Source organism: Triticum urartu, chromosome 1A (assembly GCF_056163025.1).
Source record: "Triticum urartu cultivar PI428250 chromosome 1A, HENAU_Tu73, whole genome shotgun sequence".
Classification (NCBI taxonomy): domain Eukaryota; kingdom Viridiplantae; phylum Streptophyta; class Magnoliopsida; order Poales; family Poaceae; genus Triticum; species Triticum urartu.
Genome location: NC_141873.1, coordinates 237,324,011 through 237,396,099, shown reverse-complemented (window position 1 = coordinate 237,396,099; position 72,089 = coordinate 237,324,011). Strand labels below are relative to the sequence as shown.

General features: G+C 47.1%; 1 protein-coding gene and 2 pseudogenes across 1 annotated transcript; 1 reads left to right on the top strand and 2 right to left on the bottom strand.

Annotated features, from left to right (window-relative positions):
* Positions 1–19,776: 19,776 nt before the first annotated feature.
* HAG1 (histone acetyltransferase of the GNAT family 1) lies at positions 19,777–52,698 on the bottom strand. The gene is made up of 13 exons (XM_048717432.2): positions 52,126–52,698; positions 51,965–52,029; positions 51,804–51,884; positions 51,598–51,669; positions 51,121–51,289; positions 50,800–50,843; positions 50,576–50,675; positions 42,336–42,404; positions 41,797–41,851; positions 28,702–28,817; positions 20,606–20,699; positions 20,354–20,495; positions 19,777–20,079 (listed from the first exon to the last, which is right to left on the bottom strand). The coding sequence occupies exons 1-13, from the start codon at positions 52,573–52,575 to the stop codon at positions 20,013–20,015; spliced, it is 1,524 nt and encodes a 507-aa protein (XP_048573389.1). The 5' UTR covers positions 52,576–52,698; the 3' UTR covers positions 19,777–20,012.
* Positions 25,342–26,216, top strand: LOC147990694 (uncharacterized; annotated as a pseudogene).
* LOC147990693 (uncharacterized) lies at positions 39,143–39,863 on the bottom strand (annotated as a pseudogene).
* Positions 52,699–72,089: the final 19,391 nt, after the last annotated feature.

The window sequence follows — 72,089 nt, the reverse complement described above, 5'->3', positions numbered from 1 at the left end:
TTACGACGTTCGGACACACCGTTACGCTGAGGTGTTCCAGGCGGCGTGAGTTGTGAAACTATTCCACATTTTCTTAAGTGTGTGCCAAATTCGTGACTCAAGTATTCTCCTCCACGATCTGATCGTAGAAACTTGATTTTCCTGTCACGTTGATTTTCAACCTCACTCTAAAATTCCTTGAACTTTTCAAAGGTTTCAGACTTGTGTTTCATTAAGTAGATATACCCATATCTACTTAAATCATCAGTGAGCGTGAGAACATAACGATAGCCACCGCGAGCCTCAACACTCATTGGACCGCATACATCAGTATGTATGATTTCCAATAAGTTGGTTGCTCGCTCCATTGTTCCTGAGAACGGAGTCTTGGTCATCTTACCCATGAGGCATGGTTCGCACGTGTCAAATGATTCATAATCAAGAGACTCTAAAAGTCCATCTGCATGGAGCTTCTTCATGCGTTTGACACCTATGTGACCAAGGCGGCAGTGCCACAAGTATGTGGGACTATCATTATCAACCTTACATCTTTTGGTACTCACATTATGAACATGTGTAGTATCACGTTCGAGATTCATAAAGAATAAACCATTCACCATAGGAGCATGACCATAAAACATATCTCTCATATAAATAGAACAACCATTATTCTCGGATTTAAATGAGTAGCCATCTCGAATTAAACGAGATCCCGATACAATGTTCATGCTCAAAGCTGGCACTAAATAACAATTATTAAGGTTTAAAACTAATCCCGAAGGTAGATATAGAGGTAGCGTGCCGACGGCGATCACATTGACCTTGGAACCATTCCCGACGCGCATCGTCACCTCGTCCTTTGCTAGTTTCCGCTTATTCCGCAGCCCCTGCTTTGAGTAACAAATGTGAGCAACTGCACCGGTATCAAATACCCAGGAGCTACTACAGACACTAGTAAGGTACACATCAATTACATGTATATCACATATACCTTTTGTTTTGCCGGCCTTCTTGTCTGCTAAGTATTTAGGGCAGTTCCGCTTCCAGAGACCGCTTCCCTTGCAATAAAAGCACTCAGTCTCGGGCTTGGGTCCATTCTTTGGCTTCTTCCCGGCAGCTTGCTTGCCGGGCGTGGCAACCTCCTTGCCGTCCTTCTTGAAGTTCTTTTTACCCTTGCCTTTCTTGAACTTAGTGGTTTTATTGACCATCAACACTTGATGTTCCTTCTTGACTTCTACCTCCGCTGATTTCAGCATTGAGAACAACTCAGGAATGGTCTTTTGCATCCCCTGCATGTTGAAGTTCATCACAAAGCTCTTGTAGCTTGGTGGAAGCGACTGGAGGATTCTGTCAATGACCGCATCATCCGGGAGATTAACTCCCAGCTGAGACAAGCGGTTATGTAACCCAGACATAGTGAGTATGTGCTCACTGACAGAACTATTTTCCTCCATCTTACAGCTGAAGAACTTATCGGAGACTTCATATCTCTCGATCCGGGCATGAGCTTGAAAAACCATTTTCAGCTCTTCGAACATCTCATATGCTCCATGTCTCTCAAAACGCTTTTGGAGCCCCGGCTCTAAGCTGTAAAGCATGCCGCACTGAACGAGGGAGTAGTCGTCAACACGTGTCTGCCAAGCATTCATAACGTCTTGGTTCTGTGGGACGGGAGCTTCACCTAGCGGTGCTTGTAGGACATAATCTTTCTTGGCAGCTATGAGGATGATCCTCAGATTTCGGACCCAGTCCGTATAGTTGCTGCCATCGTCTTTCAGCTTGGTTTTCTCTAGGAACGCGTTGAAGTTGAGGACTACGTTGGCCATTTGATCTACAAGACATATTGCAAAGATTTTAGACTAAGTTCATGATAATTAAGTTCATCTAATCAAATTATTAATGAACTCCCACTTAGATTAGACATCCCTCCAGTCATCTAAGTATTACATGATCCGAGTTAACTAGACCGTGTCCGATCATCACGTGAGTCGGACTAGTCAACGTCGGTGAACATCTTCATGTTGATCGTATCTTCTATACGACTCATGCTCGACCTTTCGGTCTTCTGTGTTCCGAGGCCATGTCTATACATGCTAGGCTCGTCAAGTTAACCCTAAGTGTTTTGCATGTGTAAAACTGTCTTACACCCGTTGTATGTGAACGTCTGAATAAAACACCCGATCATCACGTGGTGTTTTGAAACAGCGAACTGTCGCAACGGTGCACAGTTAGGGGGAACACTTCTTGAAATTATTATGAGGCGTCGTTCTAAGTAAACAAGATGCAAAACATGATAAACATCACATGCAATCAAATAATAAACGTGACATGATATGGCCAATATCACATAGCTCCTTTGATCTCCATCTTGGGGCTCCATGATCATCTTGTCACCGGCTTGACACCATGATCTCCATCATCATGATCTCCATCATCGTGTCTCCATGAAGTTGCTCGCCAACTATTACTTCTACTACTATGGCTAACGTGTTTAGCAATAAAGTAAAGTAATTTACATGGCGTTTCTCAATGACACGCAGGTCATATAAAAGAATAAAGACAACTCCTATGGCTCCTGCCGGTTGTCATACTCATCGACATGCAAGTCGTGATTCCTATTACAATAGCATGAACATCTCATACATATAGATCATTCATCATTCATCACAACTTTGGCCATATCATATCACAAACCACTTGCTGCAAAAACAAGTTAGACGTCCTCTAATTGTTGTTGCAAGTTTTACGTGGCTGAATTAGGGTTCTAGCAAGAACGTCTTCTTACCTATGTTAAAGCCACAACGTGATTTGTCAACTTCTATTTACCCTTCATAAGGACCCTGTTCATCGAATCCGCTCCAACTAAAGTGGGAGAGACAGACACCCGCCAGCCACCTTATGCAACTAGTGCATGTTAGTCGGTGGAACCGGTCTCACGTAAGCGTACATGTAAGGTTGGTCCGGGCCGCTTCATCCCACAATACCGCTGAAGCAAGAAAAGACTAGTAGCGGCAAGAAAGTTCACAAATCTACGCCCACAACAAATTGTGTTCTACTCGCGCAAGAAGAACTACGCATAGACCTAGCTCATGATGCCACTGTCGGGGAACGTTGCAGAAAACAAAAAAATTCCTACTCATTACACCAAGATCCATCTAGGAGTTCATCTAGCAACGAGTCATCGGATGCATCTACATACCTTTGTAGATCGCGCACGGAAGCGTTCAAAGAACGGTGATGATGTAGTCGAACACGACGTGATCCAAATCACCGATGACCAAGCGCCGAACGGACGGCACCTCCGCGTTCAACACACGTACGGGACGGGAGACGTCTCCTCCTTCTTGATCCAGCAAGGGGAAAGGAGAGGTTGACGAAGATCCAGCAGCACGACGGCGTGGTGGTGGATGCAGGGCGTCACAGTAGCAGGGCTTCGCCTATACTATGAGGGAGAGATGTAACGGGGAGAGAGGGAGGCGCCAGGGGCTGGGGTGTGAAGTCCCTCCTCTCCCCACTATATATAGGGGTGCTAGGGGGGGGCGCCGGCCCTAGTAGATGGAATCTACTAGGGGGGCGGCGGCCTAGGGTGGGGGGCTTGCCCCCCAAGCAAGGGGGCGCCCCCTTTAGGGTTTCCCCTCAACCCTAGCCGCATGGGCCCTAGGGGGGTTGGCGCCCCAGCCCACTATGGGCTGGGTTCCCTCCCACTTCAGCCCATGGGGCCCTCCGGGATAGGTGGCCCCACCCGGTGGACCCCCGGGACCCTTCCGGTGGTCCCGGTACAATACCGGCGACCCCGAAACTTGTCCCGATGGCCGAAACAGCACTTCCTATATATAATTCTTTACCTCCGGACCATTCCGGAACTCCTCGTGACGTCCGGGATCTCATCCGGGACTCCGAACAACATTCGGGTTACTGCATATACATATCTTCACAACCCTAGCGTCACCGAACCTTAAGTGTGTAGACCCTACGGGTTCGGGAGACAAGCAGACATGACCGAGACGACTCTCCGGTCAATAACCAACAGCGGGATCTGGATACCCATGTTGGCTCCCACATGCTCCACGATGATCTCATCGGATGAACCACGATGTCGAGGATTCAATCAACCCCGTATGCAATTCCCTTTGTCAATCGATATGTTACTTGCCCGAGATTCGATCGTCGGTATCCCAATACCTTGTTCAATCTCGTTATCGGCAAGTCACTTTACTCGTACCGTAATGCATGATCCCGTGACCAGACACTTGGTCACTTTGAGCTCATTATGATGATGCATTACCGAGTGGGCCCAGCGATACCTCTCCGTCATACGGAGTGACAAATCCCAGTCTTGATCCATGTCAACCCAACAGACACTTTCGGAGATACCCGTAGTCTACCTTTATAGTCACCCAGTTACGTTGTGACGTTTGGTATACCCAAAGCATTCTTACGGTATCCAGGAGTTACACGATCTCATGGTCTAAGGAAAAAATACTTGACATTGGAAAAACTCTAGCAAACGAACTATACGATCTCATGCTATGTTTAGGATTGGGTCTTGTCCATCACATCATTCTCCTAATGATGTGATCTCGTTATCAATGACATCCAATGTCCATAGTCAGGAAACCATGACTATCTGTTGATCAACGAGGTAGTCAACTAGAGGCTTACTAGGGACATGTTGGTGTCTGTTATTCACACATGTATTACGATTTCCGGATAACACAATTATAGCATGAATAAAGACAATTATCATGAACAAGGAAATATAATAATAATGCTTTTATTATTGCCTCTAGGGCATATTTCCAATAGTTGTACCGCTGGGTCTTGTCGCTCATCAGCTTTGCTCGAGCGGTTGTACCACTGCCTCCGGGCGGTGGTACCGCCACCATGCTCTGCAAAAGCTAGGATGGTGGTTCCGGCCATGCACCGCTCAAGTACCGCTCGCGCTTCTGGTTTGATGCGGTTCTTGGGAGGTAGTGGCCCGGTTGGTCCGGTCGTTCCTCGATGACCGGTACCACCGGTGGTCCGAGCGATTCTTCCGCTCGGAACTTAGCCGCTCAAGAGCTCAAGGCCATGCGGTTGTTCCGGCCAGGCACCGCCCAAGTACCGGTCAAGCTTCTGTTTTGATGCGGTGGTTGTGCGGTGGCTAGGCGGTTAGTCTGGTTATTTTTCTTAGCCGGTACTACCACCTGCAGGTCTGGTTGTACCGCTTGGTAGGGTTCTGCAGATACACCGTGAGTCCCGGTTGTACCGGGACGAGGACCGGTTGTACCGCTGCAGTGCAAAAAACACAGTAACGGCTGGAATTTAGGGTTGCTATATAAGGGAGCTTCTCCCACCTACCACTACCACCTTTGACCTCTCTCACTCCACCATTAATGCACTTCAAGATCTCTTGCCCGATCTCTCTCTCTAGCCACTCAAACTTGTTGATTTGCTAGGGATTGAAGGAGGAGACCTAGATCTACACTTCCACCAAAGGATATTTGCTTCCCCCATACTCTCTTGTGTGGATTTTGTTACTCTTGGGTGTTTGAGCACCCTAGACGGTTGAGGTCACCTCGGAGCCATATTCCATTGTGGTGAAGCTTCATGGTTTTGTTGGGAGCCTCCAATTAAGTTGTGGAGAGAGCCCCAACCTTGTTTGTAAAGGTTCGGTCACCGCCTTCAAGGGCACCAATAGTGGAATCACGGCATCTCGCATTGTGTGAGGGCGTGAGGAGAATACGGTGGCCCTAGTGGCTTCTTGGGGAGCATTGTGCCTCCACACCGCTCCAACGGAGACGTACTTCCTCTCAAAGGGAAGGAACTTCGGCAACACATCCTCGTCTCCACCGTCTCCACTCTTGGTTATCTCGTGCCTTTATTTGAGCAAGCTTATTTGTTTCATATCTCTTGCTTGCTTGTGTTCCTATCCTTGTTGCATCATATAGGTTGCTCACCTAGTTGCATATCTAGACAACCTACTTTGATGCAAAGTTTAAATTGTTAAAGAAAAGCTAAAAATTGTTAGTTGCCTATTCACCCCCCCCCCTCTAGTCAACCATATTGATCCTTTCACCATGTGCGTGAGCAAGAAGAGGTACTCCAACGAGAGCGACAAGAAGAAGTCACACGCATCGAGGAGCGCCAAGAAATGAGGAACCATGCAAGAATTCCACAACCTAAACGTCAAGCTAATCAAGCGGAGCACGAGGAGCAAGCAGTTGAAGACCCTCAACCGCGGCAATAGCGTCATCGCCATTGATCCAAACACAACAAAGAGCAACGCTACGGCAAGCTCAATTTCAACATGCCTAAGTTCTCCGGAATGAACGATCCCAAAGACTACCTCTCATGGGCACTGAAGGTCGACTAGATATTCCGTCTTCACAATTGGGTGACAAAGGTCCAAATCCAACAAAGGAGGATACATGATAGCTTGTTCATCCCATTCTGTGAGAAAAGAGGTGTTGAATCCACTAGGGGATTCCCACAAGGGGGTCTTGAATCCACTTGGGGGATCTTCTCCTAGGAGGTCTTGGTCTCCAATGGAGTAGGGGTCCAAGTTGATGAACAAGGCTCTATCTCCAAAATGAGCTATCACAATGCTAACCCTAATTTGTGGACGGAGTTGGAGTATATATAGTCTAGGGGGCGAAGGGGTACATGGGCCTCGGCCCAAGTCACACACGTAGGTGGAGTCTGGATGATCCAGATGGTGGTCTGGATGATCCGAGCTTTGGGAGTCCGGATGATCCGGGCGACCGTCCGGAGGCATCGTGTTGTAGGGAGTCCGGATATTCGGGTCGGCGTCCGGACGTCTGGGCTGGTCCAGATGATCTGGGGTTCGGATATCCAGCTTTGCTTGGAGGCTTGCTATAGTCTTCGGGATCAGTGTCTGGATCATCCGGACCAGGGGCCGAATCGTCTGGGCGTCGTCCTTATCATCCGGGCGCCAGTTCAGATCATTCGGGCAAGCTCTGTCTTGCTCCGTTTCTTCTCCGTCTTCGCGTATGACTTTCTCCCTCGATCGTACTTGCTCCTTAGCTTCTCCATGGCTAAGTCCTTGGTACCTGAGTATGCAAAGTGTCTCCTCTTGAGGTAGTATCCATGCCTCATGTGTTTCAAAGAGGAATTGCGAGAGGAGAGATGTCGCCTCGGTCTCGAGAGCTCTTGCACGTGCACGTGTCATAGGTCCACTTGCCACTTGGTGAGACGACGGTAGGTCCATGGGGATGGCCCTGGGATGCTCCGCATCAAAGTCCATTGAAGAATACTATAAAGAAATGGAGATTGTAATGATATGAGCCAATGTCATGAAGATGAGGAGCAAACGATGGCACGTTTCTTGAATGGACTAAACCATCCCATCAAGAAAATCATGGGTTTCCAACTGTACAAAAAGCTCCTCAAGTTAGTGTACCAGGCTACCAAGGCGGGGCGACAAGTGCAAGATGACCTCAAGTACGCCAAGTATTCTTCTGAAACCTATGGTTCATACACTCAAGCTTCAACGACTACGATGCCTTCTACCTTGACTAAAGCTTCTCCAAGCAATGATGAAAAGTCTAGTTACAAGAAACCTTCTACACCTTCGAGTCATCATTCTACTACAAGCAACTATAAGCCAAGAGCTTCATCATCAACTACTCCAAATGATGAGACCGTCAAGGCGAGTTCCATCAAGTGCTTCACATGCCAAGGCCGAGGCCACAAGACATTTGAGTGACCAACTCGGCGCACCATGATCGCCAACGACGACGGCACCTACGACTGTATGAGTGAAGAAAAAATGGAAGTGCTTGAGCACATTGCCATGCACCGTCAAGTAAATGAGGTCGAAGACGCTCAAGTCTTTTGTGATAATGATTCGAGCCCTGCTCTAGTTGTCACCAGGGTCTTGACACTCCAACAGCAACAAGATGAAGATCAGCGTGTCATATCTTCCGTACCAAAGCGGGCATCAATGGACGCTCCGTCAAGGTCATCATCGACATCGAAAGTTGCCACAACTTGGCAAGCGAAAAGCTATGTACCAAGCTACAATTGGTCAAGAAGAAGCACCCTCACCCATACAAGGTCCAATGGCTTAGCGACTCGAGCACCATTCAAGTGGAGCACACCATTCATGTGTCCTTCAAGATTGGCGCGTGCGTAGACACATTGGAGTGTGATGTGGTTCCCATGTCTGTATGCCACCTTCTCCTAGGAAGACCTTGTGATTAGGACATCAATACCATTGTTACACCCACAGCCCCTGCTTCTATACATACTGGACCAATTACTAGAGCTCGCGCACGCCAATTGAATTACCAGGTACTTTCGTTTCTTGGTAACGATTCTAATGTTCATGAGAATATGATGCTGCCTAAATTTGATACATTTGTTTTGCTTACAAATGAAGGGCCAAGCTTGGACAAGAAAGATGAACCTTGGAGCAAGTTCAAGCATGGAGATGATGGCATGCGCAAGGGGAACAAGAACGGAGTTACAAGTGATGATTCCAGGACTTTGAAGCCACCATAATGAGTGCATGAAGCTTTGGACGAAATATACAAGATGCCACTACATAAATTTCATCCAGAGGCTATTCTAGGTGTTGTGTCACCTTATTATTGTGCCAGGCCCATATAATTTCGAAATACCTGATTATAGGTTGTTTTTAGAGTCTGTATGTGTGGGAAACAAGAGTTAGGGTTGGTTTCGGACCCCTCCTCCAAGGGCCACGAAATTTCCCCCTCTTCCTCCATATATACAGCCCTTAGGGCATTGTTTAGACTTTGGGTTTTGTTTAGATTAAAAAAGTTCGCCATAGCTGCAACTTCGCGTACTTCGTTTATGTTCAACGACCAGACCAGGACGTCACAGAACCCCACCTTTATATGCTCTTGTTCCATGCTCTTGAGTGGGCCTATTCTAATCATGAATCTTTGAAACATATTAAAAGTCAAGCCAAAATGAATCGTAGACATGCTAAATTGGTTGAATTCATAGACTTTTCCTTATGTTATTAAACACAAGAAGGGTAAAGAAAATGTTATAGCTGATGCATTGTCTCGTCGCTATACTATGCTTTCACAACTTGACTTTAAAATATTTGGTTTGGAGACCATCAAAGATCAATATGTGCATGATGCTGATTTTAGAGATGTAATGCAGAATTGTAAAGAAGGAAGAACATGGAACAAGTTCGTCATTAATGATGGATTTGTGTTCTATGCTAACAAGCTATGCATTCCAGATAGCTCCATTCATCTTTTGTTGTTGCGGGAGGCGCATGGAGGAGGATTAATGGGACATTTTGGCATGAAGAAAATGGAGGATATACTTGCTACACATTTCTTTTGGCCAAAGATGAGACGGGATGTTGAGCGCTTTGTTGCTCGCTGCACTACATGTCAAAAAGCTAAGTCACGACTCAATCCTCATGGTTTATATATGTGTAACGCCCTCGATGTGGCTATATCTCCCACGTGTCGAAGCACGACTTAGAGGCATAACCGCATTGAAAGCAATGTCGCAAGTGAGGTAATCTTCACAACAAGCCATGTAATACATTAAGGGAAAAGGATACATAGTTGGCTTACAATCGCCACTTCACACAATTACATGAATAAAGCATTACATCAACCAGATACAATCAAGGTCCGACTACGGAACCAAAATAAAATAAGACTACCCCAAATGCTACACAGATCCCCGATCGACCCCAACTGGGCTCCACTACTGATCAACTAGAACGAAACAACACAAAGGATAAGATCTTCATCGAGCTCCTCCTTGAGCTTGGTTGCGTCACATGCTCGATAACATCGGCACCTGCAAACTGGTTTTGGAAGTATCTATGAGTCACGGGGACTCAGCAATCTCACACCCTTGTGATCAAGACTATTTAAGCTTATAGGAAGGGTAAAAGGTATGAGGTGGAGCTGCAGCAAGCGACTAACATATATGGTGGCTAACATACGCAAAAGAGAGCGAGAAGAGAAGGCAAAGCACGTTCGAGAAATATATGATCAAGAAGTGATCCTAGAACAACCTACGTCAAGCATAACTCCAACACCGTGTTCACTTTCCGGACACCGCCGGAAAGAGACCATCACGGTTACACACGCGGTTGATGCATTTCAATTAAGATCAACTTCAGGTTTTCTACAACCAGACATTAACAAATTCCCATCTGCCCATAACCGCGGGCACGGCTTTCGAAAGTTCAAATCCCTGCAAGGGAGTCCCAACTTAGCCCATCACAAGCTCTCACGGTCAACGAAGGATATTCCTTCTCCCAAGACAATCCGATCAGACTCGGCATCCCGGTTACAAGACATCCTCGACAATGGTAAAACAAGACCAGCAAAGCCACCCAGATGTGCCAACAAATCCCGATAGGAGCTGCACATATCTCGTTCTCAGGGCACACCGGATGAGCTAGACGTCGGGTGGGCCAGCCCAGAGTTGCCCCTGGTAGCTCCGGACATTGCTCAGTTGGACCAACACTTAGAGAAGCACTGGCCCGAGGGAGTTAAATAAAGATGACCCTTGAGCCGGCTGATCCAAGGGAAAGAAAAGGCTAGGTGGCAAATGGTAAAACCAATGTTGGGCCTTGCTGGAGGAGTTTTATTCAAGGCGAACTGTCAAGGGGTTCCCATTATAACCCAACCGTGTAAGGAACGCAAAAATCCGAGAACATAACACCGATATGACGGAAACTAGGGCGGCAAGAGTGGAACAAAACACCAGGCATAAGGCCGAGCCTTCCACCATTTACCAAGTATATAGATGCATTAATTAAATCAGAGATATTGTGATATCCCAACAAAATATCCATGTTCCAACAAGGAACAAGCTCCAATCTTCACCTGCAACTAACAACGTTATAAGAGGGGCTGAGCAAAGCGGTAACATAGCCAAACAATGGTTTGCTAGGACAAGGTGGGTTAGAGGCTTGGCTTAGCAATATGGGAGGCATGATAAGCAAGTGGTAGGTATCGTAGCATAGGCATAGCAATAGAGCGAGCATCTAGCAAGCAAAGATAGAAGTGATTTGAAGGGTATGGTCATCTTGCCTGAAATCCCGCAAGGAAGAAGAACGAGTCCATGAAGAAGACAAACGAACGTAGTCGAACGGGTCCTCACAACGCGACGTTATCGGAACCAACCCGAAGAAGTAACATCGGAAAGAAGCACACAACATAGTAAACAACCAACACACGAACATGGTATGATATGCGGGATGTGGTATGCGGTGCATATGCATGATTTGGAAATGAATGATTGAACCTGGCCTCAACATGGAAATCCAAGAGTGCCACTGGAAAGAGGAGGTGATTTCGGTTGAAATCGATATAAAGATCACCGGAATTGGATGCATGGCATGGAAATGGCAAGCAAAACAAATATGGCACCGGTCTGCGATAAACAGCAAGTAGCCTCCTAAATGCATCAAGATAAATAAGCTACTGCACTCAAACATGGCAACAAAATACATGGCAGGGATCCACTCAAGATGCTTGACAAAAGATGCACACTGAGCTACGGCTAATTCACTCGTTAACAGGTTCAAACAAGCATGGCAAAAGTGCAAATGATAACAGGTTTCAGACTTAGTGAAATAAGCAGGATATCAGGAATTTCTCATCACGAAGCAATGTTTAGAGCACGATAACTACAAACTAAAAGAACATATCATGGCAAAGAAAGGCATGGCATGAAGCTACTCAAAGCATATAACAAAAGTCCCTTAGTGACCTTGAGCCAAAAGGGATCAGAAAATACAATTGCAAGCATGTGAACATAGCAAAAACATAAACAGATTCAGACTTAGTGAAAAACCGGAGCATGCAAAACAGATTAACAAGTAGACATGTTTACGAGCTCGATGCACTCACTACGAGGCATTGCATGATAATATAAGCATACACCCAGCAAGAAGACATGGCATATAAACTAGACATGGCAAGAAAAACAATATAGCATGCACGGATCAATAGCAACAACCTTGGCAAAATTGCTAAACATGTTAACAATCTGCCAGGAACATTTTATAGCAAAAGTAGAGCTCGATTGACTCAAGCTAGGGTGCTCCATAAATGAAAACAAATACATGGATGGATAGATCACCACAAAATTAACAAAACATCCTTACCGATCATCCTCAAAATAGGCACGGATCACTAGGAAACAACATGAACATATGGCATAACAACAAAATCAGGACAAGGACTTAGTGAAATTCTAAGTCCCTGAAATCAGTATCAACGATTACGCTACTTTGCATGCTTGTGCTAGTCACCACAAAGATCAAAAAAATACATGGCATACACCTCTGTAAAGATGGCATGGCATATAACAAAACACATGTAGAGCTCAGGGTCATAGCATGCACACGTTAATCATGGCAAAAATGACAAAAGGCCATTTGCTGAAACAGATCTGACATAATCATCACATAGCCCTTTTCCAACAGCATTTCGGGCATCAAGATGAGCTCAAATTAAAATGATGCAATGATATGAAATGATGTACTCGTCGAGACGAACATTCTGATATGCTACACGCACGAATCGGAGCAACGGCTGATGAGTTGTAATATGACGAAGAATGCACAAAAAAACTGGAATCTCAAGACTTAGCCGTTTCCAGAAAAAAACAGATGAGCGCTAAATAGGTAAAACACGCACAGGGCAAGGGGTTTGAGGGTCTCGCTCACCATGGGCTCGGCCCAGTCGAGAAAGAGGCTAGGCAGAGGCGGGCCGGAGCGAAGGGGCCGGACGGGATGCGGTGCCCCACGCGGCCCACGAGGTCAAGGCGCGTTCGTCGTCCTACCGATCCCGCCTGGATCGGGGCAAAGGCGGCGGCACCGGCGAAGCGGGACGAGGCGGCGCGGTGGTGGAACTGGCAGATCCGGTGGGGGCAAGCCGGATCCGGGCAGCGGCGCATGGCGAGGACACGCACGGGGCGACGACCCGCTCGGAGGAGGCCGACGCGGTGGTGCGCGAAGGGCGGCGGGGCCAGGTGCGCGATGGCGGCGAGGTGCAGATCGCCGGCAGTGAGCTGCGTGGTGGCGCGAGGAGGCGGCGAAGGAGAGAGTCGGGCGACGCTCGGGGCAGGGCTCCTGCGGTGCGCGGCGACGGCGAGATGGGCCGGGAGGGACCGACCCGGGCCGCGGCGGCGCGGTGAAGTGGGCGCGGGCGGCGGCGAATCAGAGGATGCCACATGGCGGCGGATGGCGGAGCGGACGTGTCCGTCGGCGGGATTTGTGTCCGGCGCGCGAGGAGAGGGAGGGGGCTAGGGTTAGACCGCGAAATTTGGAGAGGGGCACATATTTATAGGTAGAGGGAGCTAGGAGAGTCCAAATGAGGTGCGGTTTTCGGCCACGCGATCATGATCGAACAACCGAGATGATGGAAGGGGTTTAGGTGGGTTTTGGGCCAGTTTGGAGGGGTGTTGGGCTGCGACACAAACGAGGCCTTTTTGGTCCCTCGGTTAACCGTTGGAGTATCAAACGAAGTCCAAATGGCACGAAACTTGACAGGCGGTCTACCGGTAGTAAACCAAGGCCACATAACAAGTCTTGGTACAATCCGAAAACGTTTAAGCCCCACACACGAAAAGAGGTAAAAGGGGACACCGGGTGACATAGGAGCGCCGGATAGCAAAACGGACAACGGGGAAAATGCTCGGATGCATGAGAAGAACATGTATGCAAATGAAATGCACATGATGACATGATATGAAATGCATGACACGCAAGAAATGACACGGCAACAACAGCAAAAAACTGGAGGACAACTGGCACATCGGTCTCGGGGCGTTACAATATGCCTTTGCCTGTACCTAGTGTTCCATGGGAGGATATATCTATGGACTTTGTTTTGGGTTTACCTCGAACAAAGAAGGGGAGGGATAGCATATTTGTTGTCGTGGGTAGATTCTTGAAAATGGCACACTTTATACCATGTCATAAAAGCGATGATGCTGCTAATGTTGCTGGTTTGTTCTTTCGTGAAATTATTCGCTTGCATGGTGTGCCAAATACTATTGTTTCAGGTCATGATACTAAATTTCTTAGCCACTTTTGGAGATGTTTATGGGCTAAGTTGGGGACTAAACTACTTTTTAGTACTACATGTCATCCCCAAACTGATGAAAAAACTGAAGTAGTCAATAGAACATTATCTACTATGCTTAGGGCTGTTTTGAAGAATAATAAGAAAATGTGGGAAGAATGCTTGCCTCATATTGAATTTGCTTATAATCGTTCATTGCATTCTACTACTAAGATGTGCCCTTTTCAAATTGTGTATGGTTTCCTACCTCGTGCACCTATTGATTTGTTGCCTTTTCCATCTTCGGAGAAGGTTAATTTTGATGCTAAAGAACGTGCTGAACTGATTTTAAAAATGCATGAGTTAACTAAGGAAAACATTGATCGTATGAATGTTAAATATAAACTTGCTAGAGATAAGGGTAGAAAACATGTTGTGTTTGCACCTGGAGATCTTGTTTGGTTACATTTGCGTAAGGATAGATTTCCTAATTTGCACAAATCAAAGCTAATGCCACGTGCTGATGGTCCTTTTAAGGTGTTAGAGAAAATAAATGATAATGCATATAAACTTGAGTTGCTTGCAGATTTGGGGTTAGTCCCACTTTTAACATTGCAGATTTGAAGCCTTATTTGGGTGAGGAAGGTGAGCTTCCGTCGAGGACGACTTCATTTCCAGAAGGGGAGGATGATGAGGACATCAATACCATTGTTACACCCATAGCCCCTGCTGCTATACGTATTGTACCAATTACTAGAGCTCGCGCACGCCAATTGAATTACCAGGTACTTTCGTTTCTTGGTAACGAATGTAATGTTCACGAGAATATGATGCTGTCTAAATTCGATACATTTGTTTTACTTACAAATGAAGGGCCAAGCTTGGACAAGAAAGATGAACCTTGGAGCAAGTCCAAGCATGGAGATGATGGCATGCGCAAGGGGAACAAGAACGGAGTTACAAGTGATGATTCCAGGACTTTGAAGCCACCATAATGAGTGCATGAAGCCTTGGACGAAATATACAAGATGCCACTACATAAATTTCATCCAGAGGCTATTCTAGGTATTGCGTCACCTTATTATTGTGCCAGGCCCATGTAATTTTGAAATACTTGATTATAGGCTGTTTTTTAGAGTCCGTATGTGTGGGGAAACAAGAGTTAGGGTTGGTTTAGGACCCCTCCTCCAAGGGCCATGAAATTTCCCCCTCTTCCTCCATATATACAGCCCTTAGGGCATCGTTTAGACTTTGGGTTTTGTTTAGATTAGAAGTTCGTCATAGCTGCAACGTCGCGTACTTCTTTGTGTTCAACGACCAGACCAAGATGTCACAGAACCCCACCTTCATTAAGAAAGCTTTCCTCTTATATTCGCAATATCCAGATTGCAATTTTAGTTTCTTGCTTGTTCTTCGTTTGCTTGCAGGAAATAGACCTTCGTGGTCAGGTTGATCGTGCTCCGGTGTGGTCAATAACCCCTCGAAGTTGGTTTAGCGATTGCTTAGGCACGACGTCCTCGCACGATCGTAATCGGATCGTCAAAGTCTACTCCACCAAAAACGATAGCCACCATATCATCGAAAGACGGGACACCTTCGCCTCTATCACCTTGGCAATTCGACCGTGGTGTCATCCAGAACGGATGGACCAATCAATATAGCTTCAAGATGAAGGGCAAGGAGTACGTGCTCCGGCCCATGTCAAGTCAAGTGATCATTGATAAGCAAGCTTCAAACCATCATGGAGAGAATAGTGAGTGAGTGAACCACCCAAAAGAGAGTGAGTGCCACAAGCCAAAATTGAGCGACTCCACGATGAACGATAATAAAAACTTAGTGCTTTTTAGCCACCAAAAGAGACATGAGGGATGTGAGTGAGAGTCCATCGAGTGTTCTTTGCTTTGTACTTGTGTGCAAAGATGAAGCAGTGAGGACTAATACTTCACGACATCTACCTTTGGTGTTGTCTTGTTTATTGCAGGAATTCAAGGACATATTTCCGGATGAGCTACCTCCCGGGCTTCCTCCACTTCGTGGAATCAAAAACCGCATCGACCTCATTCCCGGTGCACCTTCACCGAACAAGGCACCATACCACGTTGACCCCGATGAGACAAAAGAGATCCAACGGCAAGTCCAACATCTCATGGAGAATGGGTATGTATGCGAGAGCGTAAGTCCATGTGTCGTTTCAGTTATTCTTGTGCCTTAAAAAGATGGTAGTTATTGCATGTGTTCCGATTGTCGTCCCATAAATGATATCACCGTTCATTATGGAGACTCCATTCTACACCTTGATGATATGTTAGATGAACTTAGCGGAGCCACCATTTTCTCAAAAATTTACCTTGAAAGTGGCTACTATCAAATTCTCATTCAAGAGGGTGATGAATGTAAAATGGCTTTCAAACCTAAATTTGGCTTATATGAATGGTTAGTCATGCCTATGGGCTTATCGGAAGCACCTAGCACTTTTATGTGTGTGATGCATTAGGTTCTTCGCAAATATATTGGTATATGTGTTGTGATATACTTTGATGGCATACTTGTGTTTAGCGAATCTCTTGAAGATTATGTCATACATCTTAGGGATGTCTTGCAAGTTCTTAGAAACAAGCGACTTTATGCTAACATGGAAAAGCCCACTTTTGGTATTGACAAGCTTATTCTTACGATTTGTTGTTTCCTCTAAGGGTGTTCAAGTTGATGAGTCTAAAATTGAAGATATTAAAACTTGGTCACAACCAACCAATTTGAAATAAGTGCATAGTTTCCTTGGCCTAGCCGGTTTCTATCGCCGATTCATTAAGGACTTTAGCGATGTTGCATCACCATTACATGCATTGAGTAAGAATAATGCACCATTTGTTTCGAGACCTTCCCAAGACACATCATTCCATGAGCTTAAAAGATTGCTTACGCATGTTCCATTGCTTGCATAACCCAACTTTGATAAAAAAAATTGAAGTGCATTGTGACACTACTGGTAATGGCATGGGTGGCGTGTTAATGCAAGAGAAGCGCCCAATCGCATAGTTTAGCAGGAAACTTTCCGGAGCACAACATAATTACCCCATTTATGACAAGAAGTTATATGCCTTAGTGAGACTCTTGCATGTGAGGGAACATTATCTTCGCCCTCGTGAATTTGTCATCCATACGGATCGTGAGATGCTTAAATACCTTAAGGGCCAAACAAAATTGAATAAGTGACATTGCCAAATGGAGTGAGTTCATTGAGTCATTTCCTTATGTGATCAAGTACACCAAAGGTAAGGAAAATGTTGTGACGGACACTCTTTCCCGCAAATGCATGCTTGTAATTCAACTTGAATTGATCTCAAAAAAAATCTCAACTTGAATTGAATGTCATAGGTTTGAGCACATTAAAAACTTGTATGCGCATGATGTTTCATTTGCAACTCCTTATGCTAAGTGCCAAGCAAAACAATTTTGGCAGCGATATTATCTCAAAGATGGCTACCTTATACGGACTAACAAGCTTTGCACACCCAAGTCTTCTCTTCTATGTTGCTTTTGCAAGAAGCTCGTGGTGGAGAATTAATGGGACACTTCAACTGCAACAAGACTTATGCCACGCTCTCGAACAACTACTTGTGGCCCAAGATGCTTCGCGACGTCCGACACTACACCAACCGATGCTCTACATGTCACAAAGCTGAGTCTACCGCTCAATCACATGGTCTCAATATGCCACTTCCCATTCCATATCACCCATGGGAAAGACATTATTATGGATTTTGTGCTTACTTTGCCACGAACTCAAAACGGCAAAGACTCGGTATTTGTTGTTGTGGGCTGTTTCTCTAAGATAGCACACTTTATCCCGTGCAACAAGATTGACGATGTTTCACATGTTGCAAATCTCTTTTATAGGGAAATCCTGAGATTGCATAGAGTGCCCAAAACAATTATGTCAGACCACGACATCAAGTTCCTAAGCTACTTTTGGAAGACACTATGGGCCAAGTTCGGAATCAAGCTACTCTTCTCATCGGCATACCATCCACAAATCAACGGCCAAACAAAGGGCACCAACCGTTATCTACTCTCCTCCGCATGTTAATCAAGAAGAACATCAAGGAGTGGGAGGAAATACTTACCCATCGCCGAGTACGCCTACAATCAAGCAAGACACTCTACTACCAGCAAGTCCCCCTTCGAGGTCGTCTACGGATTCAACTTGTTGTCCCCATTGGACATCCTACCGCTTCCACTACATGAGCACATCAACATGGGCGCGAGTGCACCAGCGAGCTATCTCAAAAAGATGCATGAAGATACAAGACACATCATCGAGCGCCAAATACAACGACTCGCGACCAAGATCAACATCACCAAGCACCCCATGCTATTCAACCCCGGAGATCTTGTGTGGCTACACCTCTAAAAAGACCGCTTCCCCAATGAACGAAGGTCCAAACTACTACCTCCAGCCGATGGACCGTTCAAGGTGGTAGCACTACAACAACAACGCCTACAAGATCGACATACCGCGCGACAAGTATAACATGAGCGACATATTCAATGTCAAGTATCTATCTCCCTTCCATGGTGATGAGGTTTTCGATCCGAGGTCGGATCTTTCCCAATGGGAGGGGTGATCCGAAGCATTCTACGGTTATCCCCATGGACCTGCCTCCGTCTCTCCAAGTGCCAAGTGAACCGATGACACAAGCATATGCAAGAGCTCTCGAGACCAAGGCGACATCTCTCATTAGTGACATTCCATATGACCCACATGAGACATTGCTACTACCTCAATCCGGAATGCTATGTGTGCTTAGGTACCAAGAAGACCCTCTGGAAGATGATCGGAATCATGAACAAGCCCCAAGTACAAGGATGGAGCACAATGAGAGGAACCGCTGCAAATCCTCATCTGCTCCGCTTCTGAATCTAATCAGAAAATATGAAATAGGATACAGTACAACGATTATCCATCTGAAGCCTGTCTGGTTTCACCCCTACATGTCAAACTCCGTTTATAAACCTATAATATGCATAAAGGTGGTCAAGTATATATCATAATGCAATAGGATAAATGATAGGATTCACGTGAACCCGCGTGGAGCCAAAGTCATGGTGATGACCCGGGTGCTCCGCAGGGGGTGTTCTGCTTGTTGGAGATCTTCGGTTAGCCATTTCCACACCCATTGCTTGTCACCTTCATCTCATGGTCTATTTTGCGAGAAACTCCAAATGTATTTTAACTTCAAACGCAGAGTTTGGGATTCCTTAATCAATGATGCCTTGTTTCAAAATAAAACTAAGACAACAACACTTTTTCTTATACCTTTGAGAAATTGGTCATTTCAGTACGATCTCCGAGAGAAAGAGGCTAGATCAAAATCGACATGTTCTCAGGACATACACGAAATCAATATGCCAGACTACCCTTTAAAAAAATGTAAGCCAGACTAAATTGATTCCCACTAATCTGCTTCCCATTTTTGGACTGTTATCAACGTCTCACCTTCACCTTGGTTCAGGTTTGGTCTGATTCAAAAACTGTCTGAAACAGATCTGAGCAGAGATTTCAGGAGCTTCCTCAACATAGGCAGATGGCTTCAAACAAAAAAATCAAGAATTATTTTGGTGAGGAAGACTTTTTTCTTTTTTTGATAACTTTATTTCCTCTTTATTAACTACGCCCTCTGTCCCATAATGTAAGACATACACTGATGTCCAGAAACGTCTTACATTATGAGACGGAGGGAGTAGTAACCAGGTTTACACCTTTGATCAATAGAGGAAGTAGCTCATTAGGCATCTTCAGTCCACTCCTCACAAAACGACGATCCAGCTATTTTGGCTAATTCATGCACAACAACATTAGCTTCTCTCAGACAACTAGTATTCCATGAGCCTAAAGAGTGATAATTTTGAACTTTGACCAAGTAAAATCGTGAGACAATGCTGCATTAATAGTAAAAAATTGCTGGACGGCATAACAAGTGACTACCCAATGCGCCCAACATCAGTCTAGTTCTTGGTTGACGCAGCCTGGGCAAGGTGAGATTGGATTCTATTTGTGAAGTAGGCCTCGAGCCTGCATGATCAAAATGAACAAAAGCAATTAACACAAGAAGCTGGGTGCTGAGATCTAAAAGCTAACGATGTTCTCAAACCCAGCTAGCTGAGGACATTACTGAGTATACCAACTTGAAAGATGCACAGAAAACGAATAAAGCAGGAACAACTATGTAAACGACCATTAGTGTGTGGTTTCAAACTCCGCCAGAAGGAATATTCAGATAACATAAATACCCCTGACAGGCAGGGTGATCACTGGACATGCAGCGACAACTATATTAGTTACTCACCGGGTGGAGCATTTGAAATAGATCGTATCAGGAGAGTTGTAGGTTCTCGCATTAATGAACATTCTCTTTAAGTCGGCTACAAACATCTCTAAGGTCACATAATACTGCTCCGACTCGACTCTTCTGGACATTGTCTTCAAATCTGCAGGCAAGCTTGTGCTCAGCAGCTGATCAACTTAAACTAGCACGATACAGATCTTTCAGATGGTGGATGACACAAGAAAATAGAGCCAATAAATCATTTAAGCTCACCAATAGGATCTTTGATAATATCATAATAATCTGGAACATCACGTGAATCCACCGGCTCTTTGAATGGCCAAGCATCGGCATGATCGACCAAACTCTGCAATACTGGCAATCCTTGTTAAAAATGACAGGCTATTTGATATATCTCTTTAATTTTACACCAGTATGCACTGGCTCTTTCCAGATTTGCCATCTCTTTGCTATTAAATGGGAGTTGACGGTGGTTCGTCCACACACACCTCCCTGTTTCCTTTTATCTTGCTAAAAAAATCTCAAACAAAAATTAACAAGCTAACTTATCACTTCCTAAAAAATCACTCACGAAACCAAGCACAAACAAATGCCACATGCAGAACCCAGAAAAAAAAAAGCAATGGCAAGCAAACCCAGAGTAGTATGAGTATGTCTCCCTCTGATCCTTGTGTCTACTTGGCACTGATCTTGATCATTCAATCATTGTGGTGAGCTCATGGAAACAGACTCGCCCTAATCCCTTCATTAGGATGTCTGCGAGCTGGTCCTTGGTGCCAACAAAATCAGTAGAGATGCTCCCATTCTCCACGCAATCGCGGATGAAACGATACCGGACGTCGATATGCTTGCTCTGCTCATGGAAAACTGGGTTCTTGCTGAGCGCCAGTGCGGACATGTCCATCTTCAGCTTGAAGGTGTCCGCTTTCTCCCCCTTCAGATCACCGAGCAACCGTGCTAGCCAAATGGCTTGGGTTGCCACCGTTGCTGCAGCGACACACTCTGCTTCACAGCAAGATGCAGCCACAACTCGCTACCTGGCTGATTGCCGGCTTATCAGCCTGCCGGCACTCTTCCTCGTGTCAACTCGCTACCTGGCTGATTGCCAGCTTATCAGCCAGTCAGCACTCCTCCTTGTGTCGACGTCGCCGGTGTGGTCATTGTCTGAATATCCAACTAGTTTTGCCTCCTGTGAACCACGTGGGTAGGAGAGACCATAGTCGCTACCTGGCTGATTGCCAGCTTATCAGCCTGTCGGCACCTGGGAGCTTTTGGATCTATCAACGCATGGTAGATCCAAAAGCTCCCAGGTGCCATTCCGCTGCACGGCGTTCATTTCTTCCTTCATGGCTGCACGCCATGCTGCGTCGCGCTCAGCCTCGTCAAAGGAGCTCGGCTCTCCTTCACACACAAGCTAGAGCGTGTCGTCGACAAGCTCAACTGTACAACAAGGGTGCTGCCGATCGCCTTGTCAATGCCCCGATAGCGCAGCAGTGTGTCATCATGAGTTGTGTCCAACCGCTCGTTGTCATCAGGTGGCGGTGACATGAACTCAAGCTGCGTTGCCTGTGGAGATTGGCTTGATGTTGTTGGCAGCGATGCTGGAGATGGCTGTGCAGCAGGAGATGGTGCAGGGACAGGGGAAGGTGCCCCCCCTGCAGCTGCACTTGGTGTGGAAGGAGCAGCTTGCTGGATCTTCATGATGATGAAGTCACTGCACGGCCATCCAATCCCAGCTGGCCTCTTCATCAAAGATGACATCACAAGTGATATATGGACACGCTTGTTCGTATGTGCAGTAGCCCTTGACGCGCTTGTCGTAGCCGATGAAGACCATGGCGGAGCTGCGATCATCGGGCTTGCGAAGCTGAGGGCGTGCGTCCTTGACGTACACCACACACCCAAAGGTGCGCAGGTGCTGGACTGCAGGCTTCCTCCCGTGGCTGTCATGCCAGCCATACTTTTGGACGGGCTCGATTCAGCAGGAAAACCGCAGTTGTGACCGCCTCCCCCCAAAATTTTGCTGGCAACTTCCTTTGTTTCAACAGGGCATGAGCAGTGGCAAGGACAGTCTGATTCCGGCATTCCACATTCTGCTGTGGGGAAAAGGGCAACATGAACTGACGTTGCACACTTTGCTCCTCACAATGGTGTGCAAACTCCAACGAGGTGAATTCGCCGCCACTGTGGTGCGGAAGACATGGAATGGCCGTCCACACTCTGCTTCAGCCACCGCTTGGACTCGCTGAATTGAAGCAACGGTGTGCAGTCATCAACCAGCAGCAGGAAATAGCGACGACCGCCATCGGTTGCAGGGCTGATAGGTGCGGAAGATATGGAATGGCCGTCCACACTCTGCTTCAGCCACCGCTTGGACTCGCTGAATTGAAACAATGGTGCAGTCATCAACCAGCAGCAGGAAATAGCGACGACCGCCATCGGTTGCAGGGCTGATAGGCCCACACACGTTTCCATGGACGAGTTCGAGGCCTCCTTCAGCCCTGAAGTTAGCCTTCTTGGGAAAGGGAGTGTGCCGAAGCTTGCCGGTTAGTGCGGAGCATCCTAGGGTCATTACCATGGCTTTGGCTCCATCACCAAGGGACACACGCATTGCATATACTAAGATGAAACTTATCCTTTTTGCGTGTTTACTTGTTCCCTGTGAGGATGGTATACTACTTGACCCTCCTTCGTGCATCTATAGGTTTGAGCAGAGCTTCAGACATGACGAGGACGACTACAAGCAGAAGAGTTCACCTACACCATCCGCGAGGGAAGCTTGGAAGCGGAGACGAAAAAAAGTAGAGGAAGAAGTGTTGCCGATGCTACAGTAGACGGACGTCCGGACAGCAACTCGGACTGTTCGGACGTCCAGCTTGAGGAGACCGCAACATAAGTCTCGTTTTCGGTTATGCCAGGCGTCCACCTTGCTACCCGGACGTCCAACCCCTGGAGCCTGTGCCGAGCAAGTCGCAGGCAAGACGAGCATCAGCCTCCGGACGTCCGGCCAGCTACCCGACCGGTCCAGTCGAAGCCCGAAAATCTGACCATGAACCTCGACGTCCAGCCAGCAGGCATGCAGAATTTGGGAAAAGCCCATTGCACCTATATATACCTCCTCCCCTCCTTCATTTTAGGGTTAGCAAAGCATGTTAGAACTACTTGAGAGAGCTTTGCCCATCTACCCTTCTCTACTAGAGACCAAGGCCTCCATTGGGAGAAGAATCCCAAGGGATTACCAAGACCTCAATCTCACCTAGAGATTTGGGGAACATTTATCTCTCAAGATCTCACTTCTTAGAGATTTGTGAAGAACTACCTAGTTATCATTAGAAGGGGAGCCTTGGCGCAGTGGTCAAGCTGCTGCCTTGTGACCATGAGGTCGCGGGTTCAAGTCCTGGAAACAGCCTTTTGCAGAAATGTAGGGAAAGGCTGCGTACAATAGACCCAAAGTGGTTCGACCCTTCCCCGGACCCTGCGCAAACAGGAGCTACGTGCACTGGGTTGCCCTTTTTTTACCTAGTTATCTTTACTTTCCTTTCTTGTTGTTGAATGCTTGAGATCCACCAGTTTGCCTTGTGATTTGAGTACTTTTGTGTGGATCTTCTCCAACAGAGTGTTTTTCTCTTGTACTTCCCAAATTCCCCTTGTGTTCATGTAATTCCTCAAATCCACCTCCAATTCGTGAAGATCAGGCAAACCTAGGACTTAGTCCTACATCAGTGGTGATGCAGGCATTGCAGAGCTGGCCAATATGCTCAAGCTCCGGCAGCCCACACCATTTTGTTGCGAGACATGCGTCTCAGCGTGTGGAAGGAGATGTGGCCAAACCTATCGTGCCATCGCCAGGCCACGACATCGTGGCGTGCGGCAAGGCACATAGGGTGAGTGATGTTGAAGTGCACCACATATAGTCGGTTGCGTTCACGTGGCACCGAGGCAAGAAGACGCTCTTGCTTGTCCCAGATATGAAGGATTTCTCACTTGATGTGGATGGCAGCGCTGTTTTCGTCTAGCTACCGCAGGCTCACGATGTTGCGGAGCCTGGGAATGTAGTAGACACCCGTCAGGACCTTGTGCACGCCTAGCTCACTGGTTTTAAAGCGTCGCTTAAGCGTCAGAGCGCTCCCAGGAGATGAGGCGTCGACCTCGCCTTAGACAGGTCAGTAAAGCGCCCGCTTTAGGTGTTTCGTCCAGATCATCCGCTTAGGCGTCCTTGCTCGCTTTAGGCTAGGCCCGCAGGGTTCAGGCGGAAAACCTGCCTCGTGAAGGAACACACGGGCAGGAAAGATCCCTTGCGCACGAATCTAATCTAAACAAACAGAACGAGAGGGCTCTCTCCTCTCTGGACTTTTCGCGGCGATGGGCGAGAGCAGATCGCCATATCCCCCATCTCCAGAAGGCAGCAGCTTCTCTGGCAGCTCATCCCTCCATCTCCAGCAGGCAGCAGCTTGTTCCTCTCCAACAAGCAGCAAGGGTATGGATCCCCCCTCTTCCTCCTCTCATGCACTTCTAGTTGTGCTGCCTGCTTTGTTATGCAACTCTGCTCAGTGCTCAGTGCTCACTGCCTCTCTTGTATTAGATGAGTAGGATGCTTGTGACTTAGTGGATGGTTAGATTGATTAGAATAATGCATGATGGGCTCTCCGATTGATTAGAATAATGATGCATGGTGGGATGGGTATATATATGGTGGGATGGTGATTAGAATAATGATGCATGGTTAGTGATTAGTTTACTGGCTAATGATGTGCTGCTTTCATGGGACACCTATCAATGCACGCTGATTAGTGAGCAAACAATCATTGCTTGTTTGCTGATGCCATGTTGCACGGCAGCCAAAAAACCCTGCCATGGCTGTAGGCTGTTTGATTGTTTTGGTTGGTTACTTAATATTCTTTTGTGTTTGGTTGTTTGCTGCAGTAGAAGTGTAGCAACATGGCTGCAAATGGAGGGGCTGATGGGGGGATGAGCCCAGCCACGGTTCAATGAAAGATCAAGCACGGAAGCCACTACGGTCAAATGATCCAGGGTGGAAATATGGATATTGGCATGCTCCTCCCCATCAGAAAAGTGTCGTGTGCAATCTTTGTGGCAAGATAACCACTTGATGGAACAAGAGGCACAAGGAGCATCTTGCTGGCTTAAGTGGAGATGTGATTGGTTGTCCTAAGGCTACCACACTAGTCAGGAGAGAGATGGCAGAATATTTGGAGCAGAACAGGAGGATCAAGGGGGTAGATGTAGGAGGTTGAGGAGGTGAATGCAGATGGAACAATGTCCCCAATACCAGGCCAAGCTCAGGGACAGCAGCCAAGAACAAGAGAGCATTTGTTGCCAACATGCAAGGAAGAGGCAAGAAGTCTACCGCTGCTTCCACCAATAGTTTAAAACCAATTGTTGCCGTGATTTGAAGAACACCTGAGGATCTTGTAGATGAAAGACACTCAGGGTGTTCTCAAAGCACCATGGAGTCCTGCACAAAGACTAAAGAAGAGAGGCACTATGTGAATATGCAGTGGGCATTGTTCTTCTATGGGTGTGGCATTCCATTCAATGCTGCAAGCAGTAGACAGTTTGAGGTTGCAATTGAAACCTCCTGTCAATACGGTTCAGGTTACAGGCTTCCTAGTGGCTATGAGCTGAGAGACCCATTGTTTAATGATTGTGTCAAGGAAACGAGTACTACTTTAAGGAAGCAGCATGAGGCAGCATGGAAACAATATGGATGCGCCCTCATGTCAGATGGCTGGTCAGATAGAAGGGGCCGCCCTTTGATTAACTTCCTTGTTAACAGTCCGGAGGGCACTTTCTTCTTGGGAGTCGATTGATGCCTCAAGTGAATCACATGATGCTCAAATGATCGCTGATTTGCTAGACAACAGAATTGAGGAAGTTGGGAAAGATAATGCCGTGCAAGTTGTCACCGACAATGGTGCTAACTACAAGGCAGCTGGCCACCTTTTAGAGTCGAGGATCTCTGCACTATATTGGAGTCCTTGTGCATGCCATTGCTTGGATCTAATGCTTGAAGACATAGGGAAGTTGAAGGCATTCAAGAAACCTATTGCACAGGCTAGAGGTGTCACAACTTTCATCTATAGTCATGGGAGAATTCTTAGTCTAATGAGGAAGGCGACGAATGGGATAGATCTTGTGAGACCAGCAGGCAGCAGCCACTTGTTTCGCCACAGCCTTCCTTCACTAAAGAGTTTGGTCAAGCACAAGGCAGCTTTGACGAGTATATTTTACATGTGCAGCATGGGTTGGAAGCAAAGTGGCAAAAACACAAGCTGGCTTGACTGTGCTTTCAGCTGACTGACGGCATTCAATTGAGGGCTGCCTTAGAGCTTCAACACCGCTTTTTCGAGTGTTTAGGGTGGCGGGTGCTGATGAGAAGCCTGCCATGCCAGAGATTATAACACTTATGATTTATGCAAAGGAGAGGATCAATCAAAGTTTCCCCGAACAAAAAAAGCAACCTTTGCTCAAGAAGATCTTGTGCATTGTTGAGAAGCGTTGGGAGACTCAAATGGCCCGACCATTGTATATGACTGCTCTTTTTTTGAACCCGGGAAAGTTTTTCCCTATTGTAAACAGGAATGGCGATGCCTTAGTTGGAGAGCTAAGGAGCTGCTTTAATGTTGTGCTTGCAGAAACAGTACTTGATGCCAATACTTGAAGCAATATTGATCAACAAGCTGTGCTCTACGAGGCCCATCGAGGAGTCTTTTCTAATGCGTTGGCAATTGAAAATATTGAGGAAAAGGGCCCTTGTAAGTATTGTTAATTGCAACATGTTAATTTCAGCATGTTTGCTCTTCATAAGTTCATGTGTTTTTGACTGTCCCCTTTTATCACTTTAGTTGATTGGTGGTGTTCATATGGTGGTCGGGCCACTGAGATACAAAAATTTGCAAAGTGCATTGTCAGCCTCTGTGCATCATCATCCGGGTGTGAGAGGAATTGGAGTGAATTTGAATTTGTGAGTAAAGTAAACTCTTGGTTCTTTTCAATGGTACTTCCAGCAAGCCATTTACTCATTTTCTTTTGCTGATAGATCCATATGAAGAGAAGGAACAAGCTGAGTGGAAAAGGTTGAATGCTTGTGTTTAAGGAGGCCACAACTACGGCATCTGGCACAATCGTCATCCTTTGCTCCTTCCTTGGCAACGGGTGTGCTGCTCATCTTCTTTCGCGCACCACGAGGGCATCGCCGCCCATTGATCGGCTTCGGAGGACTAGAGCTAACCTCCAACCCGCCTTTGCATCATCCTGGAGAGCCGCTACTCCTCGAAGAATTAGAGCTTGCCGCCGGACAAGAGAGGTTGCTCCGACTTGGGCGGCTCATAGCGATCGTCAAGAGGTGCAATCTGCCAATACTTCCGAGGAACAACGCGAAGCATCTTCTCACGGCTCTCTTTCGTCGACGAGATTGTTGTGCATGGTCCAAAAAGGCGGAGCGCAAAGTCGTCGAGAGAAAGTGAGCAGCTCCCACTCCCGGCGCAGCTTCTGCACCGTGGACTTGCCGACACGAATCGCCTCCCAAGCCTCCTTGGTTGTCCCCTTGACAACCAGGGTGCGGATCATCTCCGACAGCATGGGATCTTCCTAGTGATTTGCGTCGCCAAATTCGACAATATCTCACAAATTACAGGCCTCCATCTTCACCATCAAGAGGAGGCTCCAATCCTCATGAGGGTGCTCCAATCCTCATAGTTGCTCCGAGTCAGCTGCGGGAATGGCAAATCACCGACTTCCTTCACCATGCGTCGGACGATCACCTCTGGACCGTCATGGCGCCGCCCGTGCCTTGCTTGCATGGAAGAAAGGGAACGACGGCGACAGACGCGCCGCTGTGGGCTGCGACCGGTGCCTCCATCCACCGAAGCTGACATGGTCTTGGCTCAAAACCTCACTCTGATGTCAAATGTTAGAAATAGACTTAAAAGTAGAGGAGCAAAGGGGAGATGGAGCTGAACACAGGATAGTTTTGATTTCTTGAAGCTGTTTCTTGTATTGCTGCCCTTGGCTCTATATATAGTACATGGGGAAGTCGATTTCTATGCTAAACCGACCATGCAGCTCTAGCAGCTGCTGGTGCATGCAAAACCAAATTGACTACTGCTGTCTAGATGATGCATACACTACCTCTTACTAAGGAGCTCCAGCCGACCTACTACTACTACCTAGCTAAGTAAATATAACATAAGGATTACTGCTAACAAGGTAGTCTTTGGAATAGAAGGATGCATATCTTATGGTTGGCAATAGAAAGTGCAAGTTATCTAATGCAATCAACTTACGCAACACACGTCATATAAACAGATTAATGATAGAAGACTTGCCTTCAACAACATCCGCATAAGGCTAGTAAGCTGCTGTCTGTAAGTGTTATAATCCGAGGAAAATGTTGAACGTGATTTGGAATGCCCCCACTGGTCAGGAGTCCACCCAGCTTCCCCTGCATAACATTAACAGTTCTGTCAGATTTGCATCAATACTAGAACTACAAGAAAGAAAAGCAGGCAGCCAAAGTTAGAACAACAAGAAAGAAAAAACCAAACATCATTAAATATTCTAGTCTCCTCTTAGCTCTTTACTACGAGTTTTGTTTACATAAACCTGCGAATAGTTTGTAATCCAAACCAAACCCAGTCCAACTCATACATGTACAAGTATACCAACCAAACCAATCCAAACCAACCCAAACAATAAGTTGCTACAATAAAAATCAAACCGAACTGTTTGGTTTTCAAGCCAAACCCATCCAGTGCATTCTCCCAATACGGTCTGAGTCCAAAGTTATAAACTATGGACATGTGCACGTGGATAGTTGTTGGTGCATGCATACGCATTTCCATCCCTGAACTTTGCTGCCCCGCTGGCACTATAGGAGTGAAGCCATTGAATGTTCTCCTTGTGCGCCACAGCCCGCTGGCCATGGCACGCACAATGCACACTGACACGGGCTATGGTGGCAGCTCCCTGACTGCCATACCCATAGGGCGGCTGCCAAAACCTCCGACTCAGCTGCCTCGCATACAGACTGCTGGTCATACGAGCTCGGCGGCTCGTACCATATCTCATCAAGCTTCTGGAGGAGCTCGGTCGGGCCCTGCTACTTCAGCTGGGCCTAGTCCACTGCATAGTCCACCGCACCATCCCCGTTGCCATTGCGTCCAGCTCCGATGCCCTGACCAAAGCACGAGAGGTGGATCGCCTACGTGACCAAGCACCACGCCGAGCCTTGCATGGAGATTGCTTGGCAACTCCTTCACCCTCACCAATGAGTCACACAGCCCTAGAGCCAAAAACCAAGACGCAGCATGCACGGACCACGGGGGCCTGCGACCAGCGGGCCGTGGCGCACAAGGAGAACAGTCCATGGCTTCGCTCCTTCAGTGCCAACTGGGCAGCAAAGTTCAGTGGTGAAACTGCACATGCATGCATCAACAGCTATCCACGTGCGCATGTGCACATGTGCACATGTCCATAGCTTGTAACTTTGGACTCAAACGGTATTGGGAGAATGGAATGGATGGGTTTGGCTTGAAAATCCAAGCAGTTTGGTTTGATTTGGATTCTAGCACTTATTGTTTGGGTTGGTTTCGTTTGGTTGGTGTACTTGACTGGGCTTGGTTTGCATTACAAACTATTCCCAGGTTACTTGTACCCAAGTTTGTTTGGTCACTATTGGGTGGTATGCACTATTACTAATGTACTTATGGGATTTCAAAACTAGTTGCCAGTCTGCCAGAATTACTATTGGAACACCTGGACATCTCCAGGTAACACCAATTTGAGGGGTTTACAGATTTGGAGTGAAAACTGAAAAGAAAGTATGTGCGACCCTAAACAATTTTGGAGATTGGTGTTATGAAAGCAACTTATCTCTATTGAAAAGCCCAAGGGGCATATATACATTACACAAGACTTGAGGTGCAAGGTAAGGGAACATAGTCCAATACTAATACTTAAGAGTGTTGTCGTCGCATGAAGAGTCTTCAAAATCTGTTGAGTCAAGCCAAAGGGGATAAAGAAGAGATGGCACATCTGAGGAAGACACCGCATCAATAGAAGATACAAGAGAAGCATCAAAAGAATATGGGATGTCATAAGAAGATGGAACATTAAGAGAATAAAGCATTGCACGAAAAATCATAGCCCACGACAAACGATGGCGAAAGAAGCTAGGCGGCTAAGACAATGGGCATAGATCGACAACGCAGAAAGAGTCCACGAAAACAACAAGGACAAGTAGGCCACAAAAGTTTTGTATAGAAAGGACCAAGATGAGAGAAAGGCTGACGGACAAAGTCACAAAGGTATCGTGGACTCGCATGGCATGAGAAACACAAAATAGCAACGGATTTGGTGGACGCGGCGGAAAACAAAGAAAACTAGAAAGCACATACTAGACTAGATGCAATGTGTGACGCCCCAAGACCGGGGCTTCAGATGCCTTCAAGGGTTTCTAAGATTCGTCATGTGATTTGTTTGGTTCGTTTCTTTCATCTTTGCATCATGTCATCATGCCATCATGTCTTTTCTTTTTTTTAACTCAACTAAATAAATGGCATGGATCTTTGATCCATTTAAATCGAGGGAATTCACATGGTGAGTTCTCTTTATAACATACCCTCCCGATATTTAGGGAGATATTATAAAATAGTCCATTGTTTTGGAATCACCCATGAACCCACTTGCATATTAAATCCCTTGGCCTTTTTCTTCTTCAAGTTTCGACTCTCTAGCCTTGCCAATAATTCTTTTACCATTTTCCGGAGCTCTACCAAAATTCTCAACATTTTTGGATACTCCTAAAACCTCGTCCTAGTTCAAACCCATTTGAATTAAATTCAAATGAGTTTGAATTCTTATCGTTCGATCTGGCCTTTTCTAATTTTCTCGGACCGAGCATATTTTGGTGAGTCCAAGAAAATTAACCACATGCCCAAATTCTTCCTCTAACCTTCTCTTCTCTCTTTTCCTTTCTCTTATTTCGCTGTTAATGTAAAGAGAAGGAAGTAGGGGGGAGAGAGAGCCCAGCCATGCCATTTGGGCCTCCTGCGGCCCATTTGGCCCAAGGCTTCCCGCAGCCCAGCCGGCACCCCTTCTCAACCCTAGCTCGATCCACCTCTCCTCGATCCCCATCTCCCTCGCGCCGCCACCCACGGGACCCCGACGCGCCCCTTCTCTCCCTCCTCTCGCTCTTTTCCTCACGCAACAGGGAGTCGCGCCGGACGCCCCAGCCTCTCCTTCCTCGCGCCGCGCCACCATGGAGGCCCAAGCTGCCGACCTCGACTTTCAGCTATCATCTTCGAACGCAGCCGTGCCAGGACCTCCTCGTCAGCTCCGTCGCCAGGGGAGGAGCCCCTCGACCCGTTCCCTTCGGCCTCGACTCCGGCGAGGGCCGCCCTGCCAGCTCTCCTCTCAGCCGGCCTCCTTCCTCCATGGCGCCTCCTCACGCCCGAAGCCCGTGCTCCGGCGCCCGCACGTCGCCCCGTCGAGCTCCGCCCATCCCTTCTCCTTCTCGGGTTCGTCTCCAGCGCCGCATCGCCAGGGACGCCGAGCGCCACCGCGCAACGCCGCCGGCGACCTCGACCTCCAACGAGGCCCCTTTGCCTCCTCCTCGTCGCTTGGCCGCCGTCCCGCCGCATCCTCCCTATCCTCCGTGGCCGCGTGCCGCTCCGGCCGGCGAGCCCATGCTCCGGCGCCGCGCCGCTACGACCAGGAGCTCCTCGCCCCGACACGCCCCTGGCCCTGCTTCTCCTCCTTGCGCCATGGCATTGGCCCCTCTGCTCCGTCCGTCGCCTCTGCTGCCCTCCTCGACGTCCTGCGCGACCTCTCTGTGGGCCACGGACGTGTGCTGTAGCCTGCCTTGTTGCTGCCCACCCGAGGCCTCCTTGGTCTTGCTTCGATTTGGATTCGACCGGCAAGTTCCTCTTCACAGAACGTCCACATGACCGCAACCGGGACCTTGTTCTGCTACGTTTTGGTCACGCCGAGTTTCTCAAAGGCCACCGATGCCTAGTATGTCTCAAGACCCGGACCGACAAGTACCATGACGCCCGGAGCCCTCGGATCCATCAAGTTCGACTACCTTTGTGTGTACCACTACCGTCGCCCCGAAGACGTTGGAGTCATCAAGTACCTCTCTAAACGAACGTGAACGACTACCGTCGCAAGAACGGGACCGGCAAGTCCGAAGACCCCAAGTACCACGACACCGATGACATGAACATCTACGGAATGTGTACGACTACGCGATGTGACGCCAAGTTAGATGACGACCGTGTACCACTACCACTCCTCGAACATGAACGACTACTTCCTCTTCGACTTGTGAACCTCTACTTCCACTACGACCTCGAAACGTCGCAAAACCGCACGCTACGAAGGTATAACCCCAAGACGACGCCCGTGAACGAATGAATGCATGTTGGATGAGATGCACCCTTTGTCTACATCGTGTCTGTATTGTCACTCGTTTCCATGCCACTAACCCGTGGGAACCCGGTAGTCGGGAGCACCCCACCATCTTGCTCAACTCGCTCACGCCCCATCTTTTTCACCGGCATCCCAATCGAGTTACCGGAACCGAAACGTTGCCGTGGCACCGTTTTTGTTATCGTCGCTGTGGCACCCTTTCTTTCCACCACGGTGACAAATGCTTCATTATATGCTCATGTCTACTTTTAATAAAAATTGCATAAACTTGAACATGTCATCCGCATCATGATAATAACATTTAAAATGGTTAACGTTGTTGTTGCATTAAATTGCTAAAGCACATGAGGACTTACCGGAATTGTTGTTTGATGTTTCCGGCCTCATTTAAAATGCCTAACTGTGTATTTTACTTATGCTTCACCCTCTTGGCATGTTTAACAACATTTAATATTGTTGGGTACATAACCGGGAGTGAACTAAATAATTGATGTGGTCTTTCGTCAATAAGCAACTCGTTGCATATTGAGCTCCACTTAATTTGTAGTATTGTTTGTTGCACTTTGCCATGCCATGCATAATTAAACCAGACATGCATCATACTTGGTTGTGCATCATGCCATGTTTATGTGATGGTTGTTTACTATGTTGCCTGCTTCTTTCCAGGTAGCTTCTCTCGTTAGCTTCAGTTCCGTTCCGGAGTTATGAGGATCCGTTCGACTACGTCCGTTTGTCTTCTTCATGGACCCGTTCTTCTTCCTTGCGGGATTTCAGGCAAAATGACCATACCCTCAAAACACTTCTATCTTTGCTTGCTAGTTGCTCGCTCTATTGCTATGCCGCGATACCTACCACTTGCTATATCATGCCTCCCATATTGCCATGTCAAGCCTCTAACCCACCTTTCCTAGCAAACCGTTGTTTGGCTATGTTACCGCTTTGCTCAGCCCCTCTTATAGCGTTGCTAGTTTCAGGTGAAGTTTAAGTTTGTTCCTTGTTGGAACATGAATTTGTTGGGATATCACAATATCTCTTACTTAATTAATGCATCTATATACTTGGTAAAGGGTGGAAGGCTCGGCCTTATGCCTGGTGTTTTTTTCCACTCTTGCCGCCCTAGTTTCCGTCATACCGGTGTTATGTTCCTTGATTTTGCGTTCCTTACACGGTTGGGTGTTATAGGGACCCCTTGACAGTTTGCTTTGAATAAAACTCCTCCAGCAAAGCCCAACCTTGGTTTTACCATTTGCCTCACCACCACCTACTTTTTCCTTGGAGTCGCGCTCCCGAGGGTCATCTTTATTTTAACCCCCCCCCCTCCCCCGGGCCAGTGCTTCTCTAAGTGTTGGTCCGAACCGAGCCGCCTGCGGGGCCACCTCGGGGAAACTCGAGGGCTGGTTTTACTCGTAGCCTGTCTCATCTGGTGTTGCCCTGAGAACGAGATACGTGCGACTCCTATCGGGATTGTCGACACATTGGGTGGCTTTGCTGGTCTTGTTTTACCATTGTCGAAATGTCTTGTAACCGGGATTCCGAGTCTGATCGGGTCTTCCTAGGAGAAGAAATATCCTTCGTTGACCGTGAGAGCTTGTGATGGGCTAAGTTGGGACACCCCTGCAGGGTTTAAACTTTCGAAAGTCGTGCCCGCGGTTATGTGGCAGATGGGAATTTGTTAATGTCCGGTTGTAGAGAACTTGACACTTAACTTAATTAAAATGAATCAACCGCGTGTGTAGCCGTGATGGTCTCTTTCCGGCGGAGTCCGGGAAGTGAACACGGTTCTTGTGTTATGCTTGAACGTAAGTAGTTTCAGGATCACTTTTTGATCACTTCTAGTTCACGACCGTTGCGTTGCTTCTCTTCTCGCTCTTATTTGCGTAAGTTAGCCACCATATATGCTTAGTGCTTGCTGCAGCTCCACCTCACTACCCTTTCCTACCCATAAGCTTAAATAGTCTTGATCTCGAGAGTGTGAGATTGCTGAGTCCTCGTGGCTCACAGATACTTCCAAACAGTTGCAGGTGCCGATGATGCCAGTGCAGGTGACGCAACCCAGCTCAAGTGGGAGCTCGATGAAGATCTTGTTCGTTGTGTTGTTTTGTTTCCGATTGATCAGTAGTGGAGCCCAGTTGGGACGATCGGGGATCTAGCATTTGGGGTGGTCTTTCTTTATTTTGGTTCCGTAGTCGGACCTTTGATTGTACCTTGGATGATGTATGATATATTTATGTATTGTGTGAAGTGGCGAGTGTAAGCCAACACTTTATCCCTTTCTTATTCAGTACATGGGATGTGTAAAGATTACCCCTCTTGCGACATGCCTACCATGCGGCTATGCCTCTAAATTGTGCCCCGACACGTGGGAGATATAGCCGCATCGTGGGTGTTACACAATGGTAGTGGAAGAGCACACAACACAGAAAGAAGATGCATGTGCGAGATGGGACCAATATAGGAAACACCATCAAGAGTTAGCGAGCAGTGAGGAAGATGCATACCTGACGAGAACATTGTATCTGTTTTATTTAGATGAGATAAGACAGCAGCTAGACGGTATAGTAGACCATGGAACGGGAGGAACAGGAGCACCACGTAGCAGCAGGAAGCAACTGGTATGTGAGGACAACAGCACATGTGCAAGAAGCAGCAGCGGACAAGCATGCAGGAAAAAGGCAGTCGTTGTCCACGAGCGTGGCGGAAGGCATGCATGCTGTAGAACGAGAGGCATACCCGCATACATGTGGTTTGGTGTGTCTGGCGGCTCACTTCTACTCCGGTGTGTCACACACGCATATAACTCTGGTTGCTTTCATCTAGGTCACACACATGGGCTTGGGCCCTATACCAACAGTGAAGATGGGCTAGGCCCTCATACCAGTCAACACTCCCCCTCAAGATGGGCTAGGCCTCTTGTCACACGCTGAACTGCATTCTCTAGTTCCCAGTCCTTTAGTCAAGCAATCTGCAATTTGTTGTCCTGAACTCACATACTCTATCTTGATAATCCCAGCATCTAGTTTTTCTTTGATAAAGAATTTGTCAATCTCCACATGTTTGGTTCTATCATGTTGAACTAGGTTGTTTGCTATGTTAATTGCCAACTTGTGGTCGCACCATACATTCATACAACTGGTCTTCAATATCTTCAACTCTCCTAATAGATTTCTTGTCCATAACAACTCACTCAATCCCTGAGACATGGCTCTGTATTCAGCCTCTGCGGTTGATTTGGAAACAACAGGTTGTTTCTTGCTTCTCCAAGACACTAGATTTCCTCCTGCGAAAACACAATGGCCTGAGGTTGATCTCCTGTCATCCAGACAGCTAGCCCAATCAGCATCACAATAATCATCCACGACAAGGTGTCCATGACTCTTGTATATCAATCCTTTCCCAGGAGAACCCTTCAAGTATCTCAGGATTCTATATACTGCCTCGAGATGTTCACTCCTAGGCTCATGCATATATCTGCTCACAACACTTACTGCAAATGCAATGTCTGGTCGTGTATGACACAAGTACAACAATCTTCCCACCAATCGTTAATATTTTTCTTTATCCACCAGATCACCTGATTGGGCAGTCACTTTATGATTATGATCAATTCGGGTTCCAGCAGCTCGACAACCCAACATGCCAACATCACAGAGGAGATCCAAAGTATACTTTCTTTGAGAAAGAGCTATTCCTTTTCCAGACCTTGCCACTTCTATACCAAGGAAGTACTTCAGTCGACCAAGATCTTTAACTTCGAATGCCTTACTCAGACACCCCTTTAACCTTGCTATCTCTACGTCATCATCGCCGGTGATAATGATGTCATCAACATAAACTGCAAGGATGGTCATTTTTCCTTTAGTGTTTATAAAACAATGTAGGGTCACCATTGCATTGTTCATACCCCATGCCACACACAGCCCGTCTAAACCTGTCAAGCCAAGCTCTTTGAGACTGTTTCAGCCCATAAAGAGCTTTCTTTAGCCTGCATACCTTACCAGCAGTCTCAGAAGTTGAGAACACAGGTGGAATATCCATGTATACCTCCTCCTTCAAGTCCGCATGCAAGAAGGCATTCTTCACATCAAGTTGGTGTAAAAGCCACCCGAAATTTGCTGCACAGGAGATCAGAATCCTCACAAGGTTCATCTTTGCTACCGGAGCAAAGGTCTCATCCTAGTCAATGTCGTAGGTCTGGTTGTACCTTTCAATCTTCCCTTCTGCATTCTGCTTCACGGTATACCCACTTGCAGCTAACTGCCTTCTTTCCTCTTGGAAGAGGTAATGTATTGTTCTTACTTAATGCCTCCAACTCCTCCTCTATCATAGTTGCTCGCCACTTTGGATCCACTTTGGCTGCCTTCCAATCAGTTGGAAGAGACACCAGCTGAAGAGAAGCAACAAATGATTTGTGGGCTGGAGATAATGCTTCATACGAAACATAATTTCCAATATCATTGGCATCGAACCCACACTTTGGCTCGGGTATCCCTGCTTTTTCTCGAGTACCTTTTCTCAAAGCAATTGGCAAGTCCTCTGTGTCAACTGAGCTTGCATTGCTGCCTTGTTGCTCCCCCTGCATCTGTGCTGGCTGCTCCCCCGGAATATCACCCTCAATTGGTTGCTGCAGTACTGAATCGACACCACTACAATTATCATTATCACTATCACTGCTTTCCCCCTCTTGACCAATTTCCGGTTGGAGACATTGGTCAAGTTCTTCAAACAAGACGCTTAGCTCAGTTTTCTCACCATAAAAGGGTTCCAATTCACGCAACGTAACATCCATGCTCACAAATGTCCTCCTCTCAGACGGACTCCAGCATTTGTACCCTCTTTGTCCTGAAGAATACCCAATAAAAATACACTTGACTGCCCGTGGATCCAGTTTGTTGACTGATGGCCTGTGATCACGAACAAAACAAGGGCAACCGAACACCTTGGGAGGAACTGGGAATTTGTTTTCTGTGAAAACCAACTCACACGGTGATTTCATACCCATCACCCGGGATGGTGTGCGGTTGATCAAGAAGGTGGCCATCATGACAGCTTCACTCCACAGGAACTTGGGCACATTCATGGTGAACATCAATGCACGGGCCACCTCCAGCAGGTGGCGACTTTTCCTCTCTGCCACCCCATTTTGAGGAGGTGTGTCCGAGCAAGATGTTTGATGCAAGATGCCCTTGTCTGACATGAAGGAACCAATGGCCTTGTTAACATATTCGGTGCCATTGTCAGATCTGAGTGCTTGAATTTTCACATTAAATTGAGCCTGAACAAGTGCATAAAAGACTTTGAAACACTGAAACACTTCATCTTTATGTTTCATAAGATAGACCCAAGTCATCCGAGAATGACAATCAATGAACATAACAAAGTACTTCATACCACTGACAGATAACACTGGACATGTCCATACATCAGAGTGGATCAACACAAAAGGAGAGATGCTCCTGATCCCTTTACTCACATACGAGTTTCTGGTATGTTTAGCAAACTCACACGCATCACATTTCAGCTTGCTCTTGTCCACACCACTCATTACATCAGGAAATACTTGATACATTTTGTCAAAAGACACATGTCCCATCCTACAGTGATGGATCAATGCTCTAATCTCCTTATCCTCCAGGCCCGACATGCTGCGGTCCATGTACCACAGCCCCCTACGCCTTGTTCCAGTCCCAAGACTCCTGCCCGTCAATCTCTCCTCAATCAAGAACACAACCTTTTCAAGAATTATCCGGCAATCTATTTGGTCAACCAAAGCACTCAAGGACACTAAGTTCACAGGAAAAGCGGGCACATGCAACACTGAGGATAATTCAAGACTCGGCATGCAGTTGACTGTCCCAACACCTATGATGGGTTGGGTTGTGCCATCTGCTATGTGAATGTTTTTCTGATGTGCAAGAGAGTGTGGAACATAAGATGTAAACTCATTAAAGTCTCCAGCAACATGTTGTGATGCTCCAGAGTCAAGCACCCATTCAGAGTTTATTTTATGGGTTGCGATTGATGCGTGTTCAACTTACCTTCATTTGTATCAACAAAGTTGGCATAGCTGGGAGCAGTCTCCTGTTCTCCTACAGGCTGCTTCCCTGCAGCTTAAGCAGCTACATTTGCCTTAGGAGCATTCCAATGAGTACTCCAAGAACCGCCACTCCCATTCCGACCACAACTCACATTCCAACCACCTCGGCTGCTACTGCCACCACTGTACCCTCGGCCTCTGACGTTCCTAGGTCTGATATGCCCTGGTTGACCACAATTGTGACACACCCCTCGCTGGTCAGCCACCCTGTAAGCAGATTCATTTCCAACTCCCCTTCTCGACTACAAGCGTACCTCTTCTTGGGACATCGCAGCAATGGCCTCATCAAGGGTCACAAGTGTCGGCTGATGTAGCATTGCAGCATGTCTACTCTCATAAGCTTGATCTAGGCCCTTTAGAAACTGCACCACACGCCTGCGCTCAACCCACTTCCTGGCAAGCTCCATGGACTCTGCATGTGGAATCTCAAGGGGATCACACTGATCCAGATCTGCCCAAAGGTGTTGCAGCTCATTCACATACACCAGCACGCTTCTGTCACCTTGACGAACAGCATGAATCTTGTCTTCCATTTGAGACATGAGCATCGGGTTTCCCTTACCGGAATACCTTGTGGACAACATGCTCCACACAGCAGAAGCAGTTGGCAATGCCTCAACAGACATGGCAATGGATGGAATCAAGGAGTTCAACATCTAGGCCAAAACTAGAGAGTCGGTGACACTCCACTTCTTCCATTCTGGACTCGCCTTGTCAGACAGTTCTTCAACCGTTCCAAGAACATACTCCATCCTTTGTCTTCAAGATCAACAAGGCGCGCCTCGACCAGCTCAGGTAGCTGCTCCCGCCATTCAGCTTGACATCATTTGGCATGAGCTCAAGCTTGAACACCTGATCCATGTGGGGCACAACGATGGCGCCACTTGCAGGAGGTAACCCCTCGGCCTTCGCAGTCATGAGCTGCGCAAGTTTCTCTAGAGCAGCAATGAGTTCAGCCCCCATGATTGCCTCCCCTCTTCTTCTTCAATCAGCAGCGTTAAAAAAAACTTACACCAACAGCACCCAGCACCTTCAAGCAGCAGCACCACCTGCAGTTCAGCCAGCCTCTTACACCAACAGCACCCAGGACCTTCAAGCAGCAGCACCACCTGCAGTTCAGCCAGCCTCCTCTGGCGAGCAGCAGCAATGTCACCACCTCTTCTTCCTCTACCAATCCTCAGCAGCAGAAGCACAAATGACTGTACTAGATCGAGCCAGTGCCCCCAACAGCAACCGCACCCTTCTCTCTGCCGCAGCTACAAGCAGCACTTCTCCACTAGCACCAGCGGCGATGCTGCAACAGCTCCACATGCACACACCTCACTGCACCTCCGCGCAGCCGTGCCACGTGCTCCTCTAGTTCCCGCGCAGCCCGCAGCCTCCAGCAGCACGCAGCCAGCCGCCGGTCACCTCCAGTTCCAGCGTCGCCCGCAGCGCGTGCTCCTCTCCAGCAGCCCGCGCCCAGCTCCGCCGCCTTCGTCCTCCGCCGGACCCCGCCGCCTCGCTGGCGACTCTACCGCCGGCGCCTTCCTCTGTCGCCCCAGCTCTCCGATACCATGTAGAACGAGAGAGGCCTGCCCGCATACATGTGGTTTGGTGTGTCTGGCAGCTCACTTCTACTCCGGTGTGTCACACGCGCATATAACTCTGGTTGCTCTCATCTAGGTCACACACATGGGATTGGGCCCTATACCAACAGTGAAGATGGGCCAGGCCCTCATACCGGTCAACACATGCACATTGGCATAAAGTAGCAGCTCTTGGGTGGAAGGACGAAAAGCAGCCACGGGCGTTGCCCATGTCCATCCAGATCAATCTTCGTCGGCTGGAGCAGCAACCTTCATATGCAGCCGAGCACTGGCCCGAGCGGAGAGCGGGGAGGCTGACAAGACAGCCGGGTGTCTCTCGATCTGGATGAGGAAACATCGATGGAGAGCAGGCCGGCAGAAGCGGCGATCTGGAATAGCGCTGCCATGCGGACTTCAATCTTGAGAGTTGAGTCAATGCTCACTGTCGGGTCTGGCGGACGAATCCGGCAGGCGGCGGCGGAGCTGCGCATCCAGGAGCAGCGGCCGACGAAGGTCAACCGAGTCAATGCAAGACGCGGACCTGCGCGTCCAAGAGCAGCCGGATTGAGGCAGCACGTTAAGGAGCAACAGCAGATCTGACGCACATGAGCAGGCGGTGAGAGCCGAACGAGGCGGACCGAGAGGCAGCCGTGCGGCCCGTTCTAGAGACGTGGAGGCGTTGACCATCGGGAAGAAGACCGAAAAAAAAACGATCGATCTGGAACAACGCCGCCATGCGGGCTTCGATCTTGAGAGCTGGGTCAATGCTCGCTGTCGGGTTTGGCAGACGAATCCGGCGGACGGTGGCGAATCAGGCAAGCGGCGGCGGAGCTGCGCGTCTAGGAGCAGCGGCTGACGAAGGTCAACCGAGTCAATGCAGGGCATGGACCTGCGCGTCCAAGAGCAGACGGATTGAGGCAGCACGTTAGGGAGCAGCAGCCAATCTGACACACGTGAGCAGGCGGTGAGAGCCAAACGAGGCAGACGGAGAGGCAGCCGCGCAGCCCGTTCGAGATGATCGAAAGAAGACCGAAAAAAAATCGATCATGAGGCAAGTTGCAGTGCCAGAGAGGACCTAAACCTAGGCTCTAATACCATGTTATGAGAGAGAGAGAGAGATGCATGCATGCATATCTATACTCTTAGACCAATACTATCTTCCTAACAATTAACACCAACTTAAGTTTTTGAGTTGGTTTAAGACGTCCAGCTGTAGCAGGCTAAGAAAAGCGTGAATACATATGGTGTTCAGGATAGACAGGACTATCAGAACACATAGGTATAGGGCGCGAGCAAAGGAAAAATGATCTGGACAGAATATTACTTACTCAACCCAGGGATATCTTCTGGTTTCATCAGTCTTCTTGGAATACCAGCTTCTTTCTGAAAGAAAGAAATGGACTCGATGAACACCATGTTGAACAACCTGATACAGAAGTGTGCAAGGACATCCGAATATGTAACTTATTTATCTTTTCTTCATTTTTGCATGTCTAGTACAGAACCCAAAAGGACAAACGTAATGAGACAAATAACACACAGTAAACAAAAAATCCCATATTTACCACGAAAGATGTCATTGATTAATACTCAAGCTTTACTCGCTACAAAGGTAGTTATTCCAAAATGAAAACAACATGCCCAGTATAAGACAGAATCATCTATGCAACAGACCAAATTATATGCATTCATGGGCATAGGGCAGAACTATTCACTATCAGCAGTGAAAAATAGAGATGAGATATATTTTTCAAGGAAATCTAAGAAAAATAGTCCCTTTTTACCTAGCACCCTCATAGTTTTCCATACCAACAATTTTTTATACAGCACAATTTCCACCGGAAACATTGCCTTAGGAAAAGCTAACCTTTTGAAAATCAATTCCTGAATAAACAATATGGCAGTTAGAAAGCTCTCTGATCTTCTCATCAATTGCCTGCAGAGTTCAGTCATTTGTCATATTGGATGCTAGAAGGATGAAAACAGAAGTCATAACATGACAAAATGGCAATATTCATCAGGAAACTGGAAGTTGGAAAATGGAAGCAGGACGGACTAAAACTTGAAATTGAGGTAAACAAGTGAGAACTGGTAAGTAAAAATTAACATTTGTGTTTTGCCAATTTCTAAGTCAGTTGGGCTGGCAATTAAGTAATGTGTATAAGCTAACAAATAATCTACATGCCTACTGGAATATCACTCAGATGTAAATCTGTAATATTAGTAGTACAATTAATTCCCTGTGTCCAAAACAAAAAGAGAAGCATTAACATATATCAGTGATATAACTATGCCATGTCACTTGTTATGGGCCTTATGGGTTATGGCCATGGGTTCCATTTCCTGATGCTTTGTGTGGAATTCCATCCTTACGGTACAGGGACAGGAAATTCTGAGTGCATTATGGGAACCCGAACAACAGCAACGGTGGGGAACGGAAGGGCGGCTCCCTAAGCTAGTTATGGGGTGTGGCGAGTAGGGAGAAATATATCGATAGCAGTGTATCAAGGTCTTTCTTCAACACCCCCCCCCCCCCCAGGACATCTCTGTTGCTTCTTGCCATCCTGCCATTCCTACTTGTTACTGAAAATCTTCAGAAAAGACCTATTGTTAGTGTCGTTTGACTAAATATTAAAATGATTGAACCAAAGGCTTATACATACTAGTGTTTGACCTAGACTTATTTTAGAGCATTGTGCTGTGAGCTGGATTGACCAGTCATTACAAATGTCCTGAACATGTCACGTTAAGTTCCTGAGAGGGTAGTTATGGGAGGTGGGAGAGCGAGGGCGAGGATGTCTGGGCTTCGGCGTCGTTGTGCCAAGGAGGAAGAGATAGGGCTGCGGAGGTAAACTCCCTTTTTATGTGTTTATTATTCAATACTCCCCAACAGCATTGATCGCCAAGCTTTATTGATAGCTGGCTCCTAACATAATCGTACTAGGACTCCCATCTTTCCTAACTAACACGATTTTTCACAAAGCTAACTGACGTGGGAATAAGGCAAAGGCAACTAAACAAATCTAAAGGAAGGCTAATCTGAGAGATGGTTTGGTTTGCATCCACGGTGGTGTGCCTGGGCAACAGTGCTGCCTGGTGTGGTCATGAAATATTCATGAAATTTTGCCTGGTCAGGCAGCCCAGACCTAAAGGCGTTTGGTTGCTTGCCTGGCCTGGAGAGTTTTCTAGCTTCTTAAAACAGCACATTAGCCAGTCCACCAATAACTATTGATGTAGTCAGCGTCCCATACAGCTATTTATGGTCACCAGGCATGGGATTCGGTGCGTGTGGACCAGGCTAACCACTACCTGGATTCTCCTGCCAGGCTAAGTACTTCTTTTGGTCACTCAGGCCAGGCTACCCCAGGTCCCTCAAGGATGGTATCCAAACAAGTAGATAGAAACAGCCAGATGCTCCAGGCCAGGCTCGATGGCAGCAGGTCAAGAACCAAACTGGCCTTGAATCTGTGTAGGACTCTCCTACTGTGTCCCCCTTTGGCTTGGCATGGCGGGTGTAATGCTGGCTCCACATCACATCACCTCCGCCTCCTCCACCTCCATCAACAGCTCGTCCTCGAGCTGAAATGCTGGGTACATCTTGGAACTCTTTGAGGTCCTCCCAAGAAGCTTCAGATGCTGCACTGTCCGCACTGTGTACTAGGATCTAGCGAGCACCTCGACTGAGGCAAACCTTAAGTGCCTTCAGAGGTTTAGGAACAACTTTGCCATGGTGAACTTCTGGAAGGAGAGGTGGTGCCTTCAGAGGTTTAGGAACAACTTTGCCATGGTGAACTTCTGGAAGGAGAGGTGGTGCTGTGGGGGGTTCTCCATGGAAAGCCCTGAGCTGACTGACATGAAACACGTCGTGAAGCCGGGAGCTGGAGCCGATACTAGACCAACTTTCTCGGTCATTATCCATGGAAACCTGTAGAGAGCTTGCCCCGTTTGACTCCTAAGAATGCCACTAGGCGGTGGTTGGAGCGTAGCCAGACCCACTGGTCAACCATAAAGAGAACTTCGTGATGGTTGGCATCATAGAACTTCTTGTCACGCGGCTGTGCTTGGAGGAGATGGTTCCTAACTTCACGAATGAACTCATCACAATCCTTGGCTAAGACCTCCACGGCTTGCACACAAGCAGCACCTGGCTGATAGGAGTGCATTGCTGGGGGATCTCAGCCAAATACCACCTTCTTCTTGTCACGTGGCTGTGTTGGAGGAGATGATTCCTAACTTCACGAATTAACTCATCACGATCCTTGGCTAAGAACTCCACGGCTTGCACATGAGCAGCTCCTGGCTGATAGGAGTGCATTGCTGGGGGATCTCAGCCATATAGCACCTTAAATGGCGTATCATGGAGTGTTGTCTAGAAGGAAGTGTTATAGCAGTATTCCGCCCAAAGGCAGCCCTGCTGTAGTCAAGTGTGTGGCCTGTCCCCAGTCATGCAGCGGAGATACATGACAATAATACAGTTTACAACTGTGGGTGAAAGGCTGAACCCATGTAGAGGTGTACACTGGTCAAGCGAAATAGTTCAGACCAAAAGTTGCTGGTGAAGACCGGTTCCCCATTGAAGACGACAGACTCATGTAGGCCATGTAGACGGACAATCTCTGTGCAGAAGGCCTGTGCTACAGCCGCAGCAGTGTATGGGTGGGCAAGCAGTATGAAGTGTGCTGCCTTCAAGAAGCGATCCACCACTGACAAGAGCACAGTCTTGCCACGGAATTTGGGAAGGCCCTCGATGAAGTCCATGGAAATGTCTACCCACACTTGAGATGGCGCCTGAGGTGGTTGTACAAGGCCAGCTGGCAGCAACTGCTCAATTTTGTTGCGCTGACAAATGGTGCAAGAACGAACAAATTCCTCCACAACAGCACGGTCCCATGGCACATGGAAATCACGGCAGAGCCGATGCAGAGTCTTTTGTATCCCTTCGTGCCCTGTGTGTGGCTGCCAAGATAGCAGGCAACAAGTGGGAAGTGTCCAACACATAGACCCGATTGTTGAATGTAATAAAACCATCGATGTATCCCCACTTGGCAGCCAGCTCACCAACCTCGAGCTTCTGGTGCAGCGAGACCAGGGTTGGATCAGCCGCTGTTTCAGCCCGCAGATCCTCATAGAGGGTAAATGAGGGGGACTGAGATCATTGTTCAAGAAGGCGCTATTAGGCGCTCGCCTAGGTGCGCATAAGCGTTGGGCGTTGGCATAACGCCTCGCTTTGGCCCTAGGCGCTCAAAAAAGCGGCCGGAGAGGTTCTCCGGCGAGGAATCACATTCCTCAGGCAAGAAAGCAATCTCCCCTGCGAGGATTCGTCCTTGCCGGCGAGGATTCGTCCTTGCCGGCGAGGATTCAACCACTCTGACGACGAATCGAGATTCTCCGACGAGGGATCGAGCTTCTCCGGCGAGATATCGATGGAGGGGTAGAGGAAGAAGGAGAGAGGCCGCATTATGCAAAAGGGAGAGAGGACGAGGGGAAGAGGCGGTGTGAGGACGAAACCTAGCTTTCTGTCGACTGTGCACATATTAGAGGTTTAGTAGGAGAATAGGAAGATGGGCATGTGGTTTAATGGGCTAGGCCAGTCCATCAAGCTTATTTCTTCAAGTTACAGTACTAAACGCCTAATTTCGCCTAATCACGCCTAAGCTAGAAAAGCACAAGTAGGTGGCCAAATGCATAATTAACGCCTAGCGCTTTTTTGAACTTTGACTGAGATTGCCAACGATGCACCATGGTCCTCCTCCCGGCGACAGAGAGCATCTGGCACCGTGTTAAGTCTTCCTGGCCTGAACTCGACGACAAAGTCATACCCGAGTAAAATTTGCTAACTCAATTGTTCTGTGAGATTGTTGATAGGCGCTGATCAAGCATGTACTTCAAGCTGAAATGATTTGTGCGTACCCGAAATGACCACCCCCATAGATATGGCCTCCAATGCCACATAGCATGGACTAGCCAAATGAGCTCACGCTCGTAAGCCGCCAACTTGGCATGGCTCGCAAGCCACCACTCCTTCTCCCTGATGGAGCACCGCTCCAAATCTGGATCTAGAGGCATCAAAATGGACGACAAATGGCTTGGTGAAGTTTGACATGTGTAGCACCAACGAAGAAGTGAGTGCCTCCTCCTTTAGAGCCTCAAAGGCACTCATCGCATTGTTCGTCCAACTATAGCCCTCTTAAGGAGGTTGGTGAGGGGGGCGGTGATGGAGCCAAAGTCACACATGAACATGAACTTGCAATAGTATACTACAAGGCGAATGAAACCATGAAGAGCATGCACCGTCAGTGGCGTCGGCTAGTCCTTGACCACCTGAACCTTGGTTGGGTCCATTGCGACTCCTACCTCAGAGATGATGTGGCCCAAGTATGCCACCTTCGATGCACATGGAGTGTTTGAGGACCAATTGATGCTCCTTCAAAACCTGGAAAACTGCACGAACATGGCACACATGGTCAGCCATGTTGGACTGTGTAAATGAGGATGTCATCAAAAAATACGAGGACAAAGTGCTGGAGAAGTGGTCATAGGACGGTGTTCAGGAGCACCTGGAACATTGTCTGTGCGTTGGTAAGGCCGGTGCGTTGGTAAGGCCGAATGGTGTAACCACAAACTCAAAAAGCCCCTGATGCATCCAGAATGTCGTCTTGTGGATGTCATCATCGTGCATGCGCATTTGATGATAGCCTGAACAAAGATCCAGCTTAGTGAAGAATCGGCCCCACGAAGCTCGTCCAGAAGCTCATCAACCATCGGGGTGGGGAACTTGTCCTTTTCACCTCCGCTCATTGAGAGCACGATACTCATGGTAGGGTAGAGGTGAAACCCATAAGATCTCGCGACCAACTCATGGTTTTGGCACATGGATAGCAAGCTTCCACGCACCCTTGTCCATAGCTAGTTCTTTGGTGATACTCCAATCCTTCAGATCTCTCTTTACGGACTCCTCCCATGTTAAATTCAGTCTACCCTGACCTTTCTTGACATTATCCGCACGCTTTAGCCATCCGCTATCCGCTATGCGCTGGAGCTTCTGGAGGCCTGCGCTGAATATGCCCAAACCATCTCAGACGATGTTGGACAAGCTTCTCTTCAATTGGTGCTACCCCAACTCTATCTCGTATATTATCATTCCGGACTCAATCCTTCCTCATGTGGACACACATCCATCTCAACATGCACATCTCCGCCACACCTAACTGTTGAACATGTCACCTTTTAGTCGGCCAACACTCAGCGCCATACAACATTGCGGGTCGAACCGCCGTCCTATAGAACTTGCCTTTTTAACTTTTGTGGCACTCTTGTCACAGAGAATGCGAGAAGCTTGGCGCCACTTCATCCATCCGGCTTTGATGCGATGGTTCACATCTTCATCAATACGCCCATCCTTCTGCAACATTGACCCCGGTGTCCTTCTGAGGCACCACCTGCCCATCAAGGCTAACCTCCTCGTGCCTAGTAGTAGTGAAACCGCACCTCATGTACTCGGTTTTAGTTCTACTAAGCCTAAAACCTTTCGAATCCAAGGTTTGTCTCCATAACTCCTATTGACCCCCGTCCGGCTATCGTAACTAGCACCACATCATCCGCAAAGAGCATACACCATGGGACCCTGGTGCGGTCCTGTCTTAATGTGACCTCATCCATCACCAAGGCAAAAAGATAAGGGCTCAAAGTTGTCCTCTGATGCAGTCCGATCTTAATCGGGAAGTCATCAATGTTGACATCACTTATTCGAACAGTTGTCACAACATTACCGTACATGTCCTTGATGAGGGTAATGTACTTTGCTGTCACTATGTGTTTCTCCAAGGCCCACCACATGACATTTCGCGGAATCTTATCATAGGCCTTCTCCAAGTCAATGAACACAAATGCAAGTCCTTCTTTTGCTCCTTGTATCTCTCCATAAGTTGTCGTACCAAGAAAATGACTTCCATGTTCGACCTCCAAGGCATGAAACCAAACTGATTTTTGGTGACGCTTGTCATTCTTCTTAAGTTGTGCTCAACGACTCTCTCTCCCATAGCTTCATTGTATGGCTCATCAGCTTAATTCCACAGTAATTAGTACAACTCTGAACATCCCCCTTGTTCTTGAAGATTACTCCGTCTCCATTCTTCTGGCATCTTGTTTGCCCGAAAAATGAGGTTGAAAAGCTTGGTTAGCCATACTATAGCTATGTCCCTGAGGCCTTTCCGCACCTCAATGAGGATACAATCAGGGCCCATCGCCTTGCCTCCTTTCATCCTTTTTAAAGCCTCCTTGACCTCAGACTCCTGGATTCGCCGCACAAAACGCCTGCTGGTCTCATCAAAGGAGTCCTTCAGTTCAATGGTAGAACTCTCATTCTCCCCATTGAACAGCTTGTTGAAGTACTCCCGCCATCTATGCTTAATCTCCTCGTCCTTCACCAGGAGTTGGTCTAATCCGTCCTTGATGCACATTTGACTTGGCTAACATCCCTCGTCTGCCTCTCTCGGATCTTGGCCATCTTATAGATGTCCCTTTCGCCTTCCTTCATACCTAACCGCTAGTAGAGGTCCTCACATGCTTAACCCCTTGCTTCACCGACAGCTCGCTTTGCGGCCTTCTTCGCCATCTTGTACTTCTCTATGTTGTCTTCAGTCCTATCCAGGTATAGGCGTCTGAAACAATCTTTCTTCTCCTTAATCGCCTTATGGACATCATCATTCCACCACCAGGTATCCTTACCTTCGCTTCTTCCCCTGGACACTCCAAACTCCTCTGAGGCCACCTTACGAATGCAAGTCGCCATCTTCATCCACACAATGTCCTCATCCCCTCCTTCCTCCCAAGGGCCCTCCTTGAACACCTGAGCTACCTCCCCCTTGAGCTTCCACCACTTCGTTCTAGCAACTTTGGCATGCTTATCCTGCTGGACACGAATCCGAAAGCAAAAGTCTACAACCACTAGCTTATGCTGAGGGAGAACACTCTCTCCAGGTATCACCTTACAATCTAGGCACGCACGCCTATCTTCTCTTCTCGAGAGGATGAAATCAATCTGGCTAGAGTGTTGACCACTACTAAAAGTCACCAGATGTGATTCTCTCTTTTTAAAAAGGGTGTTAGCAAGATAATCAAGCAAAAACGCCAAGACTTATCTCGTTTCTTCACAAGTAGTACTAGAGAGGAAAACTCAGAATGACTTGGGAGAATTAGTCTGTGTTCTAGCATGTCAATACATTGCAAGGCTGCCTTCTAGGATGAAAAAACTTGGCTACAGCAGGGCTGCCTTATAGGATGAAAAAACTTGGCTCGCCTCGTACCATCTGACAGGCAAGGCAATTCTATAGTAGTGTGAGCTTGAAATCGAGTCAACCAGGGTAGTGAATCCTCCTTGCTATCGTAGATTGCAAATTCCAGTTTATGAAATTTTGGCATGGCGCCGCCTGCCTTCTTGGAGCAATCACCATACTAGGAGTTGGTGTCGTTGGAGTGCTCAGCCTCTGTTTTGGTTGGGGCATTAGACGAAGCAGACATTTCCAAGTGAGCAATGGCGCATCGCTGGGCTAATGCCTGCTGCTTGAGGTCATTGATGTCGGTCTCAATCTTCTCAAGCTTGAGGTTCAGGTTGGCGTCCGTGGTGTTCCCCAGGAGCTTCTTCATGTCATCAAAGGTAACGGGGGAACCCATGGTAGCGGATGCGGAGCCAAGGATCTGACCTCCTAATACCAAGTTGTCACATGTTAAGTTCCTGAGAGGGTAGTTAGGCTTTGGTACCATTGCCCTTTGGCTTGGCATGGCAGGTGTAATTCCGGCCCCACATCACAAAACAACTCACTATTCATTAACCACCTGACTAAAGGCCAGTAAATAGAATATACCGGGTAAACAGATGGTTAACCCGGCCTCTTAAAACCTGTTGACCACCTGGTTTTGCATACTCAAAGGGGGGCGGGCTGTTATGGGTATTTTGCCGGGTACCCGGTCTAATAGATCTGCTTCTAGAACATTGCACCTACTTTACTAGTGTCTTAACATCACATCTACATGTTTTCAATTGGAGGGTTGGCAGGAGCTAATTACTCGCAGTTCATGGTCAGGGCAGCTATTAGTCTGGCACTACACCTGTCTTTGGCGCCGAATCATTGTTGCTAGATCAACATACGGAAGCTTTTGATCAATTTTGCACTCCATCAGTATTCCTCCATCATAGTCCTTGATGTACCTAGAACCAGCAAGCTGTTAATATGTAAGGTACAATTAGATAGATCAATAGCATACTCTTTAGGGAACATAATAACCTGACAAGCCAAAATAATTTACAAAGATATGCTGTAGACCAGACTTACCCCTGCCATCTTTCTTTGTCGAATGTGATCTCCTTTGTGAAACCCTGCAAATGGAAAATAACTATTTATGTCCTTTTCTATAAAAAAATATTCATTTTGTGAGGCTGAGGTGTAACTTCATTTTATAATGGATGGGAATTTAGTTTTTCATGTTAGACTATTCATTTTCCTTTGTGAAATCCTGCAAAATGGAAAATATTGATTTTATAAAATACATGATGCTTCAAATATTCACACATAATAAATGGGACTTTAGTTTTTTAGCACTAACACATGATACATAAATTTTAGAGTAAGTTATACAAGGTCAGATGGCCACACCTGCTTTACAAAATAACCAACAGCATTGTTATCTGCATAAGTTAAGAAATGAGTGAGGCCATCAGCATCTCGGGCATGTTGCTTCAGATGATTCATTAGCCTTGTTCCGTAGCCTTTAACTTGTTCATCAGCTGTAATTGCACAAAATGCTATTTCTCCGAACCTCTGGCTACAGTTTTTGAAAGCACGATTAGGCCACTAACTAATGCACCAGGCTTCTGACACTAACTTATGAAGCAGAAAAGGAAGATCACTGACATGGTGCTAAACAGAGTATAGTATAAACAAAACCAACATAGAGAAATAAATGTAAACATACCATCCTGCAATCTAACCTGGTAAATGCTTGAGACCATTGATTGAAAGATAGATTCCAAGAGTAAATACAGTTGTATGAGACACTCAGATCATTACAAATCACTAAATGATAATCTGGTTAGACCGAAGAAATGCTAGCTCTGAAAATGGCAACATTACCTTGCATAAGGGCGGTAAGTAATGCCTCCTACAACATTATTATTCCTGATAACCATCATTGACTTGTGAGTTCTGCAAAACAAAATACAGTTAGTTAACTTTGTAAGTACTATTTAGGAATCAAGAAATTTAAGCAACCCTCAAAAAATAAACCACAGTGGCATTATCTAAATTATAAACCATACACACATTAGATTGGGCATTACCTATCCATAACAAGTCGGACTATATACTCCTTGGGCATATTAGGGAGCTGCCGTGCAAAGATATTCTTCAAACCTACCAACCTGGGGAAGACATAGCAGTCAATAACAAGTACCATCATAATTCATAAGTTCGAAGCTATGAAATGAATTAGAATGCGCACCAGATCATATGTTCGTCGACTCCATCGTTAGAATAACAGAGAAATTTCAGCTTCCCTGTATCTTCCTGCAGAATAAATTAACCCCCTTAGCAAATTCATTCTAATGAACCCTAACACGGTTAACAACAATCAAACGAAGTAACTCAAAGCTAAGTTTTCACCTCACGCTTGAGACCCTCCTCGCGGGCGCTGTAAGCGCCACTAGTCTGGATATTGTCCGTGAACAGCCCCTTGGAGTCCTCCTTCCCGTCTCCAGCCGCCGCGGACGCGGCATCGGGCTTAGGAGCCGCCGCTGTGACGGCAGATGCGGACGACGAGTCGGGCTTCGGAGGCCTGCCGGATGAGGATGCAGGTGCGGCATCGAGGCGAGCGGCGGTGAAGGTGGTAAGGGAGTCGTCGTCATCCTCGTCAGAATGGGAGGAGGACGGAGACGACGGGCGGGAAGGCGAGGATAGGGAGGTGGCGGGGGACGACGGCGCCGTGGTGTCGTCGTCCTCGTCGGCGGTGGCGTCAGAGAGGGATGGTGGCGGAAGCTTCCGCTTGCGGTGGGAGGCGCCGCCGCCCGACGTGGCGCCGGAGTGGGAGGGTGAGGGCGCCGCGAGGCCGTCCATGGAGGTTCTAGAAGTTCGAGGGGTTAGGGTTTCGAGGAGATCTGGAATCCAGAAGGTTCTGTGTCTTCTGCCGTTTGCGTAGGTATTCGAAATCGGCCGAATTCTATCGTCTCACTGGCAGTAGGACCATGTATTTTGTTGCAGAAACTAATGTTAGTCAGCGGACGCGAAACTTCGGTTCTGTGGCGCTTCTCCAACGGCTTCCCGAGAAAATCTTCGTTAACTACTCACTACAAATATGCTCATGCATTGTACCGGAAGAAAACAAATCACATATTTTTTTAAAACGGACACTTAAATCACCGGCAAAGAATCAGAGTCGTTCAAACATATTTTACCGTATTTTACCATCTGATGCAGACCTCTGTTTATATATAGACGCGACCACTTATCTGACATCGGGCAAATCTAAAGCAAACCTACGAGACGTTTGTGGGAGTGTAGACGGCCGCCAAACAAAAGCAGCCATAAATCCCATGCTTAGATGTGTTGTGATGGAAAGCGGATGCTATTTGGCGAAAAGTGGATTGACTTGTATTTGACAAACGGTGGTTTTTATCTTCCTGGCGGCTCGGAGGAGAAAAAACCCTAGCCGCCGCGACTCCTCCCCCTCCCCTCCTAGTCTCGCCGTCACCGGAGGGGTCTCCCTGGCAAAGGCCGGGCGGCCCTGAGGAAGATGGCGGCGGGACAACGATTCCCTTGTGGTGACGCAGGCATGTGAGAGCTCTGCGCGCGACAGAGGAGTTGCGGACGGTGGCGGCCACCGCCGCGGGACGGGAAAAGCACGACGATTCGGTTGGCCTGGCGATGCGGGCGCATCGTGCGTGGAGACAGTGTGGCCTACAACCTACTTGGCGGCTTGGATCTGGGGCTCCTGATCTGGGTCGGGCATCCAGGTTGGGGCTTTGCCCGGTGTAACGGCGACGGCCGCTGTGCTGCGTGCTGGCTTGTTGGTGGTGGCCGGCCAGGAGGCGGCGGTGGATCTGGCTTCAGATCTGTCCGGTGACGAGTTTGGAGCGGCAAGACTTCCGGTGAAAACCGAGCCTCGACTACGGTCATGGTGGACGATAGCGGCGTCTTTTGGCGTCATTACCTTATCGAAGGCATCGTCATAGCAAGTCACGTCACTCCTTTCGACCTGCTCTGGGGGAAACCCTAGATCTTTTTTCACGGATCGGATGATGGCGAAGTCAGGCGTCGCGCTCCTTGCTGGAGGCATCGTTTTGGAGCAGGTACCGACTAGGTGGACAGGTGGTGAAGTGGCGTGGTATCTACCGCGTCATAGACTACTGGTCTCGGCGGCGTGGCGCAACGGGGTCTCGCCGACAGATGCTGTCGATTGACGCGCACAGGGAGGTGGCGATGTCTGGCGTCGTGGTGGCGTCGACGGCAGCTAGACAGAGTAAGGTAGATGCAGCAGTACAGCACTGAAGATAGATTGGTGGCAGGTGGTTGCGGCGGCCTCATACCCAGCAGGCGTCCTGGTTGAGGAGTGCGCCGAACTGTTGGGTGCCCCATACCCGGCAGGCGTTCTGGTTCGGACCTCAGGTTTTTGATGTTAGGTTTGGCTGCGAAGTCTGTGGTATTAGGTCTACACTATCAACATCCCTTCATCAACTGGATAGGAGTAGCGGCAGATGTTGTCTAGATAGTGGCTTTAGTCTTACTGTTGTATGACTTTGTAAAGTCTTGTATAAATAATTAATAAAATGGTTGCATGCATCGTCTAGATGCAGAGGCTGGGATCCTCCTCTTTTTCAAAAAAAATTGAAAAGTGAAATTCATTTGGTGGAAGGTGGCTTAACTGGATTTTATTTGGCAGAAAGTAGTGGAAAGTAGTTTTGACCGATTTATTTCATGGTTACATTTTTTAAAATTAATAAAAGTGGACGTTTGGGAACGATTGGACGGCCGGTTTCTATATTTATAGTCAGACATCATCCGTCCGCAAACAAATACTATGTTTGTTTTAGGGTCTGTACTGGAGATGCCTTAATCATAAATTAAAAACTCAGTTCCACGTTCTCTATTTTACCAAGACAACCCGTTTAAAATTTGTAGCTAAACCCATCTAAAAATAGTAGCCAGTTCGAAGTTATTTACTTAGATACTAACTCATTAATCCCTCTACAAGAAAATTAGTAGATTAATTCTTAAACCTTTTGAATAATAATGCTCTCTTTTGTGATGTTTCAATTGGATGGTGAATGGTGAACTTTAGAAACTCACTTCATTTATCTTTTTTCCTAACGTATACCCCTTTGCTAGTCAAATAGTTGGAAGTTACAAATAGAATGTTTTTGTTTGATCGTATACCAAATCAGTGACATGACACTACATCACAAAAAAATTGATTAGATCTATTCGGATATATCATGATGCAAGAAGCGTCTGGCATACACCGAGAAGCAAACACAATCTTAATAAAAAATTATGAGGAAAATTTCAATCTATTCATCAAATGTCAAAGTAGTACAAAAAACATCAAAAGTAAAAATACATCTAGGTTCGTAGATCACCTAGCTACGACTATAAGCACTAGAGCAAATCGAAGGCACGCTGCCGTCATTGCCCCTCTCTCATCGAAGCCGGACAAACCTTGTTGTAGTAGACAGTCGGGAAGTCGTCATGCTAAGGCCCCATAGGACCAGCACACCAGGGCAGCAACCTCCGCTGATAGAGAGATTCTTATATCAGAAGGATCCAACCTATAAACACATGAACACGAGATGAGCGAAGATCGGATCCACATGGATCCATCAAAGACAAATGCCGATCGAATCCCATGAGATCCCTCGAAGACAAACCTCCACACACCCTCCGACGATGCTACAAACACCACCTGGATGAGGGCTAAGCGAGGAGTATTTTATTCCATCTCCAAAGAGTCTCCGTCGTCTCGCCTCTCTGAGCAGAACACAAACCCTAACAAAACTCAAAAAATCATTTGAAAACGAAGCCCTCCCGTCAGCAAGGGCTAGGATCCACTGCGCTTCCATGGCCCTAGGACCATAGAAGATGAGATAGACTGGCGGCAATGCCAATGGGAGGCACAAGAAACCCTGGGGCTTAGGATGCCCTCACGGACAAGAGCGAAGGGGTATGCCACCAGTTGTACGTGTAAACACAATCTTAGTATTAATCATGCATAAGTTTTATCCACATTCTACCGTAGGGATTTAGCTGCTCCAATATCTGTGATATGCGACACTACTTTCGATATGTCAACCAGCAAATCTCATAATAGGTAGTGTTACCCACACATGTGCGTCAGAGTTGAAACATATGCTTCATGTCCACGGGTGTCATAGATCATGGTACGTGCAGCCAATGGCATCATTATGATGATTGACATTTCGATGAAGCTGGTCGAATCTAGATATGTAGATGCGTGCCAGTAATTTCTTACAAAAAAATATGTGTGTAAGCAATTGAATTTTTTTCACAAAGCAGATGTAGCCTTGCGGTGGTCTGTACAATAGTGCAATTCGTCCTCCATGACGCATAGTTTTATTGGTCGGCAGGGACGGAGCCAGGATTTAAACATGACGGGGGAGAAGACGACAATGGAGATACATAAGTTTCTTTTCCTCGAAGACATGTTTAAATGGGTGTTGCTTTGTTGTAAAGGTGCTCTACAGGTGTCTCCAAAGGTACATGTTGGGTTGGCGTATTTTGAGATTAGGATTTGTCACTCCGATTGTCGGAGAGGTATCTCTGGGCCCTCTCGGTAATGCACATCACATAAGCCTTGCAAGCATTGCAACTAATGAGTTAGTTGTGAGATGATGTATTACGGAACGAGTAAAGAGACTTGCCGGTAACGAGATTGAACTAGGTATTGAGATACCGACGATCGAATCTCGGGCAAGTAACATACCGATGACAAAGGGAACAACGTATGTTGTTATGCGCCCTGACCGATAAAGATCTTCGTAGAATATGTAGGAGCCAATATGAGCATCCAGGTTCCGCTATTGGTTATTGACCGGAGACGTGTCTCGGTCATGTCTACATTGTTCTCGAACCCGTAGGGTCCGCACGCTTAAGGTTTCGATGACAGTTATATTATGAGTTTATGAGTTTTGATGTACCGAAGGAGTTCAGAGTCCCGGATGAGATCGGGGACATAACGAGGAGTCTCAAAATGGTCGAGACATAAAGATTGATATATTGGACGGCTATATTCGGACACCGGAAGTGTTTCGAGGAAGTTTCGGATAAAACCGGAGTACCGGGGGGTTACCGAAACCCCCCGGGGGGTTGATGGGCCTCATGGGCCTAAAGTGGAGAAGAGGAGGGGCTGCCAGGGCAGGCCGCGCGCCCCCTCTCCCCCTAGTCCGAATTGGACAAGGAGGGAGGGGCGGCGCCCCCCTTTCCTTCCTCTCCTCTCTCCCTTCCTTCCCCCTCTCCTACTTGGACAAGGAAAGGGACGGGAGTCCTACTCCCGGTAGGAGTAGGACTCCTCCTGCGCGCCTCCTACTAGGGTAGGACGCACCCCCCCTTGGCTCCTTTATATACGGAGGCAGGAGGCACCCCTAGACACACAAGTTGATCCACGTGATCGTTTTCTTAGCCGTGTGCGGTGCCCCCTTCCACCATAATCCTCGATAATATTGTAGCGGTGCTTAGGCGAAGCCCTGCGACGGTAGAACATCAAGATCGTCACTACGCCGTCGTGCTTACGGAACTCTTCCCCGAAACTTTGCTGGATCGGAGTCCGGGGATCGTCATCGAGCTGAACGTGTGCTAAAACTCGGAGGTGCCGTAGTTTCGGTGCTTGATCGGTCGGGCCGTGAAGACGGACGACTACATCAACTGCGTTGTCATAACGCTTCCGCTATCGGTCTACGAGGGTACATAGACAACACTCTCCCCTCTCGTTGCTATGCATCACCATGATCTTGCGTGTGCGTCGGAATTTTTTTGAAATTACTACGTTCCCCAACAGTGGTATCAGAGCCTAGGTTTTATGGTTTGATGTTATATGCACGAGTAGAACACAAGTGAGTTGTGGGTGATATAAGTCATACTGCTTACCAGCATGTCATACTTTGGTTCGGCGGTATTGTTGGATGAAGCGGCCCGGACCGACATTACGCGTACGCTTACGCGAGACTGGTTCTACCGCCGTGCTTTGCACACAGGTGGCTGGCGGGTGTCAGTTTCTCCAACTTCAGTTGAACCGAGTGTGGCTACGCCCGGTCCTTGCGAAGGTTAAAACAGCACCAACTTGACAAACTATCGTTGTGGTTTTGATGCGTAGGTAAGATTGGTTCTTGCTTAAACCCGTAGCAGCCACGTAAAACTTGCAACGAACAAAGTAGAGGACGTCTAACTTGTTTTTGCAGGGCATGTTGTGATGTGATATGGTCAAGGCATGATGCTAAATTTTATTGTATGAGATGATCATATTTTGTAACCAAGTTATCGGCAACTGGCAGGAGCCATATGGTTGTCGCTTTATTGTATGCAATGCAATCGCCCTGTAATGCTTTACTTTATCACTAAGCGGTAGCGATAGTCGTAGAAGCATAAGATTGGCGAGACGACAACGATGCTACGATGGAGATCAAGGTGTCGCGCCGGTGATGATGGTGATCATGACGGTGCTTCGGAGATGGAGATCACAAGCACAAGATGATGATGGCCATATCATATCACTTATATTGATTGCATGTGATGTTTATATTTTATGCATCTTATCTTGCTTTGATTGACGGTAGCATTATAAGATGATCTCTCACTAAATTTCAAGATAAAAGTGTTCTCCCTGAGTATGCACCGTTGCCAAAGTTCGTCGTGCCCAGACACCACGTGATGATCGGGTGTGATAAGCTCTACGTCCATCTACAACGGGTGCAAGCCAATTTTGCACACGCAGAATACTCAGGTTAAACTTGACGAGCCTAGCATATGCAGATATGGCCTCGGAACACTGAGACCGAAAGGTCGAGCGTGAATCATATAGTAGATATGATCAACATAGCGATGTTCACCATTGAAAACTACTCCATTTCACGTGATGATCGGTTATGGTTTAGTTGATTTGGATCACGTGATCACTTAGAGGATTAGAGGGATGTCTATCTAAGTGGGAGTTCTTAAGTAATATGATTAATTGAACTTAAATTTATCATGAACTTAGTCCTGGTAGTATTTTGTAAATCATGTTGTAGATCAATAGCTCGCGTTGTTGCTTCCCTGTGTTTATTTTGATATGTTCCTAGAGAAAATTGTATTGAAAGATATTAGTAGCAATGATGCGGATTGGATCCGTGATCTGAGGTTTATCCTCATTGCTGCACAGAAGAATTATGTCCTTGATGCACCGCTAGGTGACAGACCTATTGCAGGAGCAGATGCATACGTTATGAAAGTTTCGCTAGCTCAATATGATGACGACTTGATAGTTTAGTGCACCATGCCTAATGGCTTAGAATCGGGACTTCAAAGACGTTTTGAACGTCATGGACCATATGAGATGTTTCAGGAGTTGAAGATAATATTTCAAGCAAATACCCGAGTTGAGACATATGAAGTCTCCAACAAAGTTCTATAGCTAAAAGATGGAGGAGAATCGCTCAACTAGTGAGCATGTGCTTAGATTGTCTGGGTACTACAATCGCTTGAATCAAGTGGGAGTTAATCTTCCAGATAAGATAGTGATTGACAGAATTCTCTAGTCACCATCACCAAGTTAGTAGAACTTCGTGATGAACTATAATATGCAAGGGATAACAGAAATGATTCCCAAGCTTTTCGTGATGCTGAAATTGACGAAGGTAGAAATCAAGAAAAACATCAAGTGTTGATGGTTGACGAAACCACTAGTTTCAAGAAAAGGGCAAAGGGAAGAAGGGGAACTTCAAGAAGAACGACAAGCAAGTTGCTGCTCAAGTGAAGAAGCCCAAGTCTGGTCCTAAGCCTGAGACTAAGTGCTTCTACTGCAAAGGGACTGGTCACTGGAAGCAGAACTGCCCCAAGTATTTGGCGGATAAGAAGGATGGCAAAATAAACAAAGGTATATTTGATATACAGATTACTGATGTGTACTTTACTAGTGTTCGTAGCAACCCCTCGTTATTTGATACTGGTTCAGTTGCTAAGAGTAGTAACTCGAAACGGGAGTTGCAGAATGAACAGAGACTAGTTAAGGGTGAAGTGACGATGTGTGTTGGAAGTGGTTCCAAGATTGATATGATCATCATCGCACACTCCCTATACTTTCGGGATTAGTGTTGAACCTAAATAAGTGTTATTTGGTGTTTGCGTTGAGCATGAATATGATTTGATCATGTTTATTGCAATACGGTTATTCATTTAAGTAAGAGAATAAATTGTTGTTCTGTTTACATGAATAAAACCTTCTATGGTCATACACCCAATGAAAATGGTTCGTTGGATCTCGATCATAGTGACACACATATTCATAATATTGAAACCAAAAGATGCAAAGTTAATAATGATAGTGCACCTTATTTGTGGCACTGCCGTTTAGGTCATATTGGTGTAAAGCGCATGAAGAAACTCCATGCTGATGGGATTTTGGAATCACTTGATTATGAATCACTTGATGCTTGCGAACCATGCCTCATGGGCAAGATGACTAAGACTCCGTTCTCCAGAACAATGGAGCGAGCAACTGACTTATTGGAAATAATACATACTGATGTATGCGATCCGATGAGTGTTAAGGCTCGCGGCGGGTATCATTATTTTCCGACCTTCACAGATGATTTGAACAGATATGGGTATATCTACTTGATGAAACATAAGTCTGAAACATTTGAAAAGTTCAAAGAATTTCAAAGTGAAGTGGAAAATCATCGTGACAAGAAAATAAAGTTTCTACAATCTAATCGCAGAGACGAATATTTGAGTTATGAGTTTGGTCTTCAATTAAAACAATGTGGAATAGTTTCACAAACTCATGCCACCTGGAACACCACAGCATAATGGTGTGTCCAAACGTCATAACCGTACTTTATTGGATATAGTGCAATCTATGATGTTTTCTACCGATTTACCACTATCATTTTGGGGTTATGCATTAGAGACAGTTGCATTCACGTTAAATAGGGCACCATCTAAATCCGTTGAGACGACACTATATGAACTGTGGTTTAACAAGAAACCAAAGTTGTCGTTTCTTAAAATTTGGGGTTGTGATGCTTATGTGAAAAAGCTTCAACCTGATAAGCTCGAACCCAAATCGGAGAAATGTGTCTTCATAGGATACCCAAAGGAGACGGTTGGGTACACCTTCTATCACAGATCCGAAGGCAAGTTATTCGTTGCTTAGAATGGATCCTTTCTGGAGAAGGAGTTTCTCTCGAAAGAAGTGAGTGGGAGGAAAGTAGAACTTGATGAGGTAGCTGTACCTGCTCCCTTATTGGAAAGTAGTTCATCACAGAAAACGGTTTCTATGACACCTACACCAATTAGTGAGGAAGTTAATGATGATGATCATGAAACTTCAGATCAAGTTATTACCGAACCTCGTAGATCAACCAGAGTAAGATCCGCACCAGAGTGGTACGAAAATCCTGTTCTGGAAATCATGCTACTAGATCATGATGAACCTACGAACTATGAAGAAGCGATGGTGAGCCCAGATTCCGCAAAATGGCTTGAAGCCATGAAATCTGAGATGGGATCCATGTATGAAAACAAAGTATGGACTTTGGTTGACTTGCCCATTGATCGGAAGCAATTGAAAATAAATGGATCTTCAAGAGGAAGATGGATGCTGATAGTAGTGTTATTATCTACAAAGCTAGAATTGTCGAAAAAGGTTTTTGACAAAGTTCAAGGTGTTGACTACGATGGAATTTTTCTCACTCGTAGCGATGCTTAAGTCTGTCCAAATCATGTTAGCAAGTGCCGCATTTTTATGAAATCTGGCAAATGGATAAACAAAACTACACTCCTTAACGGATTTAAAGAAGAGTTGTATATGATGCAACCAGAAGGTTTTTGTCAATCCTAAAGGTGCTAACAAAATATGCAAGCTCCAGCGATCCATCTATGGACTGGTGCAAGCATCTCGGAGTTGGAATATGCGCTTTGATGAGATGATCAAAGTATATAGTTTTATACAGACTTGTGGTGAAGCCTGTATTTACAAGAAAGTGAGTGGGAGCACTACAACATTTCTGACAAGTATATGTGAATGACATATTATTGATCGGAAATAATATAGAATTATTATGCAAAGCATAAAGGAGTGTTTGAAAGAAGTTTTTCAAAGAAAGACCTCGGTGAAGCTGCTTACATATTGAGCATCAAGATCTATAGAGATAGATCAAGATGCTTGATAAGTTTTTCAATAAGTACATACCTTGACAAGATTTTGAAGTAGTTCAAAATGGAACAGTCAAAGAAAGAGCTCTTGCCTATGTAACAAGGTGTGAAATTGAGTAAGACTCAAAGCCCGACCATGGCAGAAGATAGAAAGAGAATGAAAGTCATTCCCTATGCCTCAATCATAGGTTCTATAAAGTATGCCATGTTGTGTACCTATTGTATACCCTACACTGTTTTTGGCAAGGGAGTACAATAGTGATCTAGGAGTAGATCACTGGACAGCGGTCAAAATTATCCTTAGTGGAATAAGGAAATATTTCTCAATTATGGTGGTGACAAAAGGTTCGTCGTAAAGAGTTACGTCGATGCAAGCTTTGACACAGATCTGGATGACTCTAAGTCTCGATCTAGATACATATTGAAATTGGGAGCAATTAGCTAGAGTAGCTCCATGCAGAGCATTGTTGACATAGATATTTGCAAAATACTTACGGATCTGAATATGACAAACCCGTTGACTAAAATTATCTCACAAGCAAATCATGATCACACCTTATTACTCTTTGGGTGTTAATCACATAGCGATGTGAACTAGATTACTGACTCTAGTAAACCTTTTGGGTGTTGGTCACATTTCAATGTGAACTATGGGTGTTAATCACATAAAGATGTGAACTATTGATGTTAGATCACATGGCGATGTGAACTAGATTATTGACTCTAGTGCAAGTGGGAGACTGAAGGAAATATGCCCTAGAGGCAATAATAAAGTTATTATTTATTTCCTTATTTCATTATAAATGTTTATTATTCATGCTAGAATTGTATTATCCGGAAACATAATACTTGTGTGAATACATAGACAAACTAAACGTCACTAGTATGCCTCTACTTGACTAGCTCGTTAATCAAAGATGGTTATGTTTCCTAACCATAGACATGTGTTGTCATTTGATTAACGGGATCACATTATTAGGTGAATGATCTGATTGACATGACCCATTCCATTAGCTTAGCACCCGATCGTTTAGTATGTTGCTATTGCTTTCTTCATGACTTATACATGTTCCTATGACTATGAGATTATGCAACTCCCGTTTGCCAGAGGAACACTTTGTGTGCTACCAAACGTCACAACGTAATTGGGTGATTATAAAGGTGCTCTACAGGTGTCTCCAAAGGTACATGTTGGGTTGGCGTATTTCGAGATTAGGATTTGTCACTCCGATTGTCGGAGAGGTATCTCTGGGCCCTCTCGGTAATGCACATCACATAAGCCTTGCAAGCATTGCAACTAATGAGTTAGTTGTGAGATGATGTATTACGGAACGAGTAAAGAGACTTGCCGGTAACGAGATTGAACTAGGTATTGAGATACCGACGATCGAATCTCGGGCAAGTAACATACCGATGACAAAGGGAACAACGTATGTTGTTATGCGCTCTGACCGATAAAGATCTTCGTAGAATATGTAGGAGCCAATATGAGCATCCAGGTTCCGCTATTGGTTATTGACTGGAGACGTGTCTCGGTCATGTCTACATTGTTCTCGAACCCGTAGGGTCCGCACGCTTAAGGTTTCGATGACAGTTATATTATGAGTTTATGAGTTTTGATGTACCGAAGGAGTTCGGAGTCCCGGATGAGATCGGGGACATAACGAGGAGTCTCGAAATGGTCGAGACATAAAGATTGATATATTGGACGGCTATATTCGGACACCGGAAGTGTTCCGGGGAAGTTTCGGATAAAACCGGAGTACCGGGGGGTTACCGGAACCCCCCGGGTGTTAATGGGCCTCATGGGCCTAAAGTGGAGAAGAGGAGGGGCTGCCAGGGCAGGCCGCGCGCCCCCTCTCCCCCTAGTCCGAATTGGACAAGGAGGGAGGGGCGGCGCCCCCCTTTCCTTCCTCTCCTCTCTCCCTTCCTTCCCCCTCTCCTACTTGGACAAGGAAAGGGAGGGGAGTCCTACTCCCGGTAGGAGTAGGACTCCTCCTGCGCGCCTCCTACTACGGCCGGACGCACCCCCCCTTGGCTCCTTTATATACGGAGGCAGGGGGCACCCCTAGACACACAAGTTGATCCACGTGATCGTTTTCTTAGCTGTGTGCGGTGCCCCCTTCCACCATAATCCTCGATAATATTGTAGCGGTGCTTAGGCGAAGCCTTGCGACGGTAGAACATCAAGATCATCACTACGCCGTCGTGCTGACGGAACTCTTCCCCGACACTTTGCTGGATCGGAGTCCGGGGATCGTCATCGAGCTGAACGTGTGCTAAAACTCGGAGGTGCCATAGTTTCGGTGCTTGACCGGTCAGGCCGTGAAGACGTACGACTACATCAACCGCGTTGTCATAATGCTTCCGCTATCGGTCTACGAGGGTACGTAGACAACACTCTCCCCTCTCGTTGCTATGCATCACCATGATGTTGCGTGTGCGTAGGAATTTTTTTGAAATTACTACGTTCCCCAACACATCCGGCCCCGCAAGCCCGGACATCCGACACTTCCCGAGGTCCCGGACATCCGCCCCCCTGTCTGGAAATCCGGACCCCCCTGAACCCGAGAGCAACATGGCCAGCTTCACCAGCCCGGACATCCGGCCCTTCGCGAACGCCCGGACATCCGGCCCGACGCCCGGACGTCCGGCCTCCCTGTCTGCGCACAGTAAAGGGCCAAGGCCCGTGTACCCCTTCTACCCCCTAGACTATATATACTCCATCCCGTACAACTTTCTAGGGTTAGCAAAGGATTAGCTCATATTTTGTGTGAGAGCTTTGCTCATCCACTTGGTTACCTTCTCCTCGGAGATTCGAGCCTCCACCGGAGAAGATCCCCCAAGCGGATTCAAGACCCCTCTTTAGGGAAGAACATCAAGACCTCTGAAAGAACATGCAGTGCCCCCATGTTTGGTTTTGGTAATTGATGACAATCTCTATGGACTAATGGTTGCCTTGAGTTATATTTGAAGGTTTTGTCCATAGGCTTTTCTTGGAGTACATGTGTTGGTTTCAAGGAGAGTTTGTGTCGACCAAGGTGCTATTCAAGGAATTACCTAAAGATTGGTCTTGTGAGAGGTTGATCAAGACTAAGTCAAAGAGTGAATCAAGTTGATCAACCCACAAAGCGTAGAAGATGTACTGAGAGGGATCAAGTGATCCCATGGTATGGTAAGCATTGTCAATTACGCTTTGTGTACTAACCCATGTTCTTCGTGAGCGTTCTTTGTGGGGTTAGGTTGCGGTGTGCAAGTTCAAGTGGAGCATCACGAAGAGATCAAATGCTTGAAGCTTGCTGTCCTTTGTGGTGACAATGGACTGGTGAAGATATGCGGAAGAGTGGCTCACCCATAGTGGAGTATGGGGGAGCAATCAACTAGTCTTCATCAAGTCAACACAATCAAGAAAGGTTGTGGTGTGCAAGTTCAAGTGGAGCATCACGAAGAGATCAAATGCTTGAAGCTTGCCGTCCTTTGTGGTGACAATGGACTTGTGAAGATGTGCGGAAGAGTGGCTCACCCATAGTGGAGTATGGGGGAGCAATCAACTAGTCTTCATCGAGTCAACCCAATCAAGAAAGGTGGTCCAACTTGAGGGAGTCAAGATCGTCATCATCTAGCTCAAGTGGACCATGTGCAAGGCAAAGGTTTGCCCTTGGTAGGTTTTCTATTTTACCGGTCTCATGATGGTAGTTGGGAGACCGGGTTATAGGATCGATTGCCGTACTATCAAGGGGGGCTCTCGATGAGTAGCTTGATCGTATTGTTCGTAGAGAGCTCAAACCATTGCATCTTTGCATCATCTTTATTGGTTCTTGTTTGGTTCTTCTCTTTGTGAGTTTTGGAGCTTATGGTCATCTTGGTGACAAGCTCGAGTTCATCGAAAACAGAGTCCACTCGCATCTTCTATGATGTTTTCGATGTTGGAGGTTTTTGCCGGTTCTTCTCGGTTGGAGGTTTCTCTCCTCTTTTTGTTGGCATACCTCCCCTACCTCTTTTTGTCGCTGTTTTGATGCTACTCGTCGTCTTGTATCCAACAAGCTTGAGTTTGCTCAATTCGGAGCTCATATGCAGAAGTTATGGCAGTTCTGATTTTCCGTGGAGTTTACTTGCTTTCGTGGAAGTGGCATAAGGATGGCGCCAGCGGTAGTACCGCTGGGACGGAGCGGCAGTACCGCTCATCGCCACAAGCAGTAGTACCGTTGTCCCACAGCGGTAGTACCACCCATGGCCATAAGCGGTAGTACGGCTCCGGTTCTGCGCTGGTACCGCCTCGACTCGAGACGTGGTTTTCTCGTGTCGGGTTCAGCGGCAGTAGGAGCGGTAGTACCGCTGATGTGCGATAGTACCGCGGTACCACCACCCCTAGTGCCGCTCAATGGCCCTCCTCTCTGTTCCTTCTCCCTGTGTTCGTGGTAGGCACTGTGCGCGGTCCCAGCGGTAGTACCGCCGGGCCGGAGCGGCAGTACCGCTTATCGCCACATGCGGTAGTACCGCTGTCCCAAGTGGCAGTACCGTTGTGGCCAACGGTAGTACCGCTGGCTCCAGCGGTAGTGCCGCTCATACGGCTCTGCCTCGCACTCTGTTTCACTCCGCTCTCCATGTTCTACCGCCCGAGCGGTAGTACCGCTCCCCTGAGCAGTAGTATCGCTCGTGCGCGGACTAAGCACATAACGGTTGGATTCGGGAGCTCCTATAAAAGGGGGTCTTATTCCCCATTCAACCTTATCTCTTAAGCTCGTGTTCTTCCCCCATTGTTGACCTTCTTCGAGCTTGCTAACTCTCAATCCCTCCATGGATTCTTGCTAGTTTTTGAGGGAAAAGAGAGAGGAGATCTAGATCCACATTTCCACCAATCACTTTCTCCTCTATGTGAGGGGAACCCCTTGGATCTAGATCTTGGAGTTCTTTGTGTTCTCTTTCTTGTTCTTCCTCTCATTTTCCTCCCTAGCATTAGTTGCTTTGGTGGGATTTGAGAGAGAAGGACTTGGGCACTCCGTGTGCCCTTGCCATTGCATTTGGTGCATCGGTTTGAGTTCTCCACGGTGATACGTGGAAGTTACAAGTTGAGAAGCTTATTACTCTTGGGTGCTTGGTACCCTTGAGCTTGTTCCTCTTGGGTGCTTGGGCGCCCTATATGGTTGGTGGTGTTCGGAGCTCAATCATTGTGGTGTAAAGCTTCGAGCAAGCGTCGGGGTCTCCAATTAGGTTGTGGAGATCGCCCCGAGCAATTTGACGGGTACCGGTGACCGCCCCCAAGGGTTGCCAAAGTGTACGGGTTTGGTGACCGCCCCCAAGGGTTGCCATTTGTACGGGTTCGGTGACCGCCCTCAAGGGTCCCTTAGTGGAATCACGGCATCTTGCATTGTGCGAGGGCGTGAGGAGATTACGGTGGCCCTAGTGGCTTCTTGGGGAGCATTGTGCCTCCACACCGCTCCAAACGGAGATTAGCATCCGCAAGGGTTTGAACTTCGGGATACATCGTCGTCTCCGTGTGCCTCGGTTATCTCTTACCCGAGCCCTTTACTTATGCACTTTACTTTGTGATAGCCATATTGTTCTTTGTCATATATCTTGCTATCACATAGTTGCTTATCTTGCTTAGCATAAGTTGTTGGTGCACATAGGTGAGCCTAGTTGTTTTAGGTTTTGTGCTTGACAAATTAACCGCTAGGTTTATTCCGCATTTGTTCAAGCCTAAACCGTAATTATTTTAAAACGCCTATTCACCCCCCTCTAGGCGACATCCACGATCTTTCAACCTCCTCACAGAGAAGAACCGGTTACCCTTTTGTATCGTCCCTAGTTGTCCGTGGACCGTGTATCGTTCTATGTATCAGAGGATCTAGCACATGTGTGACTTGTTCTTGTTAGTTTGAGTGTTCCTCTTGTGTTTCCCCTTGTGATTTCCCTCGTTTTCCCTTGTTTCCCTCTTTGTGTTCCTCGTGTTCTTCGCGGGATCCGCTCCTTTCGTGAAAGATCGGGCTATTAGGGTTCTACCCTACATCATCTTGGTATCTAGAGCCACGTTGATCACGATTTCGGAGCCTCCCCGTTGCGTTTCTAGCCTTGTTTTGTTGTTTTTCGTCCTAATTCGAAAATTCCCCACCAAAAATAGCCCCAATTTTTTTTGTGATTTGTTGGTGTGTTGAGATTTTGTTGGTTTGGATTCGTGGATTTGCTTTGTTTTGAGTGGATCTAGCATCCCATCCTTTCCCCCCTATTTCCATCCACAAATTCCTCCGAATTTCGCCCGGATTTAACCTCCCCACGCGGTGTTCATCCCGTTCGTCCCCGGATCCAGAGCCTGGACATCCGGCCCGCAGAGCCCGGACATCCGGCCCCACCCGGACATTCGACCTTCCACGCGGACATCCGGCCCCTGGCAGCAACATATCCATCCACCGCCCCAATTTCCACCAAATTTTGTTCTGGTGCTCACCATATACCATATATACTTCTGCATAACCCAACCATTTTTGGACCGTTTCGCTCTCCGACACAATTGCTATTTCGAGGTTTGAGAATTTGAGTTGCGGTACCGTATCCTTTTGTGTTTCGGCTATCTAGGTACGGTTCGACAACGACATCACCGCCGCTCATCTTTGCCACGGACACGTCATCAACAACGACCACCTCGACTACATCTTGGTATTCGTGCCACCATTTTGACACCATACCGGAAGCAAGACCGGTAACCTCATCTTGGTATTGGACATATCATTCTTGCCATTACATTGATAGCCATCATAGCCTTACTCCTTTGCGTTGCTTACCCATCGAGACTAGCCATTGAGTATTGCTGGCAACGAGACTTGTGCACATTAGTGATCATACTTCCCATAGCATACATACATCATTGTTGCATATATTGGTATCATCTCTTGTGTCACAAAGTTGTCATCGCATACTCATTTGCTATCTTGGTTCGTCAAGCATTGCATGAGAAAAGAGCTCAAACATCAAAGAGCCAAACAAGCTTTTAAGCAAAGAGAAAAGATAAGCAAAGAGCTTTTAAGCAAGAATCATAGCATCTTACAACATTAAGATTGTCATAGTCGATCATCTTGGATCATATCATAACAACACCTTGCATAGAACATATTTGGAATAGAAGTCGTTGCATTTTTGCTAAGTAGGTTGTGCACAAGTTCTTGTATCCGCCTATTGTGCAATCGTGCTAGCGTCTCTCTAGTGTTGTGCAACAAGAGCATTTTTGTGGATTCCACATTTTGGCTCACCCTTGGTTGCACAACCCCACTTATCTTTTTTGCGCGTGTGTTTCCGTGTACCTTATATGCTTGGTCTACTTGTTACATTGCATCTTGCGAATCTTTTCCAACATTATTGAAGCTCACTTACAATTGCATCAAATTTTGTGCCACCATCCTAACCAAGCTCCACCAAAAGCTTTTACTTGTGTAGGTGTGAGAAACCGACAAGAACTCGTACCAATTGTGCTATTTCCTTGTCCTACATTGGAGTGATCCTCGATCCACTTTCAACTTCGGTCAAGGTACATTTGGTACTCATTCTTCTCTTTCTACCACTCACATTTGTCTTGGAATGATGGATAGGCCAAGTACTTCTACCAACCCACTCTTCATGGAGCAAGACGACGACATGAACTCCTTCGTCACCAAGAGTCACCTCTTTGGTGCACAACGTGCTTTGCATCAAGAGCAACAAGCTATGAGTGAACGCATCGATAACCTTGCCGCCGACTTGCGACTTTCCAAGCAACGTACAAGGGACTACTTCGACCACAAGCTCGACGATCACACGCAAGAGAATGACGCAAGGATGGACGAAATTTGTGCTTTGTTGCTCAACCGCTCATCTTCCACTTCAAGAAGGAGCCGTTCAAGCCGCCACTCCGACTTCACCCTCTTCGGCTCTAGTACACTGACATCGAACACTCTTCGTCGAGTCGCGCGCACCGACCGTCAAGCAAGCCTCAATCCCCTACGAGACACCGACTCTCAAGAGCGCCGACGACGTCAAACTCAAGAGGCCTTTGCGCTAGCACGAGAATGGCAACGACAACGCCAACATGAAGAGGAAGAGCGAGCGCGTCTACACCAAAATGCTCAAGATGCCGAGGCACAACTTCAAGAACAACAACTCCGTGATGCTCAAGCACTTGCGGCGCAACAAGATCTACGTGATTCGAGTCGAGCCGTTGTTGATCGAAGCCGACAAGCCCGTGAACAAGAGGAAGCACTTCGCGAAGAAATTCAAGAACGAAGATTTCAAGCTCGCGTGCGTCGTCAAGTTCCTCCTCGAGCCCGACAAGCTCCTCCACGAGCTCGCCAAGAACAACAAGTCAATCAAGAGCATGAAGACAATGGAGATCCTCCATGACAAGAACAACATGGCGATAACAACCCTCCGTGCCAAGAGCACCACGAGTTGCACAATCATCAACAACATGGGCGTCATCACCCCCGACCCCAACACAATGAAGAGCAACGTTATGGCAAACTCAAGTTCACCATGCCCGAGTTCAACGGAAGCAACGATCCCGAAGAGTACCTTTCATGGGCATTGAAGGTTGATAAGATCTTCCGTTTGCACAATTTTGAAGAAGAGAAGAAGATCGTGATGGCATCCCTTGAGTTCCAAGATTATGTCCTCATTTGGTGGGAACAAATCATAGAGCACCGAGAGGCAAGAGGTGAACCACCCATCACTACGTGGGCGCAAATGAAGGATGTCATGAGAGCACGCTTCATACCTACCTACTACAACCGCGACCTCTTCAAGAAACTCCAACAACTCAAGCAAGGAACAAAGAGCGTTGAAGAATACTACAAGGAGATGGAGATTGCAATGATAAGAGCCAATGTCATGGAAGATGATGAGCAAACAATGGCACGTTTCTTGAACGGACTCAATCACCCTATCAAGAAGATCGCCGACTTCCAACCATACTCAAATCTCATCGAGCTAGTGCACCAAGCTACCAAAGTGGAACACCAAGTGCAAGATGATTTCAAGTATGCCAAGTTCTCATCCAAGTCCTACGGCTTCTACAATAACCAAGCTTCAACGACTCCAACACCGACTACAAGACCTTCTACTTCCAACATCGACAAGTCGACTTCCAAGAAAGCTTCGTCACCTACAAGCCATCCTCCTACGAGCAACTTCAAGCCAAGAGCTACATCATCATCAACTCCAACCGACGAGACCGTCAAGACGAGTTCCTTCAAGTGTTTCACTTGCGGAGGCCGAGGCCACAAGTCCTATGAGTGCACCAACAAGCGAACCATGGTCTTCAACGACGATGGCACTTATGACTCCACGAGCGAAGGCGAAATGGAAGCCCTCGAGCGAGTCGCCATGCACCGCCAAGTGAACAATGAAGAAGAACAAGTCTTTTGTGATGAAGACTCAAGTCCCGCACTTGTTGTCTCCAAAGTCTTGACTCTCCAACATCACCAAGAAGAAGACCAACGATGCCACATATTCCACACCAAGGCCGGCGTCAATGGACGATCCGTCAAGGTCATCATCGATGGAGGGAGTTGTCATAATCTCGCTAGCGAAGAACTTTGCTCCAAGCTCCAATTGCCCAAGACGAAGCATCCACATCCATACAAAGTGCAATGGCTTAGTGACTCCGGCACTATCCAAGTCGAGCACCGAGTACAAGTCTCCTTCAAGATCGGTGCCTACGAAGACACCTTGGAGTGCGACATCGTTCCAATGACCGTTTGTCATCTTCTCCTTAGACGGCCATGGCAATTCGATAGAGGAGTCGTACACAACGGCCGAATGAACCACTACATCTTCAAGATGAAGGGCAAGGAGTACGTCCTCCGTCCAATGTCGCCTAGTCAAGTGATCGCCAACAAGCAAGCCACCCATCGTGGAGATCATAGTGAGAGAGCGAGCCACCAAAAAGAGAGTGAGCGCCACAAGCCAAAATTGAGTGCCTCCATGATGAGCGAAAACAAAAATCTAGTTCTATTTGCCACAAAACGTGAGATGAGAGAAGTGTGTGAGCACCCATCTAGTGTCCTACACTACGTCCTCGTGTGCAAGGACAATGCACCACAAACTAACACTTCTCACACTCTTCCTCTAGTGTTGTCTTCTCTTTTGCAGGAATTTCAAGATGTTTTTCCCGATGAGCTACCTCCGGGTCTACCTCCTCTACGAGGCATTGAGCACCGAATCGACCTCATCCCCGGAGCACC

Coding starts and splice junctions, on each gene's coding strand:
- HAG1 (XM_048717432.2), bottom strand. CDS start 52,575: ATGGACGGCCTCGCGGCGCCCTCACCCTCCCACTCCGGCGCCACGTCG. Junction 52,030..52,125: donor AGGAGGGTCTCAAGCGTGAG/GTGAAAACTTAG, acceptor TTTATTCTGCAG/GAAGATACAGGGAAGCTGAA. Junction 51,290..51,597: donor ACTTACCGCCCTTATGCAAG/GTAATGTTGCCA, acceptor CAAAAACTGTAG/CCAGAGGTTCGGAGAAATAG.